The 71,768-nt window shown below is 33.0% G+C and overlaps 7 protein-coding genes and 1 long non-coding RNA gene across 17 annotated transcripts; 3 read left to right on the top strand and 5 right to left on the bottom strand.

The window, feature by feature from the left end:
- The first annotated feature begins 21,800 nt into the window (after window positions 1-21,800).
- Window positions 21,801-22,405, top strand: LOC112774257 (3-ketoacyl-CoA synthase 4-like). Its single transcript, XM_025818458.3, has one exon. The coding sequence runs from the start codon at window positions 21,878-21,880 to the stop codon at window positions 22,403-22,405; it is 528 nt and encodes a 175-aa protein (XP_025674243.3). The 5' UTR covers window positions 21,801-21,877.
- A 1,624-nt stretch (window positions 22,406-24,029) lies between these two features.
- On the top strand, window positions 24,030-25,910 carry LOC112774240 (protein FAR1-RELATED SEQUENCE 5-like). The gene is made up of 2 exons (XM_025818457.1): window positions 24,030-25,118; window positions 25,257-25,910. The coding sequence occupies exons 1-2, from the start codon at window positions 24,030-24,032 to the stop codon at window positions 25,908-25,910; spliced, it is 1,743 nt and encodes a 580-aa protein (XP_025674242.1).
- A 4,994-nt stretch (window positions 25,911-30,904) lies between these two features.
- On the bottom strand, window positions 30,905-32,771 carry LOC112789785 (uncharacterized). 2 transcript variants are annotated; one of them, XR_011878341.1, is made up of 2 exons: window positions 32,387-32,771; window positions 30,905-31,668 (listed from the first exon to the last, which is right to left on the bottom strand). XR_011878341.1 is itself a non-coding variant. In XM_025831826.3 (2 exons), exons 1-2 carry the CDS (start codon window positions 32,200-32,202, stop codon window positions 31,236-31,238), a joined length of 516 nt encoding a protein of 171 aa, XP_025687611.2. In that variant the 5' UTR covers window positions 32,203-32,331; the 3' UTR covers window positions 30,905-31,235. The 2 variants fall into 2 exon arrangements, 1 of the variants encoding a protein (XP_025687611.2); XM_025831826.3 differs by lacking the exon at window positions 32,387-32,771 and adding an exon at window positions 32,120-32,331.
- Window positions 32,772-46,894: 14,123 nt separating this feature from the next.
- On the bottom strand, window positions 46,895-50,223 carry LOC112774224 (pentatricopeptide repeat-containing protein At2g20710, mitochondrial). 9 transcript variants are annotated; one of them, XR_011879606.1, is made up of 6 exons: window positions 49,980-50,223; window positions 49,629-49,890; window positions 49,113-49,350; window positions 47,549-48,801; window positions 47,226-47,363; window positions 46,895-47,113 (listed from the first exon to the last, which is right to left on the bottom strand). XR_011879606.1 is itself a non-coding variant. In XM_072232530.1 (5 exons), exon 5 carries the CDS (start codon window positions 48,368-48,370, stop codon window positions 47,549-47,551), a length of 822 nt encoding a protein of 273 aa, XP_072088631.1. In that variant the 5' UTR covers window positions 48,371-48,411; window positions 48,512-48,801; window positions 49,113-49,355; window positions 49,629-49,890; window positions 49,980-50,203; the 3' UTR covers window positions 47,425-47,548. The 9 variants fall into 9 exon arrangements, 4 of the variants coding, with proteins under 4 accessions (XP_072088631.1, XP_072088629.1, XP_072088630.1 ...); XR_011879604.1 differs by having other exon boundaries at window positions 49,113-49,355; window positions 49,980-50,164; XR_011879607.1 differs by lacking the exon at window positions 49,113-49,350 and having other exon boundaries at window positions 49,980-50,105.
- Window positions 50,224-51,071: 848 nt separating this feature from the next.
- On the top strand, window positions 51,072-53,856 carry LOC112789784 (uncharacterized). Its single transcript, XM_025831825.3, has 4 exons — window positions 51,072-51,430; window positions 51,504-51,671; window positions 52,657-52,878; window positions 53,413-53,856. The coding sequence occupies exons 1-4, from the start codon at window positions 51,242-51,244 to the stop codon at window positions 53,752-53,754; spliced, it is 921 nt and encodes a 306-aa protein (XP_025687610.1). The 5' UTR covers window positions 51,072-51,241; the 3' UTR covers window positions 53,755-53,856.
- Window positions 53,857-56,614: 2,758 nt separating this feature from the next.
- Window positions 56,615-58,747, bottom strand: LOC112789783 (alpha-1,6-mannosyl-glycoprotein 2-beta-N-acetylglucosaminyltransferase). The gene has a single exon (XM_025831824.3). It carries the CDS (start codon window positions 58,193-58,195, stop codon window positions 56,870-56,872), a length of 1,326 nt encoding a protein of 441 aa, XP_025687609.1. The 5' UTR covers window positions 58,196-58,747; the 3' UTR covers window positions 56,615-56,869.
- Window positions 58,748-59,407: 660 nt separating this feature from the next.
- LOC140183323 (zinc finger BED domain-containing protein RICESLEEPER 2-like) lies at window positions 59,408-61,927 on the bottom strand. The gene is made up of 3 exons (XM_072231598.1): window positions 61,907-61,927; window positions 59,576-61,799; window positions 59,408-59,466 (listed from the first exon to the last, which is right to left on the bottom strand). The coding sequence occupies exons 1-3, from the start codon at window positions 61,925-61,927 to the stop codon at window positions 59,408-59,410; spliced, it is 2,304 nt and encodes a 767-aa protein (XP_072087699.1).
- A 6,293-nt stretch (window positions 61,928-68,220) lies between these two features.
- LOC140182546 (uncharacterized) lies at window positions 68,221-69,743 on the bottom strand. The gene is made up of 4 exons (XR_011878339.1): window positions 69,344-69,743; window positions 68,812-68,984; window positions 68,593-68,728; window positions 68,221-68,460 (listed from the first exon to the last, which is right to left on the bottom strand). It is a non-coding gene; the product is annotated as an uncharacterized lncRNA (long non-coding RNA).
- Window positions 69,744-71,768: the final 2,025 nt, after the last annotated feature.

The following is a 71,768-nucleotide window of genomic DNA, read 5'->3' as shown; positions in this document are numbered from 1 at the left end:
AAATTGGGGTTTGTCAATGAGCGATTTCAATAAATAACCGCATTGAATACTTATTTTAAAAAAAAAACAAAAAGTGATCTTTCAAAATAATTTGAAAAAGTGTTTTCCAAAAAAAAATAATTAAAAAATTTTATGAATATTGGAAAGAAAGTATATGAAAAGACCGGTCAAAAGTAATCTTTGAGAATTTGAATGTGATTTGACTTGGTAGAAAAAGATAAAAATAAAGAATATTAATTTATAGTAAAAAATGATGAGACTGACTCATAGAATAGAACTCTCTTTTGGGCCCAAAGGTGGGTTTTAAGGAAACATAAGGGACCACTAAAAAGAGTTCAGTTTGACACATCTAGATCAAAAGGCAATACTCAGCGTTATATCAAGGAAAACCTAGAAGGGTTCATCATTTATCCAGATTTGTCTCCTGTTGACCTGAGAGACAAAAACATTTTGAAAAATTTATCATCAAATTAAAAAAAAAAGAATCAGCATAGATAATGCCCAAGGCTGTTCTCAACTTGCAGAACATGTCCTCGGTTAGTGATTTAGTAAAGATATCAGCAAGTTGTTCATCTGATCTTATAAATTAAATATCAATATTTTTCTTTTGGACATATTTTCTAATAGAGTGAAACCTCACTTCAATGTGCTTAATTCTAGAGTAAAAAACATGATTTTTTGAAATATTTATCACACTCATATTATCGCACAATAAGAAAATGCTATTGATTTTCAATTTATAATAAGCAAGTAGGGTTTTTAGCCATAACAATTGTGAACAGTATGAAAATGCGACAATAGATTCAGTCTTGTCTGTAGACAAAGCTACATTGACTTATTTCTTACTTGACCACACATTAAGTGACTTTTCAAGGAAATAGATAATTCCGGTTGTGCCCCTTTGGTATACTCGACCTCTGACAAAATCTGCATCACAATATCCTACTATACCAAAATCATCAGAGTTAGAATACCACAAACCAAAATCAAATGTGCCATGAATATATCTAATAATCTTTTTAGCGGCTGAAAGATAGTATTCTTTAGGATGTGATTGGAATCTAGAACAAACTCCAACACTTTGAACTATGTCTGATCTAGAGGAAGTGAGGTACATGAGTAAACTGATCATTCCTCTAAATCTAGTTTCATCTACATCTTTGCTATTTTCATCTTTTTCAAGTCTAGAATGTGGATGCATTGGTGTGCTTATTGGCTTAGCATTTTTCAAACCAAATTTCTTAACCAATTTTTTGGCATACTTTCTTTGGTGCACAAAGGTGCTACTAGGAGTTTGTTTGATTTTGAGTCTAAAAAATAATGTGAGTTTTTCCATCATACTCATATCAAACTCACTAGTAATTGATTTGCTAAAATCAGCATGCAAGGATTCATTTGCTGAGCCAAAGATAATATCATCCACATAGATTTGAACAAGAATAAAATGATCATTAGATTCTTTGATAAATAGAGTTATATCTGTGGTACATATTTGAAAACTATTTTTCAATAAGAAAGAGCCAAGTCTTTCATACCAAACTCTAGAAGCTTATCTCAAACCATAAAGGGATTTAGATAATTTAAAAACATGGTTAAAAAAAATTATTTTCAAAATCGGGAGATTGTACCACGCATACTTCTCTATCAATGATATCATTCAAAAAAGCACATTTAACATTCATTTGAAAAAGTTTAAACCCTTGGTGTGCGACATAAGCAAACAAAAATATTATGGCATTCATCCTTGTAAGATTCCTTATTCTTGATCATACCCTTGAGCCACGAGTCTTGCTTGGTTTCTTGTCATGCTTTCATCTTCTCTCAACTTGTTTCAAAAAATTCACTTTGCTCCCGTCACTTTCTTTCCAATGGAGTTTGGTACTAGTGTCTATATTTCATTTTTCTCAAACTAAATCAGCTCCTCTTTCATTGCTTTGACCCAAAATGGATTATCAAGAGCTTTATTCACATTTTGTGGTTCGATTTGAGAAATGAGTGCAATATTGTTTGGTTTCATCCTTCTTCTATTTGAGAATCTAGTAGTGACACATTGTGATAGATCTCCAATAATAAATTTTTGTGGATAATTCTTCAAGAATTTTCATTCTCTTGGTTTGGGAGTCTTTGGATCAGATTCAAAGGGAGTTTGGTTTGTTTTGCTATCCATTCCATGATTTTCTGCATTTTGAGGAGATAAAATAGAAATGTCTCCTGAAGAATCGACTATTATAGTAGGTTAAACTTTCTACTGCAAATCAAAATCAGTTTAATCTAGATTCTCACTTTTAAAATTACTATTTTGAGCATCTGCATGATCCTTTTCCAAATAACATGAAACAACATTAGTATCACAAAAAGAAACATGTATGAATTCCTCAACAACTCTAGAATCTTTGTGATAAACTCTATAAGTTTTGTTAGTTGTGGAATATCTAATGACAATGCATTCATAAGTCTTTGGATCAAACTTTTCCAAGTTATCTTTAGTGTTCAATACAAAACATTTGCATCAAAAGATACAAAAATATTTAAGATTGTGAGGGGTTCCTTTCTACAATTCATTAAGTGTTTTCTTCAAAAACTTTCTAATAATTGTTCTATTCAAAATGTAACACGTCGTGTTGATCACTTTGGCCCCAAAAAAACTTAGGGACATTACTTTCACATTATATAGCTTTAGCCATTTCTTGAAGACTTCTATTTCTTTATTCAACAACACCATTTTGTTGAGGTATTCTTGGATAAGAGAAATTATTAAAATCCCTAGTTCATTGCAAAAGGCCTCAAATTCATGATTTTCAAATTTTTTTCCGTGACAACTTCTAATAGAAATAATCTTTAAATCTTTTTCATTTGAACATTTTTTCTAAACACCTCAAAAGTCGAAAAAGCATCATTTTTATGTACAAAAAAATAACCCAACTAAATCTAGTGTAATTATCCACAATAACTAAGCCAATGTTTACGACATAGACTTTGAGTTTTAGTTAACCCAAAAAGATCAATATGTAGCAATTCAATAGGTCTTTTATTTGAAATATCTTCCTTTGATTTAAATGAGCTTTTTGTTTGTTTTCTATTTGGCATGTATCATAAGTGATATCTTTGTCAAATTTGATTTTAGGAAGACTTTTTACTAATTCCTTCTACACTAACTTGACTATTTGAAACATGCTAGCATGACCTAGCCTTTTATGCCATAGCCATTTTCAGAATCCATGGAATTAAAACAAACTACATTATAGTGTGAGGTCATACACATTATCACATATTTTAGCTACAAACAACACTTCATCAGAATATTATTAACAACAAGGCATTCTAATCTTTTGAAAATTACCTAATAATCTAAGTCATAAAGTTAGCTAATACTCAAAAGATTGTATCTCAATTCATCAACCAAAACCATATTATCAATATAAGTAGAAAAGTCCTTACTAACTTTACCTATGTCAATGATCTTGCCTTTTCCATCATCATCGAATATCACAAATCCTCCATTGTACTCATTGAGTTTGATGAAGAATGTAGCCTTCCTAGTCATGTGCCTTGAACATCTGCTATCAATATACTACATGTCTTTTTTCTTCTTAGATGCAAGACATACCTAAACAAAGCTTCAAGTGAACTTAGATATCCAAATAAATTTGGATCCTTGGATGTTAATCATCCTTAGTTGTCCAAAGGCATTAAAATCCTTTACCACTTTGTATATTTATTTTTAACTTTTCTTTCAACAATGAAGCATTATTGAGATGAATGACCATATTTTTTGTAAGTTTGACAATGATTCCTCTTTGTTGGTTTTTGTAAGTGATAAGATGTTTGAAATCTTTTAGTTTTAGAGGTTGAAGCTTCAGTTTCAGCAAAAGATTTTTTAAAAGCAGCTTCATTTTTGTCAAAATATCCTAACTCAGATTTCTTAAACAAGGATTTTTGACTAGCTAGAAATTTGTCTAAGTTTCCAAAACTTTGAACAAATTATGCTATGTTTTGGTTCAAACCTTTAATCACTTTGTGCAATCTTTCATTTTTATCAATTAGGTTTATTAATGCATTGACCGAGTACTTCCCTTTAAATCTTTCAATTTTATATTTAAGGTATTTATTTTCTTCGATGAAATCAACAACACTTTCGGTTTTCTTTAGTTTTCATTTGAGAAAAGTTTTTTAACTTTTAAAGAATCATTTTCTAACTCACATTTATAATATTTATCTAAGATATTTTTAACATGTGCAGTTAAATCATCAACCATTTGATATAATTCCTCCTTAGATAGGTCAAAATAATTTACCTCTTCCACTTGATCTAGATTGGCCATGAAACAAGCTTGTGCTTCGTGTTCGGACTCTTCTTCATCCTCGGAATCATTTTCCAAGTCTTCCCATGATGCCGTCAACACCTTCTTCTTGTCTTTCTTCATCTTGTCCTCCTTCTTGAGTTTAGGACGATCATACTTAAAATGACCAACTTTCTTGCAGTGATGACAAATGATCTTACTGAAGTCCCTTTTGTGTTCCTTTGAGCTCGAGCTTTTACTCCTTCCTTTGCTTTTCGTGAGTCTTCTCAACCTCCTAGCAAAAAATACAATTTCATCATCCAAAAACCTTTCATTGAAATCTTCTTCCAATCAATCAATATTAGATTTCAAGGCTAGTCCTTTCATTTTTGTATCTTGGTTCATGTGGGTGGATTTATAGGCTATTAGTTTTCCTCTCAACTCATCATATGATACTTTTTTCAGATTGCTACTTTCAGAGATAACCATTGCTTTTCTTTTCCACTCTATAGTAAGACTTTTACGTAGTTTCCTCACTAGTACTTATTCGGTGTGAGTCATTACCATAGTATCTAAGCTATTGATGATGATCGAAAGTCTTTCAAACATCTCATCGATGGTTTCTCCTTCTTTCATCATGAACATCTCATACTCCTTTCTTAGCATATCGATCCTTGTTTCCTTAACTTGTTTGGTGCCTTCATGAGTGACTTGGAGTTTATTCCAAATCTCTTTTATTATTTTGCACCTTGATACCTTCCGATATTCCTGAAAGCTAATTGGGCAATGCATCATGTTGACTGTCTTTGCGTTTAGCTCTACTTTCTTCTTATCTTTATCGTTCCATTCGGCTTCTTCTTTAGGAGTAATCACTACTTCAGCTTTGTTGGAACTTGCAGAATGTTCATAATAATCTTTCAAATATTTTAATCAACGGACTGCACAAATATATGCATTCTCTCCTTCTGATAAGTTTAATTCTTATCACTGAAGAATGGAGGTTTGTTGTTTGACTGACCCTCATTGAGTTTTTAAGCCACAATATTTTTACCCATGTTGTCGGCCATTGGATCTTAGCTCCAAGCTATGAAGCTTGATTCCTTGAGATCGGACCCTCTTGATATCAATGGCTTAGAGAAACAGGGGTTGAATCTATGACCTCTTTTGAAACTTATACACTTTGAATTTAAACTTGATTTAGAATAGAGTTGATATTGAGTCTGCCATGTTGATAATACAGGGGACAATTTTGTTTTGTCTCATCATGATTGATCAGGAACAGAGCAAACTACTTACTTTTGATTACACTGAGTTATTGTGACTTCTATAAGATTGATTAAGTAGGAGAGAATTTTATTTTGTCTCATATCAAGTGAAAAACAGAAATAGAACAGAGAAGAAAAAAGACACAGCTGACGAGCGGATAATTTATACGCTTTTTGGCATTGTTTTTAGGTAGTTTTTAGTATGATCTAGTTACTTTTAGGGATGTTTTCATTAGTTTTTATGCTAAATTCACATTTCTGGACTTTACTATGAGTTTTTGTGTTTTTCTGTGATTTCAGGTATTTTCTGGCTGAAATTGAGGGACCTTAGCAAAACTCTGATAGAAGGCTGACAAAGAACTGCTGATGCTGTTGGAATCTGACCTACCTACACTCAAAACGAATTTTCTGGAGCTACAGAACTCCAAATGGCGCGCTCTTAACGGCGTTAGAAAGTAGACATCCAGAGCTTTCCAGCAATATATAATAGTTCATACTTTATTCTTAATTAGATGACGTAAACTGGCACTCAACGCCAGTTCCATGCTGCATTCTGGAGTCAAACGCCAGAAACACGTCACGAACCAGAGTTGAACGCCCAAAACACGTTACAACTTGGCGTTCAACTCCAAGAGAAGCCTCAGCTCGTGGATAGATCAAGCTCAGCCTAAGAACACACTAAGTGGGCTCCGGAAGTGGATTTATGCATCAATTACTTACTTCTGTAAACCCTAGTAGCTAGTTTAGTATAAATAGAACATTTTACTATTGTATTAGACATCTTTGGTCTCAGTTTTATTTTATTATCCATCCTAGGAGACTATTGATCACACTTTGTGGGCTGGCCATTCGGCCATGCCTGAACCTTCATCACTTATGTATTTTCAACGGTGGAGTCTCTACACACCATAGATTAAGCTCTGCTGTACCTCAAGTTTCAATGCAATTACTACTATTTTCTATTCAATTCGACTTATTCCTATTCTAAGATATTCGTTGCACTTCAACATGATGAATGTGATGATCCGTGACACTCATTATCATTCTCACATATGAACGCGTGACTGACAACCACTTCCGTTCTATCTTAGACCGGGCGCATATCTCTTGGATTCTTTAATCAGAATCTTCGTGATATAAGCTAGAATGATGGCGGCATTCATGGGAATCCGGAAAGTCTAACCTTGTCTGTGGTATTCCGAGTAGGATTCTGGGATTGAATGACTGTGACGAGCTTCAAACTCGCGATTGTTGGGCGTTAGTGACAGACACAAAAGGATCAAGGGATTCTATTCCAACATGATCGAGAACCGACAGATGATTAGCCGTGCTGTGACAGAGCATTTGGACCATTTTCACTGAGAGGATGAGATGTAGCCATTGACAACGGTGATGCCCTACATACAGCTTGCTATAGAAAGGAGTGACAAAGATTGGATGAAAGCAGTAGGAAAGCAGAGATTCAGAAGGAACACAGCATCTCCATACACCTATCTGAAATTCCCACTAATGAATTTACATAAGTATTTCTATCCTTTATTATTTAATTAAGTATCTCTTTATATTTTCCGAAAACCACTATCAATTTGAATCCGCCTGACTGAGATTTACAAGGTGACCATAGCTTGCTTCATACCAACAATCTCTGTGGGATCGACCCTTACTCATGTAAGGTATTACTTGGACGACCCAGTACACTTGCTAGTTAGTTGTGCGGAGTTGTGACAAAGTGTGATTTATGTTTGAGAGCACCAAGTCTTTGGAGCCATTGTTGATGATCACAATTTCGTCCACCAAGTTTTTGGCGCCGTTGTCGGGGATTGTTCGAGTTTGGACAACTAACGGTTCATCTTGTTGCTCAAATTAGGTAATTTTCTTTTTATTTTCTTTTCAAAAAATTTTTCAAAATTCTTTCAAAATTTTTCTTTATTTTCGTTTTTCAAAAATACAATTTTTGAAAAAATAATAAAAATACAAAAAATTCATAAAATCATAAAAACCAAAAATATTTTGTGTTTCTTGTTTGAGTCTTGAGTCAATTTTTAAGTTTGGTGTCAATTGCATGCTTTAAAAATTTTTTCTTGCATTTTTCGAAAATTCATGCACTCATGGTGTTCTTCATGATTTTCAAGTTATTCTTGGTAAGTCTTCTTGTTTGATCTTGATATTTTCTTGTTTTGTATTTTTTGTTATTTATCATATACATTTTTCGTTTGTTAGAGTTCAAGCATTAAAGATTTCTAAGTTTGGTGTCTTGCATGTTTTCTTTGCATAAAATTTTTTTCAAAAATATGTTCTTGATATTCATCATGATCTTCAAAGTGTTCTTGGTGTTCATCTTGACATTCATAATGTTCTTGCATGCATCATGAGTTTTGATCCAAAATTTTCATGTTTTGGGTCATTTTTGTGTTTTTCTCTCTCATCATTAAAAATTCAAAAATAAAAAAATTATATTTTTCTTATTTCTCTCAAAAATTCAAAATTTTGGGTTGACTTGGTCAAAATTTTTTAAAATAAGTTATTTTCTTGTTAGTCAAATCAAAATTTCAATTTTAAAAATCTTATCTTTGCAAAAACTTTTTTTCAAAAATCAAATCTTTTTTATTTTTTATTTATTTTCGAAAATTTTTAAAATATTTTTCAAAAAACCTTTTTCTTGATATTATTTCATAATTTTCAAAATTACACTAACAATTAATGTGATTGATTCAAAAATTTGAAGTTTGTTAATTTCTTGTTAAGAAAGGCTCAATCTTTAAATTCTAGAATCATATCTTTTAATTTCTTGTTAGTTAAGTAATTAATTTTAATTTTAAAAATAAAATCTTTTTCAACCATATCTTTTTACATATCTTTTTATCTTATCTTTTTATCATATCTTTTTCAAAATTTTATCTTTTTCAAAAATTTGATTTCAAAATATCTTATCTAACTTCTTATCTTTTCAAATTTGATTTTAATATCTTTTTCAACTAACTATTTGACTTTTTGTTTGTTTCTTATTTTTTTCAAAACCACCTAACTACTTTTTCCTCTCTAATTTTCGAAAATATCTCACCCTTTTTTTTAAATTCTTTTTAAATTAACTAATTGTTTTAAATTTTAATTTTAATTCTATCTCATCTTTAATTTTCGAGAATCATTAACTACTTTTCAAAATTAATTTTTGAATTCTCTCTCTCATCTTCTTCTATTTATTTATTCATTTACTAACACTTCTCTTAACCCCTCTTCATCTCCAATCACTGCCTCTATCCTTACCCTTATGTTTGGATTCTCCTTTCTTTTCTACTAATAATAAGGATCCTCTTTACTGTGACATAGAGGATTCCTCTTCCTTTTCTTTTTCTCTTCTCTTTCATATGAGCAGGAATAAGGAAAAAGACACTCTTGTTGAAGCTGATCCTGAACCTGAAAGGACTCTGAAGAGGAAACTAGGAGAAGCTAAATTACAACAATCCAGAGACAATCTTTCTGGAATTTTCGAACAAGAGAAGGAGATGGCAGCCGAACCCAACAACAATAATGCAAGGAGGATGCTTGGTGATTTTACTAAACCCACGTCCAAGTTTGATGGAAGAAGCATCTCAATTCCTGCCATTGGAGCAAACAATTTTGAGCTGAAACCTCAATTAGTTGCTCTAATGCAATAGAACTACAAGTTTCATGGACTTCCATCTGAAGATCCTTACCAGTTTTTAACTAAGTTATTGCAGATTTGTGAGACTGTTAAGACGAATGGAGTAGATCCTAAAGTCTACAGGCTCATGCTTTTCCCTTTTGCTGTAAGAGACAGAGCTAGAACATGGTTGGACTCACAACCTAAAGATAGCCCGGACTCTTGGGATAAGCTGGTCACGGCCTTCTTGGATAAATTATTTCCTCCTCAAAAGCTGAGCAAGCTTAGAGTGGATGTTCAGACCTTCAAGTAAAAAGATGGTGAATCCCTCTATGAAGCTTGGGAAAGATACAAGCAGATGACCAAAAAGTGTCTTTCTGACATGTTTTCAGAGTGGACCATATTAGATATATTCTATTATGGTCTATTTGAGTTTTCCAAGATGTCATTGGACCACTCTGCAGGTGGATCCATTCACCTAAAGAAAACACCTGTAGAAGCTCAGGAACTTATTGACATGGTTGCAAATAACCAATTCATGTACTCTTCTGAGAGGAATTTCGTGAATAATGGGACGCCTCAGAGGAAGGGAATTCTTGAAATTGATGCTCTGAATGCCATATTGGCTCAGAACAAAGTGTTGACTCAGCAAGTCAACATGATTTCTCAAAGTCTGAATGGATGGCAAAATACATCCAACAGTACTAAAGAGGCATCTTCTGAAGAAGAAGCTTATGATCCTGAAAATCCTGCAATGGCAAAGATAAATTACATGGGTGAACCTTATAGAAACACCTATAATTCATCATGGAGAAATCATCCAAATTTCTCATGGAAGGATCAACAAAAGCCTCAACAAGGCTTTAATAATGGTGGAAGAAACAGGCTCAGCAATAACAAGCCTTTTCCATCATCTTCTCAGCAACAGACAGAGAATTCTAAGCAGAGCCCTTCTAATTTAGCAAACTTAGTCTCTGATCTGTCAAAGGCCACTTTAAGTTTCATGAGTGAGACAAGATCCTCCATTAGAAATTTGGAGGCACAAGTGGGCCAGCTGAGTAAGAAAGTCATTGAAACTCCTCCCAGTATTCTCCCAAGCAATACAGAAGAGAATCCAAAAAGAGAGTGCAAGGCCATTGATGTAATCAATATGGCCGAATGCACAAGGGAGGAGAAGGACGAAAATCCTAGTGAGAAAGACCTCCTGGGACGTCTCTCAAGCAGGAAGGAGTTCCCTATTGAGGATCCAAAGGAATCTGAGGCTCATATAGAGACCATAGAGATTCTATTAAATCTCCTTCTGCCATTCATGAGCTCTGAAGACTATTCTTCCTCTGAAGAGGATGAAGATGTAACTAGAGAGCAAGTTGCTCAATATCTAAGAGCCATCATGAAGCTGAATGCCAAATTGTTTGGTAATGAGACTGGGAAAGATGAACCTCCCTTGCTCATTGGTGAACTAGATACATGGGTTCAGCAAACTTTACCTCAAAAGAGACAAGATCCTGGCAAATTCTTAATACCCTGTACCATAGGCACCATGACCTTTGAAAAAGCTCTGTGTGACCTAGGGTCAGGCAAAAATCTTATGCCACTTTTTGTAATGGAGAAGTTGGGGATCACTGAGGTATAGCCTGTCTTATTCTCATTACAATTGGCAGACAAGTCAGTAAGACAAGCTTATGGATTAGTAGAGGACGTGTTGGTAAAGGTTAAAGGCTTTTACATTCCTGCTAATTTCATAATCTTAGACACTAGGAAGGAGGAGGATGAATGCATCATCCTTAGAAGACCTTTCCTAGCCACAGCAGAAGCTGTGATAGATGTTAACAGAGGAGAATTAGTCCTTCAATTGAATAGGGACTACCTTGTGTTTAAGGCACACGGCTATCCTTCTGTAACAAGGGAGAGTAAGCATGCAGAGCTTCTCTCAGTACAGAGTCAAACAGAGCCCCCACAATCAAACTCTAAGTTTGGTGTTGGGAGGCCATAACCAAACTCTAAGTTTGGTGTTGAATCCCCACAACCAAACTCTAAGTTTGGTGTTGGGAGTTTACAACATTGACCTGATCACCTGTGAGGCTCCATGAGAGCCCACTGTCAAGCTATTGACATTAAAGAAGCCCTTATTGGGAGGCAACCCAATTTTTATTTATCTAATTTTATTTTATTTTCATTGTTCTTTTATGTTTTATTAGGTTCATGATCATGTGGAGTCACAAAAAAATATTAAAATTAAAAACAAAATAAAAATAGTAGAAGAAAAATCACACCCTGGAGGAAGGACCTACTGGCATTTACACGCCAGTAAGGAGCATCTGGCTGGCGTTCAACGCCAGAACAGAGCATGGAGCTGGCGCTGAACGCCAGAAATAAGCATGGAACTGGCGTTCAACGCCAGAAACATACTGCAGTTGGGCATTGAACGCACAGAACATGCATCACCTCGGTGTTTAAACGCCAGAATTGCATGCAAAGGCATTATACATGCCTAATTGGTGCAAGGATGTAAATCCTTGACACCTCAGGATCTGTGGACCCCACAGAATCATCTCAGGATCTGTGGACCTCACAGGATCCCCACCTACCTCACCCTCTTTCACTCCATTCACGGTCATCCCTTCTATTTTTCACCACTCACATCCATCCATCTCTTCCCCACCCAAACCCACCCTACATAGCTGAATACACATCTCTCTCCCTCTCCTCCATATCTTCTTCTGCTTCTTCTATTCTTTCTTTTTTTGCTCGAGGGCAAGCAACATTCTAAGTTTGGTGTGGTAAAAGTATAGCTTTTTGCTTTTCCATAACCATTGATGGCACCTAAGGCCAGAGAAACCTCAAAAAAAAAAAGAGAAGAAGAAAAAGGGAAGACAATTGCTTCCACCTCTGAGTCATGGGAGATGGAGAGATTCATCTCAAGAGTCTATAGCTCAATGGTAGAACATTTAACTGCAAATCAAGAGATCCCTGAGATACCTCAGGGGATACATTTTCCTCCACACAATTATTGGGAGCAACTAAAGGATAGGAGCACTAAAATCACTAGGGATTTTGCAACAGAAGCAAGGAAGAGACATAGAGAAGCTCAAAGAGCACCATTGGTTCTTCAAGAGGAGGACGCCACCCTCACTAAGATGGACTCATTCCTTAATCTCCTTGTTCTTATCTTTGTTTTTCAATTTTTATGCTTTATGTTTGTTTATGTTTTGTGTCTCTACTTCATGATCATTAGTATTTAGTAACTATGTCTTAAGGCTATAAATAATTCCATGAATCCTTCACCTCTCTTAAATGAAAAATGTTTCTAATTCAAAAGAACAAGAAGTACATGAATTTCAAAATTATCCTTGAATTTAGTTTAATTATATTGATGTGGTGACAATACTTTTTGTTCTCTGAATGAATGCTTGAACAGTGCATATTTTTTATCTTGTTGTTTATGAATGTTAAAGTTGTTAGCTCTTGAAAGAATGATGAACAAAGAGAAATGTTATTGATGATCTGAAAAATCATGAAATTGATTCTTGAAGAAAGAAAAAGCAGTGAAAAATAAAAGCTTGCGAAAAAAAATTATTGGCAAAAAAAAGAAAGAAAAAGAAAAAGCAAGTAGAAAAAGCCAATAGCCCTTAAAACCAAAAGGCAAAGGGTAAAAAGGATCCAAGGCTTTGAGCATCAATGGATAGGAGGGCCCAAGGAAATAAAATCCAGGCCTAAGCGGCTAAATCAAACTGTCCCTAATCATGTGCTTGTGGCATGCATGTCCAAGTGAAAAGCTTGAAACTGAGTGGTTAAAGTCGTGATCCAAAGCAAAAAGAGTGTGCTTAAGAGCTCTGGACACCTCTAACTGAGGACTCTAGCAAAGCTGAGTCACAATCTGAAAAGGTTCACCCAGTCATGTGTCTGTGGCATTTATGTATCCGGTGATAATACTGGAAAACAAAGTGCTTTGGGCCACGGCCAAGACTCATAAAAGTAGCTGTGTGCAAGAATCAACATACTTAACTAGGAGAATCAATAACACTATCCAAAATTCTAAGTTCCTAGAGAAGCCAATCATTCTGAACTTCAAAGGAAAAAGTGAGATGCCAAAACTGTTCAGAAGCAAAAAGCTACAAGTCCCGCTCATCTAATTAGAATTAATATTCATTGATATTTTGAGATTTATAGTATATTCTCTTCTTTTTATCCTAATTGATTTTCAGTTGCTTGGGGACAAGCAACAATTTAAGTTTAGTGTTGTGATGAGCGGATAATTTATATGCTTTTTGGCATTATTTTTAGGTAGTTTTTAGTATGATCTAGTTACTTTTAGGGATGTTTTCATTAGTTTTTATGCTAAATTTACATTTCTGGACTTTACTATGAGTTTGTGTGTTTTTCTATGATTTCAGGTATTTTCTGGCTGAAATTGAGGGACCTGAGCAAAACTCTGATAGAAGGCTGACAAAGGACTGCTGATGCTGTTGGAATCTGACCTCCTTGCACCCAAAATGGATTTTCTGGAGCTACAAAACTCCAAATAGTGCGTTCTTAACGGCGTTAAAAAGTAGACATCCAGCGCTTTCTAACAATATATAATAGTCCATACTTTATTCTTAATTAGATGACGTAAAATGGCGCTCAACGCCAGTTCCATGCTGCATTCTGGAGTCAAACGCCAGAAACACGTCACGAACCAGAGTTGAACGCCCAAAACACGTTACAACTTGGCGTTCAACTCCAAGAGAAGCCTCAGCTCGTGGATAGATCAAGCTCAGCCCAAGCACACACCAAGTGGGCCCTGGAAGTGGATTTATGCATCAATTACTTATTTCTGTAAACCCTAGTAGCTAGTTTAGTATAAATAGAATATTTTACTATTGTATTAGACATCTTTGGTCTTAGTTTTATTTTATTATCCATCCTAGGAGACTATTGATCACGTTTTGGGGGCTGGCCATTCGGCCATGCCTGAACCTTCATCACTTATGTATTTTCAACGGTGGAGTTTCTACACACCATAGATTAAGGGTGTGGAGCTCTGCTGTACCTCAAGTTTCAATGTAATTACTACTATTTTCTATTCAATTCGACTTATTCCTATTCTAAGATATTCGTTGCACTTCAACATGATGAATGTGATGATCCGTGACACTCATTATCATTCTCACATATGAACGCGTGACTGACAACCACTTCCGTTCTACCTTAGACCGGGCGCATATCTCTTGGATTCTTTAATCAGAATCTTCGTGATATAAGCTAGAATTGATGGCGGCATTCATGGGAATCCGGAAAGTCTAACCTTGTCTGTGGTATTCCGAGTAGGATTCCGGGATTGAATGACTGTGACGAGCTTCAAACTCGCGATTGTTGGGCATTAGTGACAGACGCAAAAGGATTAAGGGATTCTATTCCAACATGATCGAGAACCGACAGATGATTAGCCGTGCTGTGACAGAGCATTTGGATCATTTTCACTGAGAGGATGAGATGTAGCCATTGACAACGGTGATGCCCTACATACAACTTGCCATAGAAAGGAGTGACAAAGATTGGATGAAAGAAGTAGGAAAGCAGAGATTCAGGAGGAACACAGCATCTCCATACACCTATCTGAAATTCCCACTAATGAATTTACATAAGTATTTCTATCCTTTATTATTTAATTAAGTATCTCTTTATATTTTCCGAAAACCACTATCAATTTGAATCCGCCTGACTGAGATTTACAAGGTGACCATAGCTTGCTTCATACCAACAATCTCTGTGGGATCGACCCTTACTCACGTAAGGTATTACTTGGACGACCCAGTACACTTGCTGGTTAGTTGTGCGGAGTTGTGACAAAGTGTGATTTATGTTTGAGAGCACCAAGTCTTTGGAGCCATTGTTGATGATCACAATTTTGTCCACCAACAGCCATATATCCTAAATTAACCACCTTGTGTAATGTCACCTACATCCAAATTCCACCATAACTGTGCTAGAATTTTCACTATTTTTTTCAAAGATTACATACACTAATTCTCAAGAAAATTCTGTCCAATCCTATTAGGGACAAACCAAACTTCTACCCAAGCTTGATTTGGCTAGGTTCACTTCCTAAACTTCCAACCACTAAGTGCTCACCCAACTTAGCAATGAAATCCTCTTAGAATTATGAATACAAAATAGAAATACATACAAAAAAGTTTGACATAACTTCTGGCTTTTTTTCAAGATTATTCTCTTTACCTTTTTTTCTCAATAATTTTTACTGATTCCTCACGTAATTGCCTTTTTCCATTGATAAGAAAACAAATAAAGATGAAACTGAGGAATAGAAAATTTAATGTAAAACCATGAAGGAGAAGAAGGTTAAGCTCAAAAGCTATGAAGACCTAAATAGTGTATTCACTCTCCTTGCTTCAATTCCTGGTCGTTTATCCTTTTAAATAAGAGTAAAGCTTCCAAAATTTGAGCTTGATAGAACACATTTGACTTTGTTCTTTTTTTCTAAAATTCATAGCAGAAAAATAGAAAAGAGATGGGACAGCAATAGTGATTAGAGTTGGCTTGAATTCTTACCTAGTTATTTCTCTTTCTTCCTTTTTCTTTGACTTCAAAAATCTGTACCATTGACTCATTACAGCAGAGAAAAGCAATTTCTATTTTCTTCTTCTTACCTGAATAGTACATGCAGAAAGATGACAGCTTCAACAAGCTAGAGAGATTGTACAAAGATGGCAATTTTCTTCTTTGATTTGTCTCTGAATCAAATCAAATTTGATTTTACTTTTTGACACCAACTCTTGATTTTTTTTCCTTTTTTTTCTCTTTGATGAATGAGTTTAGTGATCTCTTTTTTTCAGTTTGATGAAATCCTAATATGATCTTATCATTTAACTTTATGAAAAACTTTTTTCATCCTTATTTTGAGGTTAGTCATGTAGGTTATAATCAGAAAAGAGAAGAGAGTGTTTGGTTGAAATGTTAGACACATTAGATATGGACTAAAGAACAAAGTAAGTGTTAGATATTGCAATTGGACCTATTTTAAACATTTTATTTTTCTATACAATAAACATCAACATCACATATATTTTTGGGCTATTAACTCGGGATAAGTATGATTTTGGTCCCTAACATAGAGGTCGAAAATTTATTTCGTCCCCGGCCTTTTTTTCGCTATAAAATGATCCCTTAAGGTTTCAGTTTGTTTTAAAATCGTCCTTAAGACAAAAATACCCCTCCCTCCCTCCCCCCTCTTCTTCCCCAAAATTATACAGAAGTACCAGCAGAAGCACCTCCCTCCCCTCTTCTTCCCCTTCTTCCCCAAAATTATGCAGAAGCACGCACAAGTAGAAACAGAACCAAAAGCAACAACAACAATTAATCAAATAGAAACAGCAGCAGGACAATAACAACAACAACAATAAATCACGAATGAATCAACAATGAAATCCAGTAGAAATAGAAGAAGCAGGAGAAGAAACAGAAACAGAATAACAACAACAATAACAATGAAATAATATAATCAATCATAATCAGAATCAACCAGAAACAACAATAATAAAAAATCAACAAATATAATAGAAGCAGAATGAAAGAAGAAGAAGAAGAATGATGGAAGCAGAAGCAAAATCTGGCGAGCCACCCGAACGACGACGAGCAACAGTCATCGAGCAAAGAAGAGCAGCGATGGCGGCGGCAACGACGAAGACCCTTCGCCCCCTTCTTCCCGAATCCCCTCCCCCCTTCTCCCTTCGCATAACCCCTTCCCCCTTTTCCCTTTACTTTACGCATAACCCCCCATCTTCCCTTTCCTCCCCCTCCCCCCGTTTCTCTTCGCATAACCCCCCTTCTATCTCTCTCCCAATCCAACAATATTCCAAATTCAAGCCAAATTCAGTAACAACAATATTTCACAAAAAATTCAAAAATTCTACAAAAAAATCCAGTTCACAGAAAAAGAAGAAGAAGAAGCGACGGGTGGTGAGGGCGAGGAGGAAGAGCACTGGCGGAGAAGAAGAAGAAGAAGAAGAAGAAGAAGAAGAAGAAGAAGAAGAAGAAGAAGCGGCTGGTGAGGGTGAGGAGGAGGAGCCGTGGCGGATCACAGGCGACGGTGTGGCGGTATGGCGGTGCGGCTTCCCTTCCCTTCCCACCCCCACACCCCCTTTCTCGGCCCCCCCATCCCCCCTTTCTTTCTTTCTCTCCCCACCCACCCCACTTCTCTGATCCCTTTCTTTCTTTTTTTTTTATTTTATTTTATATTTATTTTATTTTAAATTTTTTTTAATAAGGGGTAATTTAGCAATAAAAAAATAAAATTGGTAAAAATGACGATTTTAAAACAAACTGAAACCTTGGGGACCATTTTATAGCGAAAAAAGACCGAGAACGAAATAAATTTTCGGCCTCTACGTTAGGGACCAAAATCATACTTATCCCATTAAACTATAATATTGATAATCATCAAATTATTATTTTTATTTTCTTAATCTCAACAATATAAATATATATTAATCATGTATAAAATAATACATATTCAATATATAAATATATAAAAACCGATTTTTGGCATACCCAATATTTTTTATTAAAAAAACACTTCAATAATTTAAAATGGTACAACTTTTCCTTCTAATCTTTTAATATCTTAAAAGATGTTTTTGTTCAATAAAAAAGTACTATTCTTAAAGTCTTAACAAGTTTGTATAGGTAGGAAAATCCAAATTTAACCGAAGCAAAAAATAATACAAGCTCGTAATGAATGCCATTAGTGGGAAATTGAGCATTCGAGTAATTTTTGGAACTCCTTTTTTAGCCTTATTACTCCATCCTTTCCTATTTTATTCAGATTGAAGAAATAAAGGCATTACCTCTTTGTAAGAGGCTAAGGACGTCCATTTGATGCCAGTTATGGGCAATTCCAAAAATTTTAATACGAAAGGACTTATTTTTGGATGAATTTCTTAATTATATAAAATAATTTAGATATAATATATATTTTTTTATAAAAAAATAAAATACACAATATAATTATCAAAATATAATTATATAAGTGGTGAATAATATTCTATATAATAATATAATATTAAATATATTAATCTTTTTGTTCTTATTGAGTTTGGCCGGTGTATAGCTCGTCCGTCGATGAATGTCTTCAAGCTTCTCGTCAGGATGAGTTATACGTCGATAATGAGAGAACAAGGGGGTGGGTACCTACAAAAGACACTCCGACACTCAAGTTAGTAAGTGTTTAAGAGGTATAAGAATGATTCTATGAATATAGAATGTAAGACATGAAATAGAAGTCATAATGTGTTATATATTATAATAATTCTATGAATAAAGAATGTATATAGAATATATCTAGAATGTATATCGAATGTATATCGAATGTTCGGTGTATATAGATATTGCTGCCTTTAATAAACATAGAGCTGATGAATAGAGTTGATGGTATGACCATTGATCATTAAGTCAGAATAATGGTCATTAAGTCAGTAATGAAGGTGTCGGTTACAGAATGAATAATAATTAAGGCTGAATTATAACTTATAATGCACAGTAAAAACCGAATTATAAGATGACATATCACTTTTAATATTATTAAAAAAGCAAATGAATTTTTTTAAAATACATATAAAAATGAATATATAAAAACTAATTTAAAAAATACAAAGACATAAATATATCATATCAAATTGATGAATTAAAAAGTATCAATGAACGAAATAATAACTAAAATATATACTCATTATATATTAAAAAATAATACATATAGAAACATTAAATCATAATTTTTTGTTTTTTTAATAGCATGTATCTTATATATAAATATAATTCTTTAAAATTTTGAAAAAGACGAGATCACTATTTATTCCTCACACAAATCAAATTCAGCTGTCATTTTTAAAAGATGTATGATTATATCCGTTGATTAGAAGGTATAATATAATGTATTGATAATGTTAAGAAGATAAAAAAATTAATTTAAATAGTCAAAATTTATTTTATTTAGTGTTTATGTATTCGCTTTTTATTTTTAATATAGAGGAAGGGGTGGGGTGTAACAGCATTATGGAAAATAAGGGTGCTTTTCCTGCATGTGGTGTCAGGAGGCTGAAATCGGACCGAACGATTTAGAGCAAGGAACTCGGACGGTCCGATTAGAGGAGATCTACAAAAAAATAATTTTTTTGTAAAACTCGGACGGTCCGTTTTGAATTAAAAAAAACTAAAAACTAAAAACGGAGGGTCCGTTTTGTTTTAAAGGAAAATTTGAAAAAAACAAAAATTATTAACGGAGGGTCCGTTTTCAGTTTTTTTTAAAAAAAAAACAAAAACTCTTAACGGAGGGTCCGATTTCATGTTAAATAAATAAAAAAAAAAAAACAAAAACTAATCGGACGGTCCGATTTGTAATCAACGAATTTTTTAACAAAGAGCTCGGACGGTCCGATTTCTCTCTGTTCTATATCTGTGTCTAACACCTGTATATACCATAACCAAGCACAACTCACACACTCCTCCGATATTAAAAAAAATTAGCCTTATGTATTGTATGGTGTATTAATAAAGTCAAAAGAGAACCCATAGTAATCTTTTATGACGATATAAGGTCATCATTCGGCTTTATTTGCTTTAATATCATCATTTTGTTTAAGTTTGTAGTCGAAGACTTTAGTAATCATTATTATCGATTATTGATCAAAGGGTCACAGCATTAATGTCATTCATCATCCTATTGTTTATATATGACTTTTTACTTCTTAACAAAAAGAATTTTACTAATGCAAACTTTTTTTTTTTTGGTCAAACATAGGATATTTCATTTATTAAAAAAATAAATCATAAATGGTCCATATTAGGCCACAAACAAGGATAAAGATGAGATTATATCCAGAAAAAACATAAAAAAAAAGATGAGATTACAAATTTTGCATACTCTATTACTAGCATACCATGTACGTGATATTTCATACTTTAAATACTATTCTCTTTTATATTATACACATATAACACTTACTAACTAGAATAAATGATACGAATTTTACGGAATAATTTGAAAACTGTATATATATCAATTGATCTAGTTATAAGAATAATATCTAAAAAAATGAAAGAAGGTTTTGTAATTAGGTGTTTGCTACGGTACGATGATAAATTAATACGTACCGATACGTTTAAAATATGGACAAATAACATCATGACAAGTGGAATTTATTTTTCACGTTAGCATTTAATTTTGTCTTTTTTAAATATATAATATATCACCACTTTTACTAAAACACCCTTTTAATTAAATAAAAATAAAAAATAAATTTTATTTAATTTGAATGAAAAGACTTAAACATCTTTCCTTTATTTGATTAGATAAAAATACCCTTTGAATACCCATATCTTAACAGCTTCTCCCCTAAACCCTAGCTTCTCCACCACCGCCGCAAGGACTGCAGCCGTCCGTCGCTCTCAGGCACTACCATCGTCGTCTGGTCGTCCGTGCTTCTTCCTCCTTCAAGAATCGCAGCTTCTTCTTCCTCGACATCGGCGCGTCAGTTCCTGGTATTCATCTGCTCCATCGCGCTCCTGCCGCCGTCTGTCGGGCGCTCAGTCACCATCGTCTTCTTCTGGTCGTCGCAGATTCTTCCAACCCACCACCATCTTCTGAGTTGTGTTCGTCGCCTGGCCTCTGTCTCCATCACGATTCTGCCCCTCTTCTCAGACTGCTCAGTAGAAAAACCCATCTCCATTCCAGTTTCCTTCCTTCGAGTTCAGAGAGCAGAAGCTCAACCAAGAACAAAACCTTAGACTTCGACGGTCAGTATGTACCCGAAGCCATGCATCATATCCCTCCAACTCCTTCCATGGCTGCTGCAAGAGAAGAATCTGAGAATGTTATGTTTGGTGCTTTGGATTATCTCTTTGCTAATACTAGGGGTGGGCATGGTTTGGATTTTTGTAAATCCAAACTGGATCCATTTCAGAACCAGTTTTATGGTTCATAAAACCAAACTAGAATTGGATTGAAGAGAGAAACCGGTTTTAAACCGGTTTGAAAAAATAAAAACCGGTTTTAAACCGGTTTTATAATTTAAATCCGGTTTTACTTATAAATCGGTTTTAAATCCAGTTTTACATATAAAACCGGTTTTAAATTTGGTTTTTTTTAAATCCATATCTAAAATCTGGTTTTTTTTAATTCAAATCTAAAATTTGGTTTTTTTTTTATAAAATCCAGCTTTAAAACCAGATTTTTTAAAACCAGTTTTTTCAACCAAAAATCCAATTTTAAAACTAGTTTTTAAAAATCCAATTTTCAAACTAGATATTTTAACAAAAAATCCACTTTTGAAACCAGTTTTTAGAAATTTAATTTTCAAACCATAATTTTTTTAAAAGTAAAATTAATACTAAAGTCATTTTAAAGTGTGTAGGTTCATTACAAGTTTACAACTAGAATTTGGTTCTATATAAATCTAATGACAATAACTAATCTATATAACATTTAATCATTTTCAAGACATCAAAAGAATACCACAAAAAATCTATATATATGTGTGTAATTTAATTCATTATTAATATATATTTTATATTCTAATATTATATTCTATCTTGATGACTAATTTTAGTATATACTTAAAATAGTTATTTAGCCTAATACAAAGATTAAGCCTAAGGATATTGGTGTTCTTGTTGTGAATTGCAGTTTGTTTAACCCAACTCCTTCACTTTCTGCAATGATTGTGAACAAGTACAAGCTTAGGGGTAACATTAGAAGCTTCAATTTGGGTGGTATGGGTTGTAGTGCAGGAGTTATAGCCATTGATCTTGCTAAGGACATGCTTCAAGTTCATAGGAACACTTATGCTGTTGTTATTAGCACTGAGAACATTACTCAGAATTGGTACTTTGGGAACAAGAAATCTATTCTGATCCCAAATTGTTTGTTCCGTGTTGGTGGTTCTGCTGTTTTGTTGTCCAACAAAGGCTCTGTTAAGAGAAGAGCAAAGTACAAGCTTGTTCATGTTGTGAGGACTCAAAAGGGTGCTGATGATAAAGCTTTCAGGTGTGTGTATCAAGAACAAGATGATGATGGCAAAATTGGTGTTTCTCTCTCAAAGGATCTTATGGCTATTGCTGGTGGGGCTTTGAAGACTAACATCACAACTTTGGGGCCTCTTGTTCTTCCAATAAGTGAACAGCTTCTGTTCTTTGCTACTTTGGTTGTTAAGAAGCTTCTGAATGCAAAAGTGAAGCCTTGCTAACCAGTAACCAAAACGCGCAGCACCTTCTTTTGTTATAGAAAAAAATAGTTTTTTCATCTTAGTTTTTAACAAAAAAAATAGATGAATTGAATTAACTAGATAAGTATATGATTGAATATTTATTATTGGTATGCTTGATAAATTGTCCCAATTATGCGTTTCTTGAAATTGGTATGCCTCTCCTAGATTGTGAATAGTGCGATTCATGTTTCTGATTTTGATAATTTGAATAGTTTATGAAGCATAGATCACTGTTATTGCAAATGATTTGGGACTGCTTTTGAGGTAGTTGAGAGCTGAGTGGCAAGAACAAATTACTAAACCAAGCATAATAGCATCTCAGCTTGCCAGTTTGAACAGAATTCTTGAGTTTCAGTATTTCATAATTATCTATTCTTCATTAATTTTCGATGATGTCCTGGTTCATTTTCAGGATTGCAAAAGCTTTCTTTACTAAACTTGGAAGGGTGCCTTGTAAAAGTTGCATGCTTGGATTCTCTTGCAGGTTTAATTGCTTGATATACTTTTATGCTTATTATGTTGCTGATCTAGAAAATTGGTCGCTTTATTATATTTCCTAGAAAAAATATAACTATACAACTACTAAACCTATAAACCAGCCAACATATTTAAGGATAAGAAGAGAAAAAGATGATACTTTTATCAACAAATAAATAACTTGAGTGGTTCATACACTCTACTGTACAAATGTTATCCTCAATTATCAATCCAACCTAAGATATTATCATATTGCAAGCTCAAAATTGCTTCACCAAAATTAACAATGAACGAAAGAATGATTAGAGAGAACTCAATAAAGGCAACCTCAAGTAGGAAGATCATTCTAACATTACAATGCACCCTTGAATTCTTCCAATTTGCCCTCGAACTACAGGAAGATCAAAGAGTTATAGTAGCAGTCCCACTGCTTCCCTCCTCTCTTCTGCATCTCTTGTTAGAGACTTCACCACTGATGATAAAAACTCGGTTTCTGCCATCTTCTCCTGCACAGTATTATTACAAAAGATAACTAAGTAATTAACAACAACAAATACAGTCAATTTCACAAGAAATGTTGCCTTATTTTTCAGAATTCTACCTTTGTCTCATCTTTGCCCGAAGCCATATTTCCTAACAATTGAATGATGTTAAGCTTCTCTTTTCCATAATCATATTCATAGAAAACTGGATTTTTTGTAGGAAAAAAGAAAAGAAAAGAATAATCAGTTACACAAGTAGTAAACTGTAACTGGGAAAGACATGATAAAGGAATTAACTATATAAGAAACTAATGGGAAATTGAGAGCAAAAAAGGGAAAATCAATCACACACAGAAATTCAAGAAATTCAGAAGGAAATTGAATTGAACCTGTTGAGAAAATGCAAGGGATGACTAAGAAAACTATGAAAACACCTAGAAGTTGAGCTTAGACTTCCACGTGTTTATTAGAATTTTTTTAAGTATGAAAAACTGTTTTAACACTCTTATGCACTAATAGCTCTTAGGTTTCATAGAATTTGATTGACCAATAATTTTAGTTAAAAAAAAGTTTAGTTCATTTTGCCTATTCCATTCTCCTAGCATTTAGTTAGTACCTAACATGTTAAAATTTTAAGTTCAGTCATGGAGAATGATGGCAAAGAGTCGTATAAGGATGGTGATCAATTTGAGGATTTAAGTGTTGAGTATGAGTGCAGTTCCGATGAAAGTGATGATATGGTGGATGTAACTGTATATGAAGCAGAGGCAGATATAATTAATGCTGGTGGTTTGGAAAAGTTGATAACTGATTTGACCATCGAAGACATATTGGGACTGGCGTTTGATACAGAATCTCAAGTTTGTGAATTTTATGCCAAATATGCCAAGTGCTATGGATTTGTGTCCCGAAAAGACTTGAAGACGGTGGATGCTAATGGCAACATTAATACAAGACAGTTGGTTTGCAATAAAGCAGGAGAAAGACATTGGAAGCACATTAAAAGGGACAATCGGCAAAGGAAGCATAGGGCAATTACTCGTGTCAACTGCAAGGCGAGGATTCGGTTCATTCGTCACTATAGAACGGGTAAGTGGAAAGTCAGTGTCTTTGAGAGTGAACACAATCATCCACTGTGTCCACCTAAGTACAGACATCTTATTGCCGCGAATCGTGGGCTTGATGAGGCCGATAAAATACAAGCAGACAGCTTGCGAGCATGTGATGTTAAAACTTGCCACATAATGGGTTACATGGTTTCCCAAAAAGGTGGATATGATAAAGTGGGTTTTACTAGCAAAGACTTACATAACCACATTAGTAAGACTAGGCGTGGCAAAGTGAAAGACGGTGATGCATTTGCTGCGTTGGCCTATCTGTTTTCTAAGGCAGATAGTGACCCGTTATTTCTAGGAAAGTTCACCTTAAAGGATGGTAGGTTGGATAATTTGGTATGGGCTGATGGAGAAAGCGTTGTTGATTACGAATGTTTTGGCAATGTACTGGCTTTTGACACCACTTACAAGAAAAATGTATACAACAAGCCCTTAGTCATATTTTCAGGGACCAACCACCATGGCCAGACGACTATCTTTGGATGCGCTCTGCTCTCAGATGAAAAGTCCGAAACTTTCAAGTGGGCACTGAAGGAATTTTTGGAAATCATGTCAGGAAAACTACCCGGAGGCGTTGTAACAGACGGAGACCGTGCTATGAGAGAGGCTATCTTAAAAGTATTTCCTGGTATACCACACCGCCTTTGTGCATGTCATCTCCATTGTAATGTAGTACAGAATATAAAAAATAAGCATTTTTGGGACGATTTTAGTATATTATTGTATGGACAATTTACCGTACAAATATTTGAATAGAGATGGAACGAGATCATATCCAAATATGGACTTGCCGAGAATGAATGGGTCCAGGTCATTTATAATGACAGAATGAAGTGGGCTACCGCATATTTGAAGGAGCACTTCTTTGGCCGCATAAGAACTACATCACAGTGTAAAGGAATTCATTCATTATTGAAGAACTATGTTGACATTAAAACCAGTCTCCTTGAATTCATGCATAAATTTAGTGAAGTACTAAGGCATTACCGAAACAACCATCTTACTGCTGACTTTGATACCTTTTATAAGTTTCCTGTTTTGACTACGTGCTTGGAAAGTTTTGAGAAACAAGCTGCTGAACTTTATACTAGAAATATTTACAAACTTGTGAAAGATGAGATAGAAGCAGCAGGTGCTTTAAATGTGACTGAATGCCCAAATAGTGGAGACATTGTTGAGTACAGCACGAGTGAGTATTTTAATCATCAATGGGAATTTAAAGTGTCTTACAATAAAGACAAGGACCTGTTTGCGTGTGAGTGCAGGCTATTTGAGACTCATGGACTACCGTGCTCCCACATCTTTGGGGTCTTGAAGCATCGCAATGCAAAATGCGTCCCTACATCTCTTATCCTGAAAAGATGGACAAGAGATGCAAAGAGTGATTTTATATGCTCAACTGGCGAGTAAGACACCGCTGATGATATAGCGCCCACACTTAGACGCGGTGCAATGGCATCTATTTGTTGGAAGCTTTGTGATATTTCTTCCAAAAATTCAGCAGACTATAGGGAAATTTCAGGTGAGTTACTTAAGCTAATTTCGAAGGTGCAAAATAAAGGTGATGCAAAAGCGAGGCTTTCCCCCACTTCAGCGCTAATAGGTGATCCAGCTGTTGTGAAGTCAAAAGGGGCTCCAAGAAAGGTTCCAAAAGGCCAAAAGAGGCGAAGATGTTCGCATTGTAAGTCAGGCAGGCATTTCGTTAGGACATGTCCATTACTCGCCAAGGAGGACTCCCCCGCCGAATACTCAAATGCTGAAGATGAACAAATGGTATTAATATAATGCCTTGGTTAAGGATATACTTTATGCTTACCTATTATTTTAGTGCCTTTCGCAGAACTATTAAATAATGCTATATTTTGAGAAATTTTTAAAATTTTTTTTATCAGGTTGAAGAATGTGATGCCAATAAACAGACTCCCTCTCAGAACACAAAATCAGTAGAAAATACACCCGTGCACAATAAAAATAATTTTAAAGTAAGCACTTGTCCATGTTATACCATCTATCAAATTTATTGTCATTTCAATTCAAATTTGCAACATATTATTCTCGTAGTGCTTATATTATTTCTTATTATTCTGTTACAAAAAATTCAAGGGCTGTGGAAGCAAGAAGTCTGTATCTAAATTGACAGAGGCACCGAAGATTAGAGCAAATGGCAAAAAAAGTCGATAGAAGGTAACATTTTGCATATCTAATAATTTATATTAGATAATTCAAGAAGGAAAATTAAAGTCTTAATTTGAATTTAAATTATATTAATCCAATACCATAAGTGCAACCGAGAGTTTAAGGGTGAGTGAGACAAACACTTTGCATAAATTATGTATCGTAATTATTTAAAAATTGTGATTTATGTTTAGACCGAATAAATCAGTCTAAGTGAAGAGACATTAAAAGATAAGACCAACACATCAGGAATAGAAGCGACCGAAGTTCCAGATGCAGCCACAACCAAGATACCAGGATTGCCACAATATCATATGCATCATTATCCAGTGGTCCTTCCTTATCAATCTTATGGTGGAGTCCTCCCTATTCCTTTTCATCCTGTTCCAAATGGTATGGCGTACTTCAACCAATATCCTTCTACTGCCGGAATTACATCATATCCTCAGTTTTTACATGTCTCATCGTATTCTAGTAGACCCCGTGATAGCAATACATGGGCTGGACTTTTGAATGATATCATCAACAACAAAAAGCCATAGAGTTATAATTTATATATTATATTTTTAATTTATACAATTTGAAGTTCCAATTGAGTTATTTACTTATCAAATTCTCTGCTAGCTTCATGTCAAAGAAAGCTCTATAGCAGTTCTATGCAGTTATTGAGAGAAATAACTGCCAAGAAGTTGAATATTTTGGTTAACAAAGTTAAATTTCTTGCCACTTTCTCATATAACTCAAGCTGTTTCATGAGTTGTAAAGATTCTTTAAATGATTAAGGTTCAAATATTTATTTATCATCACATGACTTGTACTGGTTTAGGCTTATAAACAATGCTTGCCTGTTTCCTTGCATAAGAAGGTGGTTGTGAATTTTTCTATCTGTATGCTGTTTAGTCTATTCATTTGCCGTTATTTTTTATTTCAGTTGAAAAATCTTTTGTTTTGTTACCAAAATGCTAAGAGTTTATTGCCTTTTGTTACCAAAATGCTAAGTGGTTATTGCCTTTTTCATTGTTACCAAAATCTTTTGCATTTTGATCATTCCCTCTTGATGCAGGAGTTCTAGTGCAACTCTGATTTTCCCTTTTTTCTGGGGTTTGAAGTGGAAGTGGGAGTTCGGGTGATTTGGATTACACCCGAGAGAAGGGGCTGGTTATGCAACTTTTGGTTAAATAATTAAAGGTTCATTTATGCTCAGTTTTGAAGATGCTGTCTGATCAGAGAAAAAAGGTAAACTTACTCGGCTCATATGTCTATTTAGATTCACATGTATGTATCTTAATATGTTTTGGATTGGTTTTGACTTTAAAAAAGTCAAATAATGCGATTAATGTGACTGTGATGCTATTGATATGTTTCTTTTCATGGAGTTTTGCTTTGATGCATTACTTTAGTGTTTGTGAAATTCAGGGCATGGATTGGATCTATGTGTAGTTCGAACTAGCCCTACTTGAGCATTTCCTTTGGATGGTAAATGACTGGTTTTGTTTATCAGTTTATAAGAGTTTATCAATTAAAAATATTATCAGTTGGCATCACTTTTGGCGGTCCGGCAATACTCCGCTATAAGGATCGATTTAAAGAAGCTGTCTTCTTGGCTTTTGAGTCACCATCCTGGAAGGTTTTATTCTCTCTCAAGCTTGTTGATAATGGTCTACTAGTACATGTCTGACCTTGGTTATTCTTATTCTCAATGACAGGTTAATGGGGCTACTGATCATCTTCTACGATCCCTTCTTGGAAGTTAGGTTCATTATTATCCAATAGATCAATACAGGTATGTAGATAGCTGGTTGTGTGAGTTTTATTGTGTTTTATTAGGGTGTGTTTGCGAATTCTAGGGGAAAGAAAGTGCATGTTTGGTTGGCATTTCTGTTTCTATTTTCAGTTTTTATTTTCAATCTTCTTTATTTTTGAGATTTGTGAAGGAAAAAGTGAAATTAGAAAACAGGATTTTAGGGCCTGTTTGGTTGCAATTTCAATTCTATTTTCATTTTTTGATACATTTTGACTACGGTGATGATCAAGCATTTTCCTTAAATTGTCTTTCTGGGTGGTTATTAGTTTCATGTCTCTTATATGCTTTATTTGATTCCAGGATCTGAAGTCATTCTCTTCATTTAACATGGCTATTCTCTCAAGGTATTTCCATTTTCATTATTTCCCATTGTAGTTAGAAATTATTGTGCTATGGGTAATTTGAGAGACTAATACGTTGCTGGTTTCTCCTTGAAGTTCTCATCATGAATCCTTGAAAGCTCAGCAAGCAATTAATGCGGTAGACTTATCTACTTGTATTGTAGTTTTATTGTCTTGATATAATTTAACAGTTCCTGATTTTCAACAGCTTTTTGAAAGTGCTTCTAGAGGAGGTCATATCATAAGTGATTCTGAAAGTGCTTCTAGAGGAGGTCATGGAGATTCCAGCTTCCAAAGCTTGGCTAACAAATCTATAACCCGCTTCTACTTTGAATTCTCGGCTTTATGGCCACGCACTCCAAGTTGGATCTCATTTTTTGGGAGTGATACATTCTACTCAACTTTTGAGAGGGAAAGGACCTGCCCATTGTGCAAGGCTTTGGTAAAACCAGCAGACTTGAGGTCATTTGGTGATGGTTCTACTAGTTTATTCTTCCAGTTATTCTAAGATATTATAAATACAAGCTAGGATGTTTTTCTGCTATGAAGCTTTTTACATTTTTGAAAGAAGCAACCTTGGTATATATATACACCAACATCACATGTAAAATTTCGCCGGAGGCATTCGTGGTTACACTTTAAGAACGACGAATGCGGAGGAGTCACATTGAACTGGTCGCATCATGTTCATATAATGTACTAGTAAGAGGTTAAGTGTATCTTCTAATGACCCTGTAAGCTAGAGGAAGTTCATTGTAAGTCTATGACTCTTCATTAAGAAATGAAGGTCTATTTCTGCAGTTTCTGCCATATATAGTGTAAAAGTGACAAATATTTCCGAATGTGGTTTATGAAACACACCCACAAAGAGTGTTGCTTCACTTCACACAATCTTTGTGTAGTTTTATGTTTTTGTTTTATTGCATTTGATCTGATAGTTTCTTTTTCTATATATTATGATAACTTAGTAGGCGGTAGTTTTAATTAAGAACTATGTGAAGATGCTTTTAATTATAGGTTATTCTGAATTTATTAGATGAACATTTTGTTTCTCTTTATTTGTAAGAAGGGAGACTAAGGATAATCAACATCATTTCACTTGTGATATTGCTTCTTTAATTTGTTATAGATTAGTTATAAATAACTAAAGTTATGATCAAACAATATACAGTGGTTTCATAATCCTGGTTGTCACTTGAAATAGGTATGTAGCTCAAAAAATGGTCTAACTATGAAATATGTTCTCCATCTCACTAGACCAAAATAAATACTGATGACAGTAAAGATTAATTTTCAGAGAATGTCAAAAAGGAAAATTCAGTCACTATTACTTAAATACTTCATACTCAAGCATGCAAACTTGGTACGCTAGTACTTGCTCTATAATCCCAGACTAACCCAAAATATCCAGACTTATTTCCATGTGTATTATGCATCTTAAATGTAGCAGTGGCTAACCATACTCCGAATGCATAAGTTATTTGCATCATGATGCAACCTTGATTGAACATAGGACAAAAATATAACTTCTATGTAATAGATAACACAACATTGATCCCAACCATAACAAATGTGGAAGTATAAGGGACTCAGTGAAAGGAAACGATGGATTCCAATATTTGTGCCTCAAGATTAGCTTCATCGATCCACTTTGAGCTTTGTCGACGCAACAACTCTTTCTTTTCTGCCATCTTCTCACCATGCTTTTTGACCTTCATCCTCCAATTTTCAAGTTTCTCAGCTCTTTTTTTTAACTGGATTCATAAGAATGACACATCAGTAAGCGCATCAAAAGACTGTAAGAGGTTTAACTTAAACACATGAAATCAAGGCTGTGTGCAACAATAGGTCGAAGTATCTCTTTAGCGTACCTGAAAGATTCGAAAACTAGACTTCCAAAATATAAAAACTATACCTCCAAACTCCATGTCAGCTGATTATTGACTTATTTTTATTGTTTCTACATGTTGCATAATCAAATATGAAACTAGTTCCTATTTTATTATTGGATTTTTTGACAGATTAGCAATGTAAAGTATAAACCAGAATGAACCAACTGACAGCTAAATACAAAACAAAGACCATAAAGGCAATAATATTAGAAATGTTGATTACGTAGCTAAGTAATGAACAATGACAATGAACAAGGGTCAATCAATAGTGTGGTATACAAATGCAAAAGATAAAATCTAACCCTTTACATTTGGCCCAAGCAAAAGAATATCACAGAAAGGAAAATCAAAGCCAAATTGAGGCCTAGTCAATTTTCAAAAAAAGAAAACAACAAGCCATTATGGCTCCAAAGAAAGAAAACAACACTTATTTCAAAAGTAGTTCAGTCATTAGATCAAGCACCTCGTCTGCACGAACACAACATTGAGCACATATATCTACCTAATTATCCATTGAGACTAATTAACAAACATTTGACGTGCATATTAGCTCAAACCAACAAATAAGCAAACCATCGAACACTTGGTGTGCACAGGGAAATTCATAGAAGGGAGGGAAGAAGAAAAAGAAAAAACACACGAGTGTTTCTTTGAATTCTTGTTGTGCGATCTTGCGCTCCTGAGCCCTGATTTGCGCAGCTTCGGCCTTGAGCTTCTTGCGCTCCTCATTGGCAACTCTAAGGGCTTCTCTGCGAGCTTCGTCCTTGCGCTGCTTCTCGATCTGAAGCAACTCCATAGCAAAGTCATTAATAATCACCAAAGCCACAAGGCCCTTCAATTCAGCACCAGATGCACCACCACTCCTCATCAAAGCTTCTTTTGCAGAAATAAGCTCATATAGAACAACTCCGAAAGCATATACATCTATTTTGGGAGAAACACTTCCATATACATATCTGCAAATAAGAGAATCTTATTATTAAATCTAAAAAGCTCACTTTCCTTTCTAGAATGTGAATGTGTGAAGTTAATACTGAAAAACTTCTACTTTTATTGCTTCTAATTGGAAACAAGGAGATGAAGATCAAGGAATACTCTTTCAACATTCATAAACTCATAACTATGTACTAAATTAATGGGGAAAAAAAAGAACTACCAACACTTTGCAAGTTTAGTTAATGTATAATAGTTAGCATACTTTAATCCTTAGTTTGCCAAAAGAAATTGAATAGATGGAAAACAGTTCATCATGCTCTAATAGTATTATCATACATAAAACTTGACTATGCATGCAGCATCTATTCAACTAAAAGAACTGCAATTTAGTTTCTCATTAATAAAAAAATATATGCAACTTTTCTTTCAAATACTTGTAATCAAAACTAGTAACACAGAGAAATTATGAACCTCGCCATTGAGCTCTCCATAATAGACTTCACCAAAACCACCTTGACCAATCTTTTTAGCCAAACTAAAGTTATTTGTGGCATTGGCTAGTTCCTCATACGAAAACTCTGCTGATTTTTCTACCTTAACACCCATAATACTAGTATCATCTGAAGCTGAAGTTCTGTTTTTGGCATTATGAGAGGTTTCGCCAGAAAGAGGGACAATGTATAAGAGTTACTAATCCAAGCATGCTATTAGATAAAATATAAGTCGACATCCATATACCTTGGCGAACAAAGTTCTCGCTGGAATCTTTAGCTACCAATTTTTTGTTCCACATCTTCTTTCTTCTGTAACATTTAACATAAACACAAAATACCAATAACAGAAGTGCTGCTACTATTCCAACAGATATTCCACCAATAACGCCACCGGATAGACCTTTCCCTGCAGAAACAATAGAACAGCACAAAGTCCTTACCTTCACTGTCTTGATATCAAACTCAAATGAAAAGAATGATCAATGATAGAAAAACTGTGCTGAGATTGTCAAACCTCCATTGCTGAAAAGGAAAATGAAAACAGGGTCATTAAGTTTAGAAGATCACTGAAAAATGAAATTTAAATAGCTTGGACAGTAAGGTTAAGAGAAAAGTTACCTTAGTTTAAAGGGCACATAGTTTCCATTTTCGTCTGTAAAAAAGCGAAATGAAAGGAGAATGTGAGATATTATTCACTTCAAAATTTTGAAGTTCCTCGGAAACCAATTTGAAAGATCCAACTATAAGAATGATGCTAATAAGTTAAGCATACTCTTGACAGTATTATAGACAGATTAATTAACACTTATTCAACAATGGTTTATCAGAATCATTAATAATGGAGTAATTCACAGTAAAAACAGTAGGATTCACAGATTAATTAACACTTATTCAACAATTATTCAACCCCATAACAAATTCACAAATTAACTAACAACAATTATTTAGTAATTGTTATAAAAAATTACCTGGAATCTAGAAGCCCTAGAACAGAGCAGAGCAGATCCTGAGCAAGAGGGGGACAAGGGCACGACCGAAGGGATGACAGGTGGAACAGAGATAGCGCCGGCGACGATGGAACAGAGCTGCTTGACGGAAAAAGGAGGTGAGCCTGGCGACGATGGAACCGAGCTGCGCGACGGTGCTTTCAAAGCTGAAACAGTAGCTGCACGATGGTGGAACAGAGCTGCACGATAATGACGGTGGCTTCGAAGCTCGTTTCGGCGACGGCGGCAAGAGATGGACGGAGGTGAAGGAGTGAGATCGATGACGGAGAGAGGAAGGAGGAGCTCGAGGGTGATGGAAAGGATGGGTTCGCGTTTAGGCGTTGTGTGGAGCTAAGGATAGGAAGAGGAGAGAAGAAGAGGAGCAGAGAGAGAGAGAGAGAGAGAGAGAGAGAGAGAGAGAGAGAGAGAGAGAGAGAGAGAGAGGATAGGAAGAAGAGAGAATAAGATGAAGAAGACTGAAATCTTCAAGGCGTGAGAAGGTTTCTGAACTAGACAAGAACAATTTTAGTTTTTTATTTTTTTAATATGTTTAATACTGATGAAGAATAATTTTAATTTTTTGTTTTTTTAATATATTTTTGTTTTGTTGTTTTAATTATTTGAATCTATAAAATTAAGATTAATTGAATTCTAAAATTTGATTAATTTAAAAGGATATTTTTGTCTAATCAAACAAAGAAAGGATGTTTAAGTCTTTTTATAAAATTAAATAAATAAATATTTTTTATTTTTATTTAATTAAAATGGTGTTTTAGTAAAAGTGGTGATATATTATATATTTGAAAAAGAAAAAACTAAATGTTGACGTGAAAAATAAATTCCACTTGTCTTGATGTTATTTGTCCATATTTTAAACGTATTGGTACGTATATATTTATCATCGTGCCGTAGCAAACACCTTGTAATTATGGTTAAATTATTTATTCAAAATATACATCTAAGAATTGATTAAGACAATAGTTAACAATTATAAAAAACCAAACGTCATACTATTTATAAGTTGTATTAAAGATTTTCATTAGTCAATTTGAATTAAATATGCATCATTTTATTAGTATTTATTTTAAAACTTAATTTATATTTATTTTATTTTTATTATTTTAGTTCTAATTATAATTTGACCCATTTTATGTTGGTGAATTTATGAGTTAGGATTTTAAAATTAAGAGGTATAAAAATTTCTAAACCATATAGGCATTTTTCTTAATTTTTGATGAATAGAATTTCTTTGAGTTTTTTGAGAAATTTATGTGTGAACAAGAGAGGTAGAGTGATTCCATTAACTATTGAATTAGGAAATTCAATTGAGGTAGATGAGTCCATTTTTTTATTTTCGTCTTATCGTGGGTTCCATTTTGTATCGTTTGGTATCAAATTCAAGTATTAAAATAATTTTTATTAATCTATATTTGTTTTTCTTTACTCTGATAAAAAAATCTCTTCTTTGTTCAATTTGTTCTACTGTTATTTGTGTCATTTGTGTCTTTTGTGTCCATCCTTGAATGAAACACGTGAGAGAGTGATTGTGATGTCCTTTCTATAACATTTTTGTAGGTTCATTACTATGTCAACCCATTGAGAAGATACTCTAATTGATATAAACATGATGCAAAAGGTCATTCAACACTTAACTAATCGCTTGAATGAATTTGAAGAATGGAAACAATAGGTGACACAAACATTGTCCAAAATTACTAAATATGTTACTTTCAGGAATCGATCTCAGCATCAAGAACCATTTGATGATGACTCTGATGGAATTATCACACTTCGAAACAAAAGGCATGATAGCCATATCAATGCCATCAAAATGCAAATACCACCATTCAAAAGGAGAAATGATTCTGAAGTTTATTTGGAGTGGAAATGTAAGGCAAAAAGAATTTTTATTTGTCATAATTATTCTGAGACAAAGAAGGTTCGGCTGACAGCAATTGCATTTTTTATTATGCATTGCTATGGAAGGATGAACTAGTAAAGACAAGACGACGGAATGAAGATCACCTTGTAGAAACTTGGGATTATATGAAGCGCCTTATGAAGAAAAAATTTGTACCTTCGTACTACTACTATAGAGAAGTGCATCAAAAGTTACACAGGTTGACTCAAGGCTCTAATTCATTTGAAGATTACTATAAGAAAATGGAGATGCTTATGATTAAAGCGAATATAAAAGAGGATACCGAGATTACTATGACACAGTTTATATGTGGTTTAAATGTAGCTATTACTGATGTGGTGGAATTACATCATTATATTAAAATAGAGGATTTAGTCAGTATGATAGTGAAGGTGGAGAGGCAACAACCAAAAAGAACAGCAAAGAGATTGTCTCATACTAATCCAAAGTGAATTCACACAGAGTCTCGTAATGATGACACAACAAAGACTAAGGGTGCTAACTTTAAAGAGAAATTGTTTGATTCTGCAATAAAGAAAGATAATTCTAACTCTTCTTTTGTTACCTCTAGATACAAAAATATTAAATACTATAAGTATCATAATTTGGGTCATTATGCTAGTGATTGCTGGAATAGGTAGATGATGGTTATTAGAGGAAGTGATATCGTGTCTAACTCTGATCAAGGTGATGACTCTAATCATGATAGTATGCCACCTTCTAATGGTGATGTTAATTATGCAGTCCACAGTAAATCTTTTGTTGTTAGGAGTATTTTGAATTTACAAGTGAAAGAAGATAGCCTAGAGTAACACCAAGACTCACATTAGATGTTTGGTGGGTGAAAAGGTGTGTAGTTTAATTATTGATGGAGGAAGTTGGACTAATGTGGCTAATATACTTATGGTGGAGAAATTGGACTGACATGTGTTCGACATCCTAAATCATATACATTGTAATGGTTGAATGGCAGTAGTGAGATAAAAGTTGACAAGCAGGTTACAGTTGTGTTCTCTGTGATAAAGTATGTTGATGAAGTATTGTGTGGTGGTGTCAATGCAAGCTTATCATCTAATATTGGGTAGACGTTATGAGTTAGATCGTCGAGTATTCCATGATAGTTAGGCAAATCAGTTCTCTTTTGATTTTAATGATCATAATCTCACTCTTGCTCCATTATCACCTAACGAGATTCACCTTGATTAATTGAAACTTCAACATGATACCAAAGAGAAAATGGGATGTAAGGTAAAAGAAAAATCTAAGAAAAAAGAAGTCATGAGAGAAAAGAATATACCAAAATGTCCAAAGGTGAGTGAAAAAAAAAAGAAAAGAGTGCATACCATGAGAATAGTGCGAATAAAAAGAAAAATGAGAGAGTTGAGAGAAAATTAGATTTCTTTGCAAAAAAAAAAATTTAAAGAGTTCTTTAGTACGCAAGAGAGCTATAATTATTGTTTGATTTAGAGACACTTTATTATCTGACATTAAACTTAACCCAAATTTGTCAAATTACTTTATTGCTTTGTTACAAGAATTTGCAGATATTTTTTCTACTGAGGTTTAAATTAGTTTGCCTCCACAATAAGGGATTAAGTACCATATTGATTTTATTTCTGAGATTAGTATTCTAAGTAGACTATCTTGTAGGAGTAATTCTGAGAAGACAAAGGAGCTTCAAAAGCAAGTGAAAGAGCTATTAGCCAAAGACCACATCAAGGAGAGCATGAATCCATGTGCTGTCCCAGTTTTGTTGGTTCCAAAGAAGGATGGTACTTGGAGGATGTGCGTAGATTGTCATACAGTTAAAAAGATTATGGTAAAGTATCGGTATTTTATTCTTAGGTTAGATGACATGCTTGATAAATTACATGGTGCATGCATATTCACTAAAATTGATTTGAAAAGTCGATATCATCAAATTATAAGGGAGGAGTAAAAGACTGCATTTAAAACAAAAACATGGGCTATATGAGTTGTTCATAATACCTTTTAGATTAACTAATGCACATAGCACTTTCATGCGTCTAATGAAGTATGTTTTGCGAGACTTTTTGAAAAAAATTATTGTTATTTATTTTGATGCTATTCTTATTTATAACACTTATTTGGATGACCACTTGTCACATATTTCACCTATTTTAGAAGTGCTTTGAAATAGAAATTATATGACAATCTTAAAAAGTGTATATTTTGTATTGATAAAGTTGTATTTTTTAGTTTTGTTGTGAGTACAAGTAGAATTGAGATTGATGAAAAAAAGGTAAAAGCTATTCGTGAATAGCTAACGCCTAAGAATACTTCTGAGGTAAGAAATTTTCATAGTTTAGCTAGGTTTTACAATAGATTTGTGGAAAAAAATTCTATCAATGTTGCTCCTTTCATAGAGGTCATCAATAAAGATGTTGGGTTTAAATGATAAAAGCAAGAAATTATATTTCATACTCTAAAAAATTCTTTATATGTTGTTCTGATTTTTGTTTTACCTAACTTTGATAATTCCGTTGAGTTGAATTGATGCTTTTGAATTGGTATGGGTGCTATTTTAATGCAGAAAAAGTGTACCATTGCTTACTCCAGAGAAAAATTGAATTTAGCTCAACACAAATATTCAACTTATGACAAATAATTGTATACCTTGGTTCGAGTATTGGAGTTTTGGAAACATTATCTACTACCTAAAGAGTTCGTGATTCACACAGATCATGAATCCTTAAATCATTTGAAAGGATAAGGTAAGCTTGATAAAAGACATGATAAATGAGTGAAATTTATTGAGACATTTTCATAAATGATTGCCTTTAAATAAGGTAAATAGAATGTAATTGTTGACGCCTTATTTAGAACATATGCTTTGATTAGTACACTTATTTCTAAGTTGTTAGGATTTGAGTTTTTTTTAAAGAGTTGTATGTAACTGATTCTGAATTTTTTACTATTTTTGCCTCTTGTAAATATGGTGTATTTAACAAATTTTATAGGCATAAAGATTTTTTGTTTGTAGTAATAGAATTTATATGCCTACTTGTTCTATTAGGAATTTACTTATTCTAGAATAACATAGTAAGGGTTTGATGGGTCATTTTAGTTTGCATAAGACTTTGGATATTATCTGAATATTTTTACTAGCCACACATGTACAGAGACGTTAAAAAATTTTGTGCTGCATGTATTATATGTAAACAGGCTAAATTTAAGTCATTATTACATGGTTTATATATTCCGTTTTCTGTTCCTGTACATACGTAGGTTGAAATTTCTATGAATTTTGTGCTTAGTTTGCTTAGAACTAAGAAAGGTAGAGATGTCATTTTTATTGTGGTAGATAGGTTTAGTAAAATAATTCATTTCATTGCATGTCATAAAACTGATGCTGCAACAAACATTGTTGATTTGTTCTTTAGAGAAGTTGTGCACTTGCAAAGTGTTCTCCAAATTATTGTGAGTCATTTTTGGAAAGTATTGTTGAATAAATTGGAAACAAAATTCTATACTCCACTACTTGTCATCCTCAGACTTATGGTCAAATAAAAGTGGTAAATAAAACATAGGGACCTTATTGCGTGTTGTTGTTGGTAAAGATTTGATAATTTGAGAAGAATGTTTATCTTTTATTGAGTTTGTTTATAATAGAGTAATAATTCACTTCTTCATAGGTTTTTCTTCTTTTAAACTTATGTATGATTTTAATTCTTAACTGTTTTGGACTTATTATCTGTCTTTGAATGATTATGTTAACTTAGATATAGAATGCAAAGCTGAAAAGGTTAAGGCATTGCATTTGAAAGCATGTGAGTTAATTTAAAAGAAAAATATGTTGACAGTTCAAAGGATGAATAATAATGCTCCATTTCAAATGCTAGAAAGGATCAATAATAATGCTTATAAGATTGATTTCTTGGGTGAGTATAATATATAAGCTATTTTTAATGTCTCTGACCTATTTTCTTTTGATTTGGATGCAGATTTAAAGACAAATATTTTTCACGAGGGAGAAAATGATACGAATTTTGTGGGACAAACTAAGATCATATACTAATTGGTCTAATTATAAGGGCAACATTGAAGAGAATAAAAAAAGTTTTGCAAACATAATTAAATCATTTGTTCAAAATATATATTATTATGAAAAACCAAACGTATTATTATTTACAAGTTGCATTGAAGACACTTATTAGTCAAGTTGAATTAAATATGCATCACTTTATTAGTATTTATTTTAAGACTTATTTTATGTTTATTTCATTTTAGAGTAAATAACCATTTCTAAACATAAAAGATTTAGACGCTGATATTTCTACCCATGAAATACGAAAATTAAAGTTATACCCATGAAAGATAAACTTTTTACAGACAAAATTATCCAAACCCTACAAAATTAAATAAAATTTTCAAACTACCCTCCTAACTGTAACCTCTACTTTTACTCCACACTACCACTCTCCAAATTTCAAACCTTACCACTACTTTCATCCTCAACTACAATCATCACTGTCACTGTCACCATCACTACCACTTCCCATGATGTGGTTATAGAATCTTTTGGTGATAATGTTGGTGTTGAAGAGGTGCAAGAATTGACGAAGGAGAAATAAGGGGAGGGGGTTGTTCTTGCTAGCGAAGAGGAAGAAAAGAATGATGAATCTCTGCTTGATGCGCAGAAAAGAGATGATTCTTTGGTTGTAGAATCTGAACATGATGGTAAGTTTTTTGCTGGTAAAAATGGTGGTGATGGTGATGTTGAGATTACTAGTGGTGAATATATCCTTGTTGACTCTATGTAAGTTATTTTTTGAGGTCTAATTTGGCTGTTGTTAGAGATAAGGTGGAACAAGTTAAGGAATCTGAGATTAAAGTGCTTGAGTCTCCTACTCTGTGAGCCTCGATAATGGCTTTGATCGGATTCAACAGGATGGCAAGAATGTTGTTGATAAGGTTGTAGATGGAGATGATGCTAAGTCTGCTCAGAATGTTGGCAGTGCTATTTTGAATGGCGAACACTCGGAAGTTGCAACTCGCAAATGACAGTTGTAGTGATTGTGATAGCAGAAATAATAGTGGTGATTGGGGATGAAAGTGGTGGTAGGGTTTAAAATTGGGAGAGTGGTGGTGTAGAGTAAAATTAGAAGTTAAAGTAAGTTATATTAGAAGATAATTTGAAAATTTTATTTAATTTTTTAGGGTTCGAATAATTTTATCTGTAAAAGCCCATTTTTCATGGGTATAACTTTAATTTCTGTCTTTCATGGGTAGAAATATCAACATCCAAATCTTTTATGGTCAGAAATAACTATTTACTCATTTATGAGTTAGGATTTTAAAACTAAGGTACAAAAATCTTTAAACTTTGTAATCACTTTTCTTAATTTTTTATGAATGAAATTTCTTTGAGTTTCTTGAAAAACTTGGACGTGAACAAGAGAAATAGAGTAATTTTCTTAACTATTGCACTAAAAAAATAAATCGAAGTAGAGAAGTTCCTTTCTTTAATTTTCATTTTATCTTGGGTTCCGTTCCATATCAGTAATAGAGTATCAGCGTGTCTTTACAAGTATACTACTACTTAAGCTTGGTTAAACTTTGATCACAATTACAGAAGAATTTTGAATAAAGAATTCTCCAATTAAAGTATAGATCAGAATCACTACTTACACTACAATTACAAATTTTACAAAAAAAGACTTTTGACAACAAATACATCCCAAACAAGTTACCCATTAAAAAAATATTTCATTACTAAAATCTTTTAGTGCTAACTAGCAAAATAACTTCTTACTCTATCAAAGTTCAAGAGGCTTGAATTACATCTAAATTTTATAAACAAAGAATTTTAATAATCTTATACAAGATTTTATTCAATATTCACACAAATTTTCACACTTATGTAATCCAATTCCGTAGATGTTATTACTTGGATAAATGATAAATATATAATTACTGAGTTTAGTGTGTTATTATTCTTTCACAAAGTCTCTTAACATCTCCAATAACTACTGACTTTTCATTGACATATATAGTAAGAGCTATACATCAGCTCACTCTTATATATTCACAAAAGAAGAAATCCGGATGAAATAATTCTCAATTTTTGGTCCTTGAACTTGTACGAATTTTAATTTAGTTTCTAAAAGTTTAATTGTCTTTATTTCATTCCTAAACTTTGCGAACGTGACTCATGTTAGTCCTTAAAATAATTTTTTACGTTAGCAGAAAATGCTAATGTGAACAGTCGAATGTCACACTGAACTCTGTAAAATGATGTCGTTTTTGTTTTGACATTCAAATAGCCAAAAAATAATATCGTAAATGGTGTTTATTGAAACTTTTTCTTCCCAAAACAAGTGTTACGACGTCTAAACTGCATCATTTTACAGGTTTTAATGTGCCATCTATATGTTCATGTCACCCTCTATTAATGTTTGTGTGCCAAAATTTGTCCCAAAGACTAATGTGAGTCACGTTTGCAAAGTTTGAGGACTAAATAGATGTAATTAAAATTGCATAAACTAAATTAAAACTCGCGTATAAGTTCAGGAACTAAATTGAGTATTAACTCAATTCAAATTTATCTCCCCTGCCCATCTGGTAAGAGCCATATCTCAGCTTGTTTTCCGTTAATGTAATATGTCATCAAAGTATTGCTCCATGGTCCACAAAGAATAAATAAGCTCATTACTTATCATTACTTGGATTGAAGGACTATATGCTTGGATAACATCTTTATCACAATTTTTTTGAGATTCCCTTCATACTATTGTCGTATATTTGAACTGGGTCAAAGTATAGCTCATTCTTTTCTTGTAGTTATGTAATACTTCGATTTTTTTCCAATATTACAATTTGGATATTTACAGAATACATTTTGACACTCAAATTAATGTATATCCAAAAAAGTATTTTTTAGCATAGAAAGAAGAATTTGTTCATATTTCTTTCTTTTGTCACGTGCTCTTATAGTTTCTCCACGTTTTGAGTAATGTATCCGTTTCACCATGTAAGATCCAGATCCGGCTGATCTTGGAGGCACGATGATGTGGCTAATGTTGCAGCATAGCCTATGAAGAAACGACTACAACCAGAAAAAATTAACGGTCACCACCAAATTAGTTAAATTAAAACTTGCGTATAAGTTCAGGGACCAAATTGAGTATTAACTCAATCCAGATTTACCTCCTCTGCCCATCTGGTAAGAGCTATATCTTAGCTTGTTTTCGGTGCATGTAACATGTCATCAAAGTATTGCTTCGTGGTCCACAAAGAATAAATAAGCTCATTACTTATAGTTACTTAGATTGAAGAAATATATGATTGGATAACATCTCTATCACAAGTTTTTAAGATTTCCTTCATACTATTGTCGTATATTTGAACTGGGCCAAGGTATAGCTCGTTCATTTTTTGTAGTTATGTAATACTTTGATTTTTTTTTTCCAACACTACAATTTGAATACTTACAGAATATATTTTGACATTCAAATTAACATATATCCAAAACAATATTTTTTATACACCAAAAAATATTATTTTTTAGCATAGAAAGAATAATTTGTTCAGATTTCTTTCTTTTGCCACGTGCTATTATAGTTTCTCTACGTTTTGAGTAATATATCTGTTTCACCATGTAAGATCCAAATCTGGCTAACCCTAGAGGCACGACGATGTGGCTAATGTTGCAGCATAGCCTATGAGCAGGGACGGACCCACATGCAACAAAAAGAGGGCATTTGTCCCCACAAAATTTAAAAAAAAAATACTAATACTTATATATATATTTGTCCCTTATTATATTATGTTTATTCTAAAATAAAATATAAATAATTTTCTTGTGTTTTATGTTAATTTTTTTTGTTAAACTTAATACATAATAATTATTATATTATTAAATTTGTGTTAGTATAATAATAAAAAATAAATAAATAAATAAATAAACTCAAAAAATAGTGATGAGTTTTATTATATTAGTTAATTAGTTAATAATTAAATTAAAACTTAGTTTTCTAATTAAATATAGGTTAAATTATTAGTAATTTTTAAAAAATTAAGATAAAAAAATTATCTATATACTAATATATTATATTAATATTCGTTGTTAAAGTGGTCTTGATTATAGTAATTATTTTGGTTAAAAATTTTATTTATACCACAAAAATTATAATAAATAGACTTAACAGTTAATTATGAGATAATAAAAAATAAAATAATTATTTAAGAGTATATATAAAAAAATAATATTATCATATTAAAAATAAACAGAACGCCATTATAAATTATTATTTTTATTATTTTGAATATTATATTGTATGTGTGAAATTATCTTTTTATTATTTTAAATATTATAATAAGTGATTATGTGTGTATTTCTAATTTTTATCAATATATATAAATAATTTTAATTTAAAATTTTAAATATATTTAAATTAATTTAGATTGGTTGAGTAAACAGTTTAGTCATCTATTTAAATAAATGTTAAAAGTTTAAATTTTATTTCATTTTAAAAAAAATATATATTTATACTTAAATTTTATTATTTTTTTTATAAAATTTTTTTAAGATCCGTTACTGTCTGTTAAAAAATAACTGCGACCAGAAAAAGTTAAGGGTCACCACCAAATTGGTGTCATTCGTCTAAACGATGAATTGAAATTCTAAAGAGGTGGCAATGTTTGTGAATCCTAAATTAGTTAATGGTTATATGGAGTTAGAACTTTATATCACATCATCATAGATCTTTTCCTAGAACACTATGATAGTTTGATTATCACGCTTAATCAATTTCATCAGGACTACGAAAACTTTGCTATAATATAGTGTGGTGGGGACTATGGCATGATTGATTTCTTGATGCAACAGAAGGATGCTTTGTACGATTTTTTAATAAACATGATAGTGACTTCTGGCCCTAATGCTTCAAAGTCGTTGAAGCTTAATACAAAGGATTCCTTATCCTTCCAGCTCAGATTGAAAGGTCGAATTGGATTTACATATAGGGGTGTCCATGGATCGGATCCGATCCGCATATCCGCGGTGTTTATCTGAATCCGATCCAAAAATTACGGATATGGATCCGATCCGCAAGGCTTTCGGATCGGATCGGATCGGATCCGCACACTAATCGGATCGGATTGCGGATTTTGTGTTGGTATCCGCATATCCGCGTATCCGCAAAATTAAAGAAATAAATAAATAAATATTCTTTTTATGTTTTATTTCAATTAATAATTATCATATATGTTATATTATTTTAATTTATTATTTAAAAAAGTATGTTTAATATTATTTTAAGAGTAAACATATTTAAAAGAATAGAAAAAATGAATTTTATTGATATTTTTTTAATAAAAATAAGCCTTTAAAAATAATTTTGTGTTTTGCGGATATATCCGATATCCGATCCGATCCGATCCGCAAATGTGTGGATCGGATCGGATCGGATCCAACCTTAAAAGTTGCGGATATTGGATCCGATCCGATCCGATGATTTTAATGCGGATCGGATCGAATTTTTGGCCATATCCGATCCGATCCGATCCGCGGACACCTCTATTTACATAAAGTGATATTTCCAAATAAGTTCTGTCCCAAATGTGTGAGGACATAAAAGGAAAAGATGTCTTTTTCGAAATTGTTGATATACATAAAGACAAAGAATAATTGATAAGAGTATAATCATCAACAATCACCAGTTTCATAATCGACTCCTTCTGTTGTATATATTTTTACAACATTTTTACTTTGCTCTAAAAAATATTTAGTAATTATATAGACGGATATAAATTTTAACTTTTATTCAAACATATTGGAGTTAAGTATCAAACTCTAGAATCTAAAATTCTTAGTCATAAGTATTTTGGATATCATATTTCATGAATCACTTTTTTTTCTCTCAAAAAGTTAAACTATTAAGTAAATAAGCAAATAATTTTATATCTAAGTCTATTAATATTATACTTTGATTACTTTGCTCCAAAAGTGCCCCATAATTCACCTTGTTTTTTTTTTTAAATTCACGTACAATCAACTTCATATGAAGTTATTTCTAAATTAATGACAAATAATTTTTTTAATTAATTTAAATAAATTAAATAATTACCTTTAAAATTTTTTTAATTCTTTTTACATCTTTTTTCTTTTTGACCAAATTTCTTTTTTTAAATTTATCTTTTACTTTTATTTATTTAATTCTCGTGAAATATAGGTATATAGATTATTTGAAAAAGTAAAGTTTGATATTCTTAAAAAAAAAACAAAACAAAACTCACATCTTTTTGTCTATATAGACGAAGGAAGAAAAATTAGGAATCGAAAAAGAAAGAAGAAAAAATTAAGATTCACATGGAAGGATCATAAATTAGTTATAAAAAAAAAAACATCACTCTTGAAATAATACTTTCAGGATAAAGGTACTAATTTTATCTATAATGACTTGAATATGAAAAATATCAACAATATAATTAATTTCTGTGTTGATCCTAGATAAAGATGTGAATCGTAAAACTCCTAAAATTATTGTCCAACATCCAACCAATTTCGTCCTGAACATCAAATGGTGGGATGAGATGAACAATTAGGTATTTATTAAATAATTTTCATCATTTATAGAAAATTGAATAAAAACAAGAATTAAGGAATACATTTGAAATAAGAAATTTGATTAAGAAATATGAATAAGAAGAACAAACTCAATTAAAAAGTTGAGATTAGTCTAACAAATTTCAAGAGCATAGTAAAGAAAAGAGTAAAAGTAACTATTTAGTCTAACTTAAATTAGTTTTTTTAATCAGATCATTTGTATACAATAAACCAATTTTTTTTAAACCAAATAATAACATGTATCAGCAATCCAAAAACAATTTCATGTAAAATTGACTATAGGTGAATATCTGCCTTCTCTTTTACTTAGCTACATACTAACGAAATTTTTGGATCCATATATTAAATTTTTTTTAAATAAATAATTGTAAATATAATCACAAAAAAGTAACAAATTGCATCTTATAAGTATTTTGGTAACTATGGTCTTAAGATTTGTTTGGGTGAATTTGTAAATTTTTTTTAAGTTATCTTTTTTTAAAAAATCTTTTAGAAAAATAAAAATAATTTTATGTTTGAAAATTTTATGTAAAAATATTTTTTTATTTATCAATTATGTTTGAACACAACAATATAAAAGTACTTTTTTATTTATTATTACGTAAAAAAAATCTAAAGAAAAAAAATCTTTTTAAAAAGGATGTAAGTTATAGTTTTTTAAAAAAGATATTTTTTAATTTGTACTGTTAGAAATTTACCAAATTACACTTATTGTCGACATTGAGAGTGTTTCCTATGTTCCTTGTTCCACTTGTGAACAATGTGGCATCCGTTGAAGAGAGAGAGAAAAAGGGCGAAAAGCTAGAGGTTGGTCGGAAAAAGAAGGACGAGCAAGGTAAAGGTGATGGTGAATGGAAATGAGGAGTTGATTGGAAAAGAAGAAACATTGGTGGATGATGATGAACATATGAAAGTTTCACAAAAAAGGGAATTAGGATTTTTAGAAAATTAAAATTGAAGTATTTTTAAAATTATAAAATTAAAAGTATGGTTAACTTTTATAATTATGATAATTAACTGAGACGTAGTATTTAATCTTAATTGTATGTAATTCAATTGAAAGTTAGTCACTTTTATCAAAATTAATTTTTTTTATGGGTCTTTTTATCGATAACATCTTTCGGATACCATTTTGTTCGTGTCTAAATTTTTCGAATACCGAATTGGTATTTACCTCTTAAACAAATCTCAACTCTATTACATTTTACATCAATGCCTCATAATTAAAATTTAAAATTTAACATTTAAAATATAGATTAAATTTAGAATTTAGGATTTAGAATTCACCTTTAAGAGTTTAGAATTTAGTATCCAAAATATAGGTTTTACCGTTTTAGAGTTCGAATTGTACTCCTACTTTTCGTTAGCATTCGCCACAAACTTCATCTCACACATCAATAGTTATCAGTTTACATGTCAACAAAAGGATCAAATCGAGTCGAGGAAGCTTTCAAGACCAGTTTAACCATTAGCCTGAAGAAGAAAACACCCCATGTAAGAGAACAAGAAAACACCTCCCTGATTGCATAATCCGCTTCTTGTAATGATTTTTAATGAGGAAACCATATAAAAAACAACTACCTACCTTCTAATTATTTGGCAGGCTGAATTGCTTTGGCATGTTTCCCGTAAGTCTAAACGTTCTTTTTTGGAAAAAAGGAATGAAGAATCACAAACACCACCCAAGCAAGAATAGATATATGCTTGACCAATTTTCAAATAACTGACAAATCAAAACATACAGTGTCATAAGTATAAGCATTGAATGTGTACGAATGTAAAAATTTAAAAAATAATAAAAAGGATTAAGATACTTCTAAAATCCAATGGTAATCATTGATTAAATATATATCAATTATTTCAGTTTTCCAGAAGAAAGGGGAAATTTCATGTAATACAGTAGCTGACCTATTCATGGAGTTGAATTTCATGTTGCTTCTCTCCATCTGGAAAAAGTTCATCATTCTTTGGATGATAATATTCTTCCATCAGATTTATCGCCTTTGTTTCTGGTGTTTTTCCATGCACATAGCTTGATAATCTATCATGTATTACAGTAGAAAAATAACCTCGTTCAAGACATAGCCTAAGAATTTCTGATGCCCCCTCCAAATCTCCCTTGTCCTTAAGGTAATCAATACATGTAGCCAAAGTAAATCGATACGGCTTCCATGTTGATCCAGGTTGACCTCCCAAAATCGCTTTCTTCATTGTTTGAATAGCATTATCCATATCGTTGTTCCTGTAATAGCCATGTGCCAATGGATCCCATATACTACCGCCTAATTCATTGCAACTCTTTGAAAGCCTATCAATGAATGCTTCAGCTTTTTCCACCAGACCATTCTTACAATATGCACTCATCATCACATTCGGGATCCTGATGTCGAAGCATGTATTTCCAGACTCCCATTCCTCGAAAATCCTCTCAGCTCCATCAACATCATTAAGCCTAGCTAATGCGGTCAGCATAGAGATGTAATTCGCGTTGCAGGGTCTGTTTAACCTTTTGCACATATCCCAAATACGATAAACATCTTCCTTTTTCCCCATGGAGCCATACATAGTTAGAAGAGATCCATAGGCAGCCCTCCTCCTCTTGGGTTCAATCAGGTCCTCTGATTTCCTCAGCATTGCATATGCTTTCTCATGTTGGCCAGCCTGAATATAAGCCTTTGCTGCAATAGAGTATGTTATCCAGTCAATAGTTGCCTTAGGATCAGCTTCCATCCGCAATAGTAAGCTCTCCAGCCCATCTATGTCTTTAACGACTGCATACGCATTCAGCCGAGTATTAAGCGACACAGAGTCGTACATGTCCTTAGATAACATTTCTCTCATCAAACTATCGAATTTGTCATATTCACTTACTCGAACATAGAGCTTTAACAGAGCATTATAACTCAATACCAAATCTATTGTATGCTTACAAGCGTACTCTTTTAGTTTCTGCATGGTAGCCTCTGCTTTCTCCACAGAGTTATGTTGTGTATAGCAATTCAAAAGAGCACTATAGACCTTGAAATCTTTTACAGAATCTGAAATGCTATTAAAGTATTTCTCTGCTGGACCTAAGCCATGAACTTTTGCTATCAAGTCAAGACGCACAGCTATGTTGATGTCAAATGATGTTTCCTTTCATCACCCATCCATTCTAATACCTGATACAAAAATAAAAATGACCAAATCATTATTGGTCCTAAAGACAATTCATACCAACCAAATGCTCTAGATGAGCACAATCCTAGCAAAATTTAGAATATGATAGATTAAGTATAAGCAAAACAAAAAAACATAGTTATGATAGAGAAATGTTAGCCCTTAACCATTTATAGTAGTATTTGTTCTAAATAGTTTGCCTGCAGTAGGAATTGCCCATAATTTCAGTAATATATGTATATATCAAATCAAATTGTTTGATCCTAGTTAAATAAGTAGGACATTTGTTTTAACATAACTTAGGAAACCATACTTGGTACTCTTGTCCATTGTTGATGACAAGCTAAAGAGCGAACTCCAAGCTAATGTTCTTAGGGTGCGAGATGATGCTGGATCAAGGGTTGTCAACATAAAGTGATCCAAATCTTCCGAGGATGTAGGAACTACCTTCATGATGTGACTTAGCATCACATGCCTTTAGGTGCGGTCGAGCTTTCAGGAGAGACTCTGATAAGGACTCTTTTGGGATGTGCCACAATATTAATCTAAGACTTTTCTGCCCAAGAATTATACCGGATCAAAAAAATAAATCTAAAACTCTTCCACAATATCATCTAATCATGTACTCATTTTCAATAAAAACAAACACCAGGCACTTAACCATTCAAAGAGTTAGTTCCAACCCAATCTGAAGGAACTCATGTCCTTTAGGTATATTAATTAATGAAAATTAAATCCTTCTCGCCTCCAATAAAATTCAAAATATATTCAGAGATTCATAAATGAAAATGTTCAGATTTCCGATTTATTAAAAACAAATTAAACTAACCTGAAGGGCATGGTTGAAGCGGCGATGAGACCTAAGCTGCTTGATGAAGAACTGGAGCTCGAAATGCCTGACGTGTCCGCCCTCTTCGACCCATTGATCCAGAATACGGTTCATGGAAATGTTGGGTTGTCCGGCTCTCGATATTCGAAGGAAAAGGGAATCGCTTCGGGCTTGAGAGTTGTGCAGCATAGCCCTCTGAACCACCCAAGAACCGGTGCTGAACAGGTTCCATTTCTTCAGAAACAGATTCATTATTCTTCTTCTGCAAATTGTTCAGCTTAAAGTTAAAACCCCAACCTAAAACCCTGCCTCGGGTAGAAGGGAGGGAAAAAGACTAAAAGAGTCCTCTACCTCAGCTGCTCGTGTTTTTGGCGAAAGCCCAAAAGGCCCAAAGGAAACAGCAAAAACTGCCAAAGCTCAATTAGCCATCATCTTATGCACAGCCAAGACGCAGGAGATTTCATTCTAATTATTGGTGTATCACACAGTAACTCCATTGCCACTATTTGAGGTGGCTCCTCCCAAATTGATATGTCGTACTCCCCTGCTCCCAAAGTAAGTATATTACTCTCACACTGCATTTTCAAATTTACATACATAATCCTGTGTTTGATTAATATATATACTGACCTCATCTGACCGAACTTGATTTGTGCATCTAAATAATATAATTAGATTGCTTAGTACTAATACAAGAAAATAATCCTTTGAAAATTGAAATGAAGAAACTTATAAAATAATAGAAGAAATAATTATTATTTTTAAATTTGTATTTTTTATTATATAAATTTTATAATCTTAATTTAAAAATATTTTTTTATCGAATTCTTTATTTTAGAATAATTTAACCCTTAATATAATTATATGTATAAAATTTATTTTACATTTTACAAATTTTGAAAAAAGAATTGTTAGTCACCATTAGTTATAAGTAACCCAATTTTTTATATTCTTTTTCTATCTTTATAGATTGTTTATACATAGAAAAATTTGTAAGAATTAAAAATAATAGAATTTAATTTTAATATACTATAAAACTATTCTATAAGTACATTCAATTCTGTAATAGTATATAAGCAAAATTAACGCCTTAAATTTATCATATAAATAAATGAATAAATGTAATTAAATAATTATGTAAAATATTTTACATTATTAATATATCAAAATTAAATTTAAAAATAGTATTCAAAAGTCAGAATTTATTATAGAAAAATAATAATTATTTTTATTTTTAATAATAGTATTTCACATGATCTTCTTATGTTATATATTTACATGAATGTATCTAAAAAAATAGTATTATCAAAATTGATGTGGTAATATGCATTTGACTCAATGAGTTATAACTCAAATGAGATAATATTTTCATACTCAATTAAGAGTTCACAGTTCCAATTTCCCTATCTTCGATTTAATAAAAAAAAAGTCAGGGTATCTTTCGTGCACCCTGTGAAGAAAGGTCTACAATGAACCCATGACAATCTGAACCACCTATTCTGCTAAACAGGTTTACAGTTACACTGGTTCGCGCGAAATTGCCGCTGTGCCCACTAAAATCCCTATCTGTGGAGAAGCTGGAACATGTAACTGTTTTTTTGGCATCTGATAAAATGTTGTCGTCAGTACTAAGGTGTCCACATAGTATTACTAATAATGCTAAACTTTTCCATCATAACGAGTCTGCTACAACGCCTTTTCACTCATCAAACAGAAGCATCACGAAATGTTTGCCTCCGCCACAGTTGTGTTTGGGGTACAGGTGTTCAAAGAGGGATGAACAAGTCACACCATTTTCTGAGGTATGTCCGTGAGAGATTAGTAAAATCTTTTTCTTTGTTTGGTTATTATTATAATTGAATTATAAGTTTACAGGGATTCTCATTCTCAGCTTTGAAAGAGGAGGATAGTGTTTGGGATAGTGGAGATGTATGGACGAATCTTGCTCTCTATGTGTTCACTCTCCATATCCCTTTCAGCTTTGGAGGCTTATCCGTTGTTTCTTTGCTTTCCCGACAACCTCACCTTCACCCACAAATTCAGGTCAGTAGGTCACTTTTATCCTATTCTCTATGTTCTTGGAAAAAGCCGCATAAAAATTGAAATGACATTCAATTACTTCAATCAAATGCATTTTGATGCTATTCATAATCAGAAATATTGGTTTAGGAGAAATATTTTGTACCAGTCATGTTACATAGCAAATAGTTTGTGGTAAGAAAAAGAGTAAAAAGGAAATTGTTAATTACATGTTAAATAAAGGAGTAAATTTCATTTCTGATCCTTGATCATTTATTCGAAGGACAAAGCGCTCCTCCATCGAAAACTTTTAATCGGTCCTCAATCATCCAAGTATTTTGCCTAAGCAATCCTTGTTGTTGGTCTAAGCAGCCTTTGACACATGAGCAGATCACTATTTGTAAGGCCTGCTTAGACCAGTTATTTACATTATTGGAGACCGATTAAGAATTTTTGTATTGTAGAAAGGTGGAACGGTTAGAAACAGGAAAGGATAACCAAAAAAAGACATAGGAAAGGATATTTACTCTAAATAAAAATGGTTATAGCTACCTAAACTTTTCCTATGATATGTTAGGAAGTAGTTAAATACTAATCCATAATCATTGTTTTATATTTAGTAAATTGAGTTACAGAAATATCATTTTAAAATAATTTTAGTATGAATTTTAATGGGCACTGTATTTTCAGAATAGTGTTTAAACAGTACCTGAATGCATTGGTGTACTTTTAGTGGTTGTACAGGACCAAAATTATGGAGATGATAAGATATGTTTGTGGTAGTTAACGTTTGCTTCCTCCCACTACCGTTTGTTGTTGGGAAATGGTTTCTTTTTCCAAATATCCAAAGGGTGCTACTTTTTCATAAAAATTCTTCTACGGCAAAGTGCAGTAGTGCATCAATGGGAACTCGTATTTCTCTACAAATGTGCCCTCCATCTTTACACTTATTATCTCAAGGTCTAAATTTACATCCTCCATTTTTGTTTCTGTTCATTCATTAATGCAGGCCTTGTCACTTCTCACAATTCAAATTCTGGAGCTTTATGGAGCTCTGATTTTACTGAAGTACACGGCTAAGCCGCAACATGATTTTACAAAATTATTCAAAAATACTAGCAAGTCATTGAATGACAGGAACTGGTTTCTAGCATCAGCACTGGGATTCGGGTTTCTCGTTCTTCTGATTTTTCTCACATCACTTCTTGCTGATGGATTATTTGGACCTAAGGTTGGTAGAAATTCAGATCATAAACTATTACCGCAAATTTTGTAGCACTTACCTCTAAGGTTTGGACTACAAGTTAGTAGATTCAAGCCGTATTTAAACAATTTGAGTTAGTTGAGTGATTAGCACTTAAACAAGTTTCGGAGTTTCAAATCGCGCGTTGTATATACAACAACTCATTAGCCAGCAACACACTCTTATATAGATCTCCGATTTGCAACGGATTAATCTTTATCCTGTCGGACTGAAAGATATTATGAGAAACCAACTGAAAAACCAAAAAGATTCAAACCTGATTTTCTAACTCTAAATTTCATCATCCAGATTTGATGTTAGGGAAGAACAATGCGCAACCCCCCCCCCCCCCCAAAAAAAACAAAAAATAAAAACGTAGCTTTGTTGAAATTTTATCTATCGAACATACCTTGAAGTTAAAATAAGAGGGATTGAAACTTTATCTTAGTCATTATTCTAAATTATCCTCTTAATTTCTAAATAAATTTTCCGTTGAGTTGACATTGTACCCTGTTCTTGCAGCCTGTTTACAACCCAATACTGAAGGAGATGCTCCTAGAGAGTGATGTCTCAAGGGTATCTTGTGTGCTTGTTTATTGCATTTTCACGCCCTTTTTGGAAGAACTTGTTTATAGAGGATTTCTATTGACATCACTTTCCACCACAATGAAATGGCACCGAGCTGTTGCCATAAGCTCAATCGTATTCAGTGCAATCCACTTCTCTGGCGAGAGCTTCATTCAGTTGTTCATAGTTGGAAGTGTTCTTGGGTGCTCATATTGCTGGACTGGGAATTTGTTTTCCTCCATCGCTATACATTGCTTGTACAATGCTTTGACCTTGTTATTTACTTGTTTTAACTAAATGCTATTTTTTCAGAGTAAGCTACTATTTCTATTCATGAAAGCTCAAAATGCTTACAAATCTACCCATGAATAAACAAAATTACCACTTCTGCCCATAAAAGATAGACTTTTGCTAACAGAACTACTTGAACCCTAAAAAATTATTTAAAATTTCCAAAATACTCTCTACTATAACCTATTCTTTTTACTACACACCACCTCTCCTCCAATCCAAAACCTCACCACCACCCAAATCACTTTTTACTCCACACCATCTCTCGTCTACTTTGCCACCTCCGCCCCCGTCCCTTCTACGAGCTCCTCGTCCGCCGTGTCACCGCCGAAGCCCTCCAAGAACCTCAACTGCGCTGTCTCCTTGCCCCCGTCCCGTTTTATCTCTCTTTGAAACACTCAAACGGCAACCACTTCTCTCTCCAATTTCACTACCCTCTTTTTCTATAATTTTTGGTTTGCGATCTGCCTCTGCCATTGCTTCTACTCTGTAATCTCTTTTCGGCGTGGCTACAACATCTGTGCTCATAGTCGTCACTGTTACCTCCTAGATCGGTGATGGAACAGCAGCAATTGCAGCTTTTCAGGTGGTGATGGATTTGGATTTTGACATGGCTAGTTCTGGAAAATCCTAACTTTTTTAGAAAGAAAAAGAAGATCAAGTGAAACAGATGCTGCTTTGCTATTACCATGCTCGATCATCACTATCGTTGTTGTGACAATGGAAAAGGAGGAAGGTAAAGCTAACGGTTGGGGGCAACGGTGGTAGTGTTGGTAAAAGACGTGATAAAATCCATGAAAAGAATAAAGAAATGGTTAAGATTTAGAAGACGAATGTTGATATTAGGATTAGGAAAAGGGTAATTTAAAAATTTTAGGTAATTTTGCAATATTTTGATAATTTTGTCATACGAAACCCATCTTTCATGGTACAACTGTAATTTTCTTTTTATTATGGATAGAATTGTCAGCATTTAAAATTTGTCTGGATAAGTCACCCAAAAAAAAAAACTTTTTTGAATAGAAATGATAATTTTCTCCTTTTTTTTTCCCTCCGCAAAAGATTTATTGACAAGAAAATTCATTCCACTTAAATTTAAGTGTATTACTCAAGTTGGCTTTTAAAGTGTAAAATTATGAAGTAAGTTAAATAATAAAAAAATAAGAAAGATTGCTTATTAAAGAAAGAGTAAACACAATTAAATACGATACTTTTTTTTTTGTAATTTTCCCAATTATGTAACTACATCCACAAGTTTAAACAAATGGGATGAAAGAATATGTTCTTTCCATTTATAAATTTTTTTGGTGTTTGCATATTTCCGTATTAATTAGCCTTTTCTAGTTTCTATAAATGTATTAATGAACCTCAGCCATTACATTCTCATTAATTAGCATCTATTCTAGCACCAAAATCTTGTTCACATAACCAATTACCAAAACAGAATTCCAAATACCGCCAAAAAATTGGCTATATTCAACTATGGCTTGGCTTATTTCATGCAAAATATGACTAAAGATAGCAAAATAAAACACGGAAAACATTAGTAAATAGATGCCATGGTCCAGCTTACCCTTAACAACAAGAGAAGAAAATATTGACCAACGGTAGCTTTGACAATATATCTGTCTGCAAGTGGATCTGAGATGAAAGCTAAGATGATTTCATTTTCATGCAGGCTATTAATTTTTGAACTATCAAACGCTTATCCATTGAATTGAATACTTTATATATTCCTTTCCTATATACTCTCCTCGTTTTCCACTTCTATATGTTGTTGACTGAAGTTACATATTGGGAATATAGTTATCTCTGCCTTTTCTGAAGGAAATTTAATGTTTATGCACATCCCTTTTATAGTCCTAGTGCTTTGGAGCATCACAGTACTATAAGTCTATAAAGGAAGGCAGAATACCTTTTAGAAAATAGATTGTCCATAAAATATTTTTGTTTAGAAAACTGATGCCAATTGAGTTAATGAGATTTTACTGACTAAAACTGGATAAACAAACAGAAACAAACAATTCAGTTACAAATAATGATACCTTAAAAACCACAAACATATGACCAATCATAGCAAATCCTGAAAGAAATGAACACCTTAACCAAGAACAAGTATCACATACATGATAAAAAAAACACTGCCCTATAAGGCAAAACTGCTAACTTAGATTCCCTCAAAATTCACAAATTTTGACGTTTCAATTTTATGTCACATCTAACTATAAGTCCATCATGGAACAAAAACTTAGGAATTCATAAAATAATGAAAGGAAAGTTAATCTCACAATGAAAGCCAGAGTAGACCAAATCCAAAAGCCAATATAGAAACTGCTGCTATATATAAAAAGGTAATGCCTAGGGAGAAAAAAACAGCCAAAACTTGTCTTATTTAGCATTCATTAACAATTGATAAATGTTAAATAAGGCAAGTTTTTGCTGTTTTTGACTATTTTTTTTTTGTTACCAAACATTTCCAATATATAAATGTAACCTTAAAATATTAAATCCATAACTAACTTCACGGGTATCTTTTAACTTCTTAACACTAACTAGTAACATCATTAATGATTAATTCTATATTTTTATTGTTATCAAATTCAATTACAAGATCTCATTAAAACACAATCTAATTTTTGAGCCAATTACAGTAGTGCATTCACAGCATACAAAGAAGAATGGTACAGTGTCATCATCAACCAAGCATAACCAATTAATGCCTCCTCAAGCAACCAATGATACATGGGGAAGCATGAACCAACAAAATTGAAGGTCTCCAAGGCCCGCAAACATGCAGTTTCCTAAATCTAGTCAAGTGCATGTGCAGAGAGAGAGAGAGAGAGAGAGAGAGAGAGAGAATAAAAGAGACGAGAGAATAGTTCCAATATATAAAAGGTTTTATCTACTAGGAAGAACCGCTATGAATATCCTTACAATGGTATAACCTAGATACGATTTTGTGGTAGTTATCAAAGTAATTTATGGACAGTAAACCATTTTGGAAGGACTAATAATGAATTCATGTATTGAAGAATCTAATCTTCTCATATTGTGGTTTTGCAAACTGACACCAAAAAAATGGGAGGAAAAAAGTAAGCAGCCAAAGCCAGAAAATCAGATCTTACATAGGAGATGAGGTGCCGGTGGAACGATACATGTTGGAAAAGCTCAAACATAAATGTCGATCTCTGTCGTCACCCCAGCCTCCCCAACCTTTAAAGCCAGCCTTGTAACCAGGTTGATTTTTATAGATATGGACGCTCCAGTCTGATGCAATATTAGGAACCTTGTCCGCATCTTCTACATGGATGTTCACCATGCCATTATCCATGCAAGCCTTCTTCTCCCCCTGACCCTGGTGCAAACCACATCTCCCAAAGTGAACTGCGCTAGTCCTTGAACCTCGCAACGAGTAAACAGGACTACCAAATGAGGGATAAACAGTTGCCCACATCGTGATATCCCAATTATAATCATCAAAGAAGCAAAATTCTCTGGCCTTATTGTGTATTTTCTTCCAAACAGTTCGATTAAAAGCGTAACCTACATTTCCCATTCTCTCCGCAATTAAACTGGCCCATCCTTCACCACGCGAGTTCACATCAGAAGGTGCTAAATTTGCAGCATAGCAATCGGGACATTTTTCAGGCTTCAATGAAGTTAGAATCTGCAGATTGCGGTATGCATTGGGATATATGAAGTGGTCTTCCTCGATGAAAAGAATATGACCCTCATGCTTCCTGGTCTCTCTTAATCCATCCCACACTGTGTTCATCATCCACCACCAATGATGCTTCAACGATACAATCCTCGGCGAGCGGTGATTGCCATACTGATCAGGATTGCCCTCGCAATGTTTTTGGCTGGCAACATCTTTGTCCTTGCAGTCACGAGCCGAGACCCCAGGAAAACTATCCAAAAACAAATGAGGCGAGTAAGGCGCAAATATCTGCTTAACTTGGCAAAATCTGATACCATCAATGATCTTGTTCATATCCTCAAAGTAACCATCGTGACTAACGATTAGCAAGGTCTCATTAATGCCCGTCACCTGCGAAAGGCTATCGACAACTACTTTAAGATACTGAGGCCGGTTGTGAACATACAAAACAACAATTATTCGGTCCTTGGCTAGATTTGGATAAAGATCCAAGTTCCTTGGTGGCAAATCATTTAGCCTTTCCAATTTAAGTGACAAGTCATTCTGATTTGGGAGGGCTACAAGGCCCTTCGCAACCTTCAAATCGCGACGATAAGCAGAATCATCATCATTATCATCACCAACATTTTCTACCAAATCACGAGTAACATCATTAATTGATGTTGGATTTGATCCAAAGAGAAATACAAGCAGCAAAACCCCACAGAGAGTAACAGACACCACGAGTATGAGACGGCGCAAAGCCACATCCCTAAGCCGGGGTTTCTTATAATAAGCAGCAGCCATGACAGAACAAACTAACTAACTAATCAAGTACTCACATGAGACAAATAAAGAAACTGATAGAACAGAAAAAGTTGAGCATGAAAAACCTATTGTGCGCACTTGATGCTGTTGTGGATAGAGAATCAAGAAGCCAAAACCCCAGTTCTTGCAGTTTCCCCAGCTCCAAGAACATGTGGGGGAATGGATCAGAAGCAGAGTGAAGAACAGGGCGTGGATTTAGGGGTAAGGATGAAGAAGAGAATCAAAGGGGTTATGAACTTGAAAAGTAAAAGGGTATCTTTTCTTGTCATTTGATTATTAATTTTGGGGAAAAATAAAACTTAGAAAACACGACAAAGAAGGTGGGAAGAAGGCGATGGACAAACCAAAGTTTGGGACGGGTGGATCCGGCGGTGAGGAAGCCAGTCAAGAGAGGAAAATGACAATTTTAGAGCGGCCGCCTTGACTTAAACAAGTCAATCGATTTAAGGTTAATCAAGAGGGAAACAAAATCTAAAGTGAGGGAGGGCCCGAGGGGAATAGTAGAGGGATAGAGTAGGACTAAATTTTAAGAGACATTCATAATTTTTTCTATTTTAGTTTTTTATATTTAAAATTTATTATATTCGTTTTAAGGTTTAATTTTGAATATTTTTTTTTTTGAAATAAGAAACTCCACACAGTAAGGTAGAGCATTTAAAAAGTCCAGAGTTATAATACAAACATTAAAAAAAAATTGAAGTTCTCTCTCTGCACTAGAATAGCTCTCTCTTAGGGGTGTTCGCGGTGCGGTTTGGTTCGGTTTTGAAGGAAAAAGTCATCCGATCCGAACACTTAATTTATGTGCGGTGCGATTTGGATTGGATGAACATTTTTTGGAAATCCGATCCGATCCGATCCGATTACAAGCGGTTTGGATCGGTTTGGATCCGCGGTTTTTTAAATACAAAATAATAACTTAATTTATAAAGTTATATAACCTGTCCAATAATCCATTATAATAATAAAACACAATTCAACGTAATAATAAAACAAAAATTCCATAAAACATTATAAACTAACATGTCCAATTGCCCAACAATCTAACATATTCAACAAGTATTGATAAAATAATAATTCTTCAGCATCAAAATAACTAAACAAGTCTCAACAACACAAAATTAAATAACATAGAAAAGTCTTAATAAAAACATAACATAAAGAACTCCAAACTGAAAGCTGAAGCACTGATCACTAATCAGATTCATCACCAGAGCCTTCTTCATCTATTAGTTGAGGAATTGGCTCAAGTTCTACAATAAAATGTAATAAAATAAATATTAGTAAGTTAAACATATTATCAAATAGTAAAGTTAATCACTATGTGAAGATAAAATAAAACATAATATTAAAGAGCATTACCTTTCTCAAGTTTTTCAAATTCTTCAAAAGACTCCTCAAGGTCAATTGGCAATGAATTGGCTCGAAACCAATTTTGTGCACAAATCAAAGCTTCAACAGTTTTTGGAGTAAGAGAGCTCCTATATTGATTAAGCACTCTACCTCCCGTGCTAAAGGCGGATTCAGAAGCAACCGTTGACACCGGCATAGCTAGAATATCCCTCGCAATTTGACTTAAAACAGGATATTTGTAATTGTTAGAGCTCACTTTCCACCAAGTTAAAATATCAAAACTACTTGGATCAACTGGTTTCTCCAAGGACTCCATGAGATATAAATCCACTTCATTTGTGTTGACACTCTCACTTGCTTGTACATCATTTTCAAATGCTGCCGCAAAGCGAACATCATCAAAGGCACTATCATCCATATCCACATCTTGGCTGTGTTGTGCAGATTGGTGTGCTTGATCACTATTGAGAGCAACCCTATAGCTGTTAAACAAGTCATTGAATACTTCCTTCACCTTACCACATAAGAAATCAGCATCCTCCTTCTCAAACAACCTTTGAAAACTCCACTCAACAAACTTAATCTTGTATCTAGGGTCAAGTACCACAGCAACAAAAATCATCATATTCATGTTCCTTAAGTTACCCCAATATTTATCATGCTTAGCCTTCATTTTTGTAGCCATACCCTTAAGTAGTATGTCATTACTATCAGCCCAAGTCTTCAAAGAACTAAGAATTGAACAAAAGTGATGAAAATATGAAGAAGAAGTCACAAATGTAGAACCCGAGACTTTTTTGGTTACATCAGAAAAAATCTTCAAAAACCTCACAAAACATCTTGCATTATCCCAATCTTCATTCTTTGGAATGCCCCCTTGCATCATTACAAACTCAGCATCCCTCTCACTTAATCTCTTGAAGGCCTTTTGGAATTTTAAAGCACTATCAAGCATTATGTAAGTGGAATTCCATCTAGTGGGGACATCTAATTGCACACAAGAGCAGTCTTGGATCCTAGCCTCTTTAATGCAACTTTTAAACCTATCCATACGATTAGGAGAAGCACGGACATATCTAACAGCATTTCTAATTTTACTAATTGAAGAATGCATATCCTTCAAACCATCATTCACCACCAAGTTCAAGATATGAGCACAACACCTAACATGCAAATGTTCACCTTTTAAAGGATGTGAATTCCAATCTTCCATTCTACCTTTCAAGTAACAAATGGCAACATCATTTGAACTAGCATTATCAACCGTGATGCTAAAGACTCTACTTATTCCCCAATTCAAAAGACATTTTTCTATCTTCCTACCAATTGTTTCACCTTTATGATTCTTGATGAGACAAAAGTTAAGAATTCTCTTTTGCAACTTCCAATCTTGATCAATAAAATGTGCAGTGAGACAAAGATAGTTTAGATTTTGTACAGAAGTCCAACAATCAGTGGTCAAACACACACTTTGATTTGAGTTTACAAAGACACTCTTCAATTTATGTTTTTCATTCATGAACAAGTTCCAACAATCCCTAGCAACTGAAATTCTGCCCGGAATATGGAGTTTTGGCTGTAAAACACTCATGAAATAACGAAATCCCTCCCCTTCAACAAATCTAAAAGGCAACTCATCTATGATTATCATTCTAGCAAGAGCTTGTCTACATAAATCAGGATCAAATGATACAGAAGTCAAACAATTACCCAGCCCATTTCCTTCTTCTTTTTTAAGTTGCTGCATAACAAGTGTTTTTTGAGTGGGATCAAGTGAATCTTTTGGAAATTTTCTACATTGACTCAACAAGTGACTTTTAAGATTGCTAGTACCATTTTTATGTGAATCAGCCGCATAAGATGCTCCACACCACTTACATATAGCCCTAGGTTTGGGACCACTATCATCTTTTTTAAAATGCTCCCAAGTCCAAGATCTAGGTCTAACAGGTTTTTTAGTGTTACCTGTACCTTGTTCCTCAGACTGGCCAGGATTAGGTGACTCATTAGCAACATTTGCTTTGCCTCTCCTCCTCTTAGATCTAGTTCCTTCATTGTTCTGATCACTGTGCGGCGGCAGTGGCGGCAGCGATGGTGGTTGCGTCTGCGTCTGAGTTTGTGGCTGCGATTGCTGCTGTGGAGGCGGCATTGACTCTAACTGTCCTGAAGATCTGACTGATTCAAAAGTGGATGGAGTAGCACTAGTAAATCCTGGCTCGCTACTTTGAACATCCTGTGATAACAAAGATAATTAATCAGTTTATGTTATTTTAATATTTTTCTCAATTAATTAACATATTGAGTTGTTACCAACATACACATTACACAATAAAAAATTACCTCAGGATATGAAGCTGACATTGTTGACCTTCGAATTAAAAGCTAAAATTACTGGAACAAATATAAAATCTGCAAAAAATAAAAAAAATAGAATTCAATTTCAATCAACAAGAACAAAGGTAGATTTTATACATATACCTCACAAGCTTCTTTCTATCTTTTAATTGTTCATATACCCTAGTCGTGTTCCATTATATTTCCAGATTATACTTATTATGAAAATCTAGTAGCATAACTTTTTTATTTATTTTATTTCTTTTCCTTATGCATCTACCAGAACATCCTAAATAGAACACTTAAAGCGTGAAATCCATCATCTTTGTCCCCTTTCAAATATCACTGAAGTTCATATTAACAATTATACATTGAGCAATTTGTGGCAATTATCTTGTAAAAGAATATGAAATGAAGCATAAGTACTAAGCACAGGTAAATATATGTACAAGACATTAACTCAAAGCTACCATCAATGATTGATGTGAACAATGTTACATAAGATTTAATGTTTTACTCATAAGAAACATTAAGGTAGTATAGAATTGCATATTCATTAGTTTGTTAAAAATATCAAAGTCGAACTTGTTACCTTCTAAGAAATTTTTGTCTTTTGAATCAATGATATCAGTGAAAGTTTAACAGATTTACAAAAACAAAATAAACAAAAGCAAGTAAAAATCTACCTTCAACAATGAACAGTTTAACACAGATTAACAAGTAAAAAATAAAATTAAACAAAATCTTAACACAACAGAACAAAACAAAATAAACAAAACCAAGTAAAAATATACCTTGAGGCTTGAACAGTTTAACACAGATTAACAAGTAAACTTTAAAATTAAACAAAATCTTAAAATAACAGAATAAAACAAAATAAACAAAAGCAAGTAAAAATCTACCTTCAACAATGAACAGTTTAACATAGTTTAACACAGATTAACAAGTAAAAATTAAATTTAAACAAAATCTTAAAACAACAGAACAAAACAAAATAAACAAAACTAAGTAAAAATATACCTTGAAGAAGAGCAGCAGTAGCGCCACCGAGGGGAGAAGGCGGCAGCGGTGTCACCGCGGAGAGGAGCCGCCAGCGGCGTCACTGAGAAGAGGAGGCGGCGAAGGGCATTATTCAGAAGAAGAGCGGCGGACGACGTCGGCGTGTGTCAGTGGGAGTGACTGAGAGTGAATGATGCTGTGAATCTGTGATAGTGAGAGTGAGTGATGTTGTGTAAGGATGAAGAACGAAGACTAAGGAGTAAGGACTAAGGAGCGAGAGAGAGAGAGCACTGAGCAGAAAGTGTTTCTTACTTTCCTTCTTTAGTTTAGGGTTTTCAAAATTTAGGAATCGGCGTTGCGCTACTGCACAAGTGTGAAGTGTGCTAGTGCTAGTGTGCTACGGTAGGTAATAGGTATTATTATTATTATTATTATTATTATTATTATTATTTGTAATATATGCGGTTCGGTTCGGTTCGGTTCGGTTATGTAGAGGGGAACCGCAAACCGGACCGAACCGCAATAAAACCGATCCAAAATCCAAAAAATATCCAAAATAGAGCGGTTTAATTCGGTTTTCGGTTTGAATCGGTCCGGTTTCGCGGTTTTTTTTTGGACCGGTTTAGATCTGAACACCCCTACTCTCTCTCTCTCTTAGCACTAGAACAGCTTTCTTTCTCTATTTCCAAAGATCTCTAAATAGGTCGACCACCACCGTTTGTCACCCCTAGTTCTGGCGACATCACAGCACCCCAACACTCCTTCCACTCTTTTCTATTTCATCTATATTTGTTCAATATTCCAAGTTTTGATCAAACTATTTTTTTGTTTTTTTTTGTAATTCTATTTTAGTTAGTATCAGTTATTAGGTTGATTTTAGTTAATTAGTTTAATTTAGTTAGATTCAATTTTTTGATTTTATTGAATTTTAATTGTTAAAATAGATTCGATTTAAGTTAATAAATGTGGCGCATCATGGTACCAATATGCATACTTTTCTCCTCTTATAATATTTTAGAAAAATATATTTTTTAGAATTATACTAAAATTGACAATTAATATTATGTATCAACCATAATTAATATGATTTACAAATAAAATATATGCATATTATTATTTAAATTAAATAATCAAATCTCTATTAAGAAATAAAACATAAAAATAATAATATGCTTGTCAAATATATGAATCATAATTATGTTATTTTTCGTTATTGAGAAGGACTAGTTAAAATTTGTTGGTTTTGATTAAGTTTTTATCAAATTTTAAATATTATTTGAAATTATATTTTAAAAAATGAAAATATGTATGATTAATTTATAATTATGAAAATATGTTTATAATTACATAATAAGTAATTGATTACATATAAAATATAAACAATTTGATTGTAGTGTGAATTGTCAAGTTTTATACATTTAATAATTAATAAAAATAATAAACATTTATTAAATTTGTGTGAATCACGTGTTAGCAGAAATGAACAATTAATATTTCCATGCAGGTTTTGGACATTTAATAGAAATAATAGACATCTAATAAGATTTATATTAATAATGTTTTAGGAAAGTAGCTTCATGCATAGTAATTCCTATTGTTATTTTCTGCAAGTTAAACTATTGAACAAATGTATAAATCTAATTAATTACGTAAAATTAATGTTAAAAAATATTAATATAAAACGAAACTATCATTTAAAAAAAATATCGTATATTATTAATAGTGTACGCCAATTATGCGTAATTATATTATTTTACAAGTTACAATAGATAATAGGTAAATTTTACTCTATTTTTCCTATAATAATATATAATTTATCTTCTGTGACATGTTATCTTTTAATTAGTTACTATGTTAACTATGATTAAATTATTAGTAATTAAATTATAGCCCAAAATAAATAATTATATAATTTACTAAAATATTAAAAATTCAGTCTTTCATTCTTCTTTCAAATCATCCTCCCACACAATGAACCATTGAACCCTAATCTTCTGTATTTCCTCCCCCGTTCCGGCACCGTCGCCGCCACCCCCGAGCATAACCGCCTCATTGGGTGTCCCATTCTCTCCGTCTGTCGTGCCATCTCCGTGCTCGAAAGCATCGCCGCCACCGTCGTCAAAAGCAGCACCGCCTTCCTCACGGTATCCTTCCCTCTCATGAAATTGCGTTGCAGAATCCCTTATCCACTCTGCAGTAACCACCAAGTGTGATGAACATGAATCAAATGGCTTCTTTAACTTGTTCATCGTCTTCATCCTTCTCAACAAAGCTTCCTCTTCATTCCTCAACCCCTCTAAAAAGAACAAGAAGAAGAAGCAACCACAATTTTCTAAGAATGGTGACTCGTTCCTGTCTCGATGACAGTTCAGCACTTCTCCGAGCAGCTTAATACACTGTATGCCTATGAAACTTGAATTCCCAGTTCTGCAGCTTTCAAAGTTTGCAACTTTGCAATTTACTATGTGTGATCAATGTATGGTTTTTCATGCATGTCAATTCAGAATTCACTAGCTTTGTTATCATAATCCCTAGTTTCATGTTTTACTTAGCAATGTTTGTCAAAAATCCTTTCTCTTTTTGTTGGGTTGCTTTCTGTGAAATAGTTGATACAGTATTGCATTCTTGTTGTTGATGCCTAGTGTTGTAATGTATGCAGCTTTTTGTTTTCCAGATTTTAGGGTTACTAGGCTTATGTTGGGATTAAAACTCCTCTTTTATTTTAATGGCACCCCAAGAATGACATCCTTGTAAGTATGCATATATAGATTTAATTTGTTAAGTATAATGAAACTTTTATAATGTATTTGAAAATTCATGCAGGAATTTATCTTCAAGAGGACTCACTAGACACATAGCAGTTTATATCTCCAAGCTTACTTAGAGTCCTTGTGAGTGACTCGAATGCAAATTCGTTGAACTTTTGTATGTTTTTCCTATCCTCCACTTGGATTGTAGTGATTTGAGTTTGTTGTGTCAGGGATTTATCAAATAATAGCTTAATTGGGGAGATACCTGTTTTTCTGGTAGAAAACCTGCCATCGCTTAGAGTCCTGTAAGTTTATTTCATACTCTCTGCATTAATATAAATTATTGATTTTGTTGTTACAAAAAAATAAAGAAGCATTTTCTTTTGTAGAACTTGCAGAATAACAACCTCACAGGTCTAATTCCAAATGCACTTCTCCAAAAGTCAAGTGAAGGTGTACTATCACTTAGGTATGTATCTTACTCTTATTTAATTTGATACCCTGAATCAGCAATACCCGTTATTTACATAGTTACATGAATTTCTACAATTATGTAGTATCACATATCAATTTCAGCATACTAGAACGTCACGGGTATACTTTTCACATAAAATATTTTACATGTAGCGAATGTACTAATACCTTCCATGTAACTATTATTTTCTTGATTTCATTATTTTTCTTTTATCTTATACACATACATACAAATTTAAATCATGACACATGGAAACTTAAAAGTAAGAACCTCCATAGAGATTGCAAACTAAATGTAGTTTTTCACTTTAACTTGATTCTTGTTACTGAATGATGCTAGGTTGGCACAAAATCCAAATTTATGTGAATCTGGTCCTTGTGACCAACAGACAAAAGATAAAAGCAACGAAAATAATCCAGTTATTTATATACTAGCATCTGTTTCTGCATTTTTGATGCTCCTACTGGTAGTTCTTGCAGCAGTTAACATCATTTACATTAAAAAGAGAAAGCTAAAAGGTAAAAGAAACAATACTTCAAACTACAATTCATCCTTTTTTTTGTTATTTATATTTTTTTTCTGCGGTTAGGGCTTATTTCCAAATTATGTTGGGATTGTTACAATTTGGGAGCATTTAATGGTTAAATCAGTCAATACTTGGTAACCTTTCTTTGTTTATCAGTCACGGATTTTAAGTATTCCTACAGCAAAACTTATATTGGCAGGAACTCCTGACTTAAAATCTAAATTATTTTCCTCTGATTAATAATTTCTAACAAGGTAGGTGATTGTTGCTTTCAGGCACAATAGAGGATGGTATTATCACAAAGACAATCATTTCTGGTTTATAAGAGTTCCCAACATGGAGCCGCTTGTTAGAATGAACACATACGAGAGAGGATCTTATCACTGTTTCGATCCAAACACATTTGAAACTGTTCGCAAGGTTAGCTTTATACATAATAGTATTCGTAGTGTTCTTAAAATGATATCTCATGGTCCGACGTTTATTGTTTTCCTTTTATCCCTGATCCTATTTTAGGCCTCTAATGAAAAAAATCCTTGCAAGATAACTTTGTTATACATTATGAAATGTTGGAAAAGAGACCGCCTCTACCACAACATCAAGTAGGAATCAGAACCTTTATTGTAGAGTTTCAACTGTAAATTTTCATTCTGGATTTTAATTCTTCAGAATGTCATTAGCATAAGTATTCCTTTAGTTTGGGCTTTCTCGTACTATATGTTGCTTGAGTGATCCAAACACTTCTTCTTTAACTGCCCTAATTTGAACAAAAGAATTATGATAAGTAGGTATTTCAATAACCTAGTTATCTGATGGATTTTGTCTGCTCCCTAGCTCCGATGCACAGAAAAAAAAAGCACCTTTGTCAATATTTGATACGGTTCCTAGGAATTATGCGTCAAAGTTAACACCTAGCTGAATAATGATTTAATTAATCTTAACCTGTTATCTCAATCTGACAGGGCAAAAACGAATCTGTTACAAATCAAGGTTTCATTTAAGAGTTTATTTTTGGCTAATGACTTGTATGCACAAGGCTGGAGTTGATTATAGGATTGTTTAATTTTGCAAATTTACACTCCCATTGCATGACATCATTTTGCCCTTTCCCCTATTCTATTGTAGTTGGGTTTACTTCATACTCATCAGACCGGTAATAGTATATTTATTTCATTTCGGATTATATAGTTCTTTTGGCTTTCATATTAAAACAATTAGAATGTTGCTTGATATTTTAAGTGATCTAATCCATAATTATCTTGGTATTTTAACAAATGGTTATGAAAAATTGTCTTTAGGTTCCAAATTCTTTGGTAGCATCATTGAGGCTCTGGCTCAGTATACTTGTTAAGCAGAATATGAGTATTATACTTCAGTCTTTACTCTTTAGGCACATTTTTAAATATTATTGACTAATTGTTGGATAAAAACAATAAATCGTGTTGATCCTGTAACATTGCTCCAAACATTGTTTACTTATTTTTCTTTCATTAGAATTAGAATTTATAATATTCAAATCAACATAATATTGGCCAAGTTCAGCACCACTAATATCTATGACAACCAAGTCTTAAAACAATTTTTTTCAAGAAATAAATAGAAAACATTCCTGTTCCTAGTGCTTTACACTTAATTAAATTGAGGAAATTAAATACCAAAGCACGTAAAAAAAAAGACATTATCATCACATCAAAATGTCAGACACCAAACCTCAATCCGAGGAGGTGGAATGCATAGACTAATAGTTTAAAACATTCAAAATTCTCTCCAACTTTCTGCCTGTTGAAATTAGCATCTGTTGCCTGAATCACTAAATGAAGAAAAAAAAATGTGTGGCAAATCAAGAATCATAGTGGAAAATGATGAGAACTGTGTCTTAGTGTCACCTAAATAATTCAGTCAACAACAGCTACTAATATTCAAGGAAATGCATATTACACACCTTTCCCTTCTTGTGAGAGGGTAGACTTCTGTGTTCAATCATCTCGAGGTAACTTGTCAACATTAGTTTCATGAGGAATGGAGATAACAGATGAACCTTCATGTTTTTCAATTCGAAATACTTCATAAGGTGCAACCTGTTGAGAAAATAAATAAATAATAATTTGCTAACTTACTCATTAAACTAAAGCATATGAATACAGATAATTGTAGGACATACCTTGGTTGTGAAACCATTAGCCCAATTCACCTCCATGTTACCATCTTCGAAACCAGTAACATTCCCAACACATCACAGGAAAGGATTATCAGGGAACTCATCTACACAATGAACTTGGTTCCCATCTTCAAGAGAAGCCTCCGCCTTCAAGTCAGTCACTGACTTGCCATTATCTTACACAAGAAATTAAGTAAGTATTTCATGAATCAGTTTAACATGAAACCAACCCTTGAAACTATCTAACTAATACAAGGTTAGCATTGGCTGACGGCTCTGTGAGTTATGGTTAACAGATTGGCTTAGAGCATGAGAGAGATTTGCTCTCGGTATAGGTAAGAATTTCTCTGACTCACTATCTCAGATTTTAGAACTATATCAGATTGAAAAAACAAAAAATCATGAAAATTTTCAGAACAATATCAAATCAATAACAAAATTTCCAAACAATATCAAATCAATAACAAATAAATTCAGAGCTGTATCATAATTCAGGCAAATCAAATTCATGAAAAATAAGTTATCTAAAACAAACCTCAGGAGGGCAGTTCCAGAACTGTTTTGCTAGAAAAAGGGAGTTGAGGGAAGGGCGAAAGCGAGTCGGCTGCTTGAGGGTGAGAACACGGCGAGCGTACGGCTTCTTCGACGGTGAGAACAAAGGTTGGGGACTGGGGGGCACTAGTGAGTAAAGCCCGCCTTCTTGGTGTTATCATCGTGAGTAAAGCTCAAGCTCTGAACTCTGAATGGGGATGATTGATTTTGAGTCTGAGCAAGCCGTGAGACAGCTACTATCATTTGAGCCGCAAACACAATATCACCAAAACAAATGGAGTGGTCTGGGTGCTCTACAAGTTCGTAGGCGCTCACAGTCTTCTCCGTTTTTTTCTCCAGCAAAATTATCTTTATTGGAAATGGAAACAGCTTTCCATTGTACAGAGTTGAGTTGATTTTTTCTTTCAATTTCAGAGAAATGGGAGTGGGGTGAATTGAGTTTCTACACAATGATAAAAATATAATTTTATTTTTTAATATTTATAAAAATTATATATTTATCCTTCTTATAAAAATATTTAATTATAAAATTACCCTACTTTAGTTAAGATATTAATTCTTATTGAGTTAAATTAACTCAAACTAAAACTAAGCATCCAATTAAAACATGCCACGTCACGAGAGATAATTTATATGTTGAAATAGAGAGGATTGGGTAGAACTCACCTAAATAATATTCTGTACTGAAAATACTAATGTTACATATTCTAGTATTAATATACATATCTTTCTTTTTTTTGAATATTTTAAAAAAAAATATTTTTTTTAATTATACAAAAATTAATATTTAATGACTAAAATCTACTCATTATTAATCATTATAATAAATCTAATTACTTTTTTTATTATATATCAACCTTAATTAATATACTTTACAAATAAAATATATAAATTTTATTGTTTAAATTAATTAGTCAAATATTCATAAAAAAATCTTACAAATAATAATACGTACATCAAATATACGAATCATAATTATTTTGAATTTCATCATTGATTTGGACTAGCTAAAATTTGTTATTTTGGTTAAATTTTTTTTATCAAACTTCAGATATTTCTTGAAATTATATTTTTTAAAAAATTATAAAAATATTTATAATTAATTCTATTTTTATTTTTATTGTATATATTATGCACTAAATTTATTGACTCTCCATACTTTCTCCAAAATATAAGTAATTTAATTATAGCGTAAATCGTCAAGTTTTATACCTTTAATAATTAATAGAAATAATAAATATTCATTAAATTTCGGTGAATCATATTTCAGCAAAAAATAGATAATATTTTAGTAAATCAGAATTTTGACGTTTAATAGAAATAATAGACATTTAATAAGATTTATATTAATAATATTTTAGAAAGTATCTTGGTACTTAATTCCATATAGGCAACACCACTTGAATTTACGGGTATTCACCCCATTTCTACCCATTCGAAGCAGGTAATAACCCGTCCTGCACCGAAAAAGTTTTTTTATCGGAGCGAGTTTTTGGGTGGAGTGAGATAGGACCGGATTTAGTTAATATTCATCTCTACCCGCCCCTATATATATATATATATATATATATATATAACTTTAATATATAATATAGGTAATATATGTAAAATAATTAGTAAAATGATTAATAATATTATATCATAATTAAATTTTGACTTTAATTTATGCTATGTATGTGATGATGGTTATATAAATTTTAAAATTTAATTTTATTTATTGAATTTTAATAATTATAAGGCGGGACAGGTATCCGCGAGAGCGATCTAGAGTTTAACTTTTTACTACCTGTGATGAGTAAGAGCGAAATGAATTCTATACAGATTATTGTAGGGCGGAGCGATGTCAGATAGAGCAAAAATCCGTTTCTATCCGTCCCGTTGTTACCCCTAATTCTATGTGCAATTATGAATGCATAATTTTTTTAATCAATTACATAAAATTAACATTAAAAAGTACTAATATAAAATAAAACTATCATTTAAAAAATATTGTATATTATCAATATGTGTAATGTGATGTGTACAAATTTTTTTGTAACTAAATCCAATTAAGTTGATGTAAAACCCAGCGAGAAAAAATGCGTGTATATATCACTATTCTTTATTTTAGTATTCTTTGTAGGACACAAATTTTTGTTGAAAAACACAAAAATTTATTGATATAACATACAAATTTTTGAAGTATAACACACAAAATTTTGTAAATAATACAAACTTATCGATATAGTATAAATATTTTTGTATATAGGACACAAATTTTTATACATAGCACACAATTTTCGCTGCAAATGTATTTTGTTAGTTGGGTGAGTCAATGTTTTAGTTAGATAATCCTTTAAAAATTTTGTATTATATACCAAAATTTATGTGTTACATGAATGAGTAATAGTACATTTGGATTGGAGACA

The sequence above is a fragment of the Arachis hypogaea genome, chromosome 3 (assembly GCF_003086295.3).
Source record: "Arachis hypogaea cultivar Tifrunner chromosome 3, arahy.Tifrunner.gnm2.J5K5, whole genome shotgun sequence".
Lineage (NCBI taxonomy): Eukaryota > Viridiplantae > Streptophyta > Magnoliopsida > Fabales > Fabaceae > Arachis > Arachis hypogaea.
The sequence above is the reverse complement of the archived record's forward strand: the minus strand, read 5'-3'. Positions and strand labels throughout refer to the sequence as shown.

Coding starts and splice junctions, on each gene's coding strand:
- LOC112774257 (XM_025818458.3), top strand. CDS start 21,878: ATGATTGTGAACAAGTACAAGCTTAGGGGTAACATTAGAAGCTTCAAT.
- LOC112774240 (XM_025818457.1), top strand. CDS start 24,030: ATGGAGAATGATGGCAAAGAGTCGTATAAGGATGGTGATCAATTTGAG. Junction 25,119..25,256: donor TGAGAGAGGCTATCTTAAAA/GTATTTCCTGGT, acceptor ATATTTGAATAG/AGATGGAACGAGATCATATC.
- LOC112789785 (XM_025831826.3), bottom strand. CDS start 32,202: ATGCCACAAATAACTTTAGTTTGGCTAAAAAGATTGGTCAAGGTGGTT. Junction 31,669..32,119: donor ATGGAGAGCTCAATGGCGAG/GTTCATAATTTC, acceptor TCTTATTTGCAG/ATATGTATATGGAAGTGTTT.
- LOC112774224 (XM_072232528.1), bottom strand. CDS start 48,595: ATGCAGAAACTAAAAGAGTACGCTTGTAAGCATACAATAGATTTGGTA.
- LOC112789784 (XM_025831825.3), top strand. CDS start 51,242: ATGTTGTCGTCAGTACTAAGGTGTCCACATAGTATTACTAATAATGCT. Junction 51,672..52,656: donor ACCTTCACCCACAAATTCAG/GTCAGTAGGTCA, acceptor TCATTAATGCAG/GCCTTGTCACTTCTCACAAT. Junction 52,879..53,412: donor ATGGATTATTTGGACCTAAG/GTTGGTAGAAAT, acceptor CTGTTCTTGCAG/CCTGTTTACAACCCAATACT.
- LOC112789783 (XM_025831824.3), bottom strand. CDS start 58,195: ATGGCTGCTGCTTATTATAAGAAACCCCGGCTTAGGGATGTGGCTTTG.
- LOC140183323 (XM_072231598.1), bottom strand. CDS start 61,927: ATGTCAGCTTCATATCCTGAG. Junction 61,800..61,906: donor TGTCAGCTTCATATCCTGAG/GTAATTTTTTAT, acceptor TTGTTATCACAG/GATGTTCAAAGTAGCGAGCC. Junction 59,467..59,575: donor ATTTGAAAAACTTGAGAAAG/GTAATGCTCTTT, acceptor ATTTTATTGTAG/AACTTGAGCCAATTCCTCAA.